The 72,089-nt window shown below is 35.9% G+C and overlaps 1 long non-coding RNA gene across 2 annotated transcripts; it reads left to right on the top strand.

Moving 5' to 3' along the window:
* The first annotated feature begins 6,009 nt into the window (after positions 1-6,009).
* On the top strand, positions 6,010-40,834 carry LOC141377562 (uncharacterized). Of its 2 annotated transcripts, XR_012389898.1 has the most exons (4): positions 6,010-6,101; positions 20,423-20,509; positions 35,827-35,892; positions 39,815-40,834. It is a non-coding gene; the product is annotated as an uncharacterized lncRNA (long non-coding RNA). The 2 variants fall into 2 exon arrangements; XR_012389899.1 differs by lacking the exon at positions 35,827-35,892.
* The last annotated feature ends 31,255 nt before the right edge of the window (positions 40,835-72,089 follow it).

Below are 72,089 nucleotides of genomic sequence, written 5' to 3' on the forward strand. Positions count from 1 at the left end.
GAGGGTGTAAAAGCACCGGAATTAATGGACAGCAAAGCATTAATGAATTTGTATTAAAATGTAAATAATATTAGAGAAACAACTGTATTCCTATAGCACTTGGACATTATATAATAGTACTAGATACCAAATCTGTGTATAAGTCCTCATATATTTATAGAAAAGGAGAACGTGACAGTCAGGCGGACATCAAGCATTTATTTTTAATTATTGTAATTTAATTGTTTTTTTTTTATATATATATTTATTCATTATTACTTAAAAAAGTAATATGTGTTTTTAATTTTACAGCTGAGCGACACAGAGGCTCTGTTGCCTCACAGCAAGAAGGTTGCTGGTTCAAGTCCTGGCTGGGTCGGATTCCCCTACAGTCCAAAGACATGCGCTATAGGTCCATTGAATAAACTAAATTGGCCGCAGTGTATATTTGTGACTGTGAGAGTGTGTGGGTGTTTACCGGTGCTGGGTTGCGGCTGAAAGGGCACCCATTGCGTAAAGGATATGATAAGAAAATACATAATGATAAATAAAAAAAAAACATAAGGATAAGAATAAGTTGACCGCTGTGGTAACCCCTGATAAATAAAGCGACTAAGCCAAAGGAAAATGAATGAATGAATTATACAGCAAATGTGTGTGTGTGTATGCATGAATATGCAAGCTTTATACAGATAGATAGAGAGATAGAGAGATAGATAGATAGATAGATAGATAGATAGATAGATAGACAGACAGACAGACAGACAGACAGACAGACAGACAGACAGACAGACAGACAGACAGACAGACAGACAGACAGACAGATAGATAGATAGATAGATAGATAGATAGATAGATAGATAGACAGATAGACAGATAGACAGACAGACAGACAGACAGACAGACAGACAGACAGACAGACAGACAGATAGATAGATAGACAGACAGACAGACAGACAGACAGACAGACAGATAGATAGATAGATAGATAGACAGACAGACAGACAGACAGACAGACAGACAGACAGACAGACAGACAGACAGATAGATAGATAGATAGATAGATAGATAGATAGATAGATAGATAGATAGATAGATAGATAGATAGATAGATAGATAGATAGATAGATAGATAGATAGATGATTAAATTACACAATATTGTACATGCCTAACTAAATAATACTAAAAAACCTAATAAATATTGTAAGCATGCCAGAGCCTGTCCCGATGTAATCCACACTGATGTGTTCCCATATATCAGTGATTTATTAGTCATGCAGGGGATGTTCTGCACTGCACAGACACCTGCTCAAAACTTCAAGATAAAGACCTAAAGATAAAAAAACTAATACATGCAAGCAGGCACTAGCCATGCAGCCGAAAAACCAAATAAATAAATTAATAAATAAAGCAGATCGTCTCCAGCTCATCCCACGAGCAGGCGAGCTGAAAGGCATCTTTGAGGGGGAAAACAGGGGTCCCACTGGGGAGCTTGGAGAGAACGGAGAAAAGGAGAAAACAAGGAATGAGCAAGACAAAGACGACGAGCTGAAAAGAGGAGAGGGAAAAAATGTGAATGAATAAAAAGCCACAAGAGAGACGGATAGGACACGATACAGAGGGAAGCAGAGAGCGAGCGGGTCCTTATAGTCCACAGAGAGACGACAGAGATACTGGAGATCAGAGAGACATGTTCCAACCTCCAAAAAAAAAAAGAGAGAGAGAAGGAAACGCTGCCTGGTACCTAAGGTGGGGGGTGGCCCTCCCGCGGGACGCAGGCCTGTCATCGCACTAACAAAAACACTGCAGGCCGAGCCATGGGGATACAGTGGGACGTGGGGGGATATGGAGGTAGAAGGGGGCTGGGACTGTGTTTCTGCCCAGGGGCCTCTTCAGGCACTGAGACACTTCACACGCAAACAGAGCCACAATAATGCAGCGAATGCAAACTCAAATGTCCTTTACATGACTCCACTCTTCTCCTCATCAGGTCTTCAACAGATCATAAAGGACATGTACTGTCAAAACATTTGGCCCCAAGTGATGAGTGACAATTCCCTTTCCGAGGCAGAGTCGAAGTGGATGCATTGGATTTATTGTGGTTGTAAAATAAAGGCAGCTGGAAATCTTTTTTAATGCAAAAGTTCAGTCTCAAGTGTGTAGAATACATAGCCTAAAAGTTGTGAGTACTGGTCTTTTTTTGTAAGGTATATCTATATATATATTATGTATTATAAAAGGTGCAAGTCTCTGATCACTGCTGTTGAACAAATGAATGGTACAGTGTCTCACAATTGTTACTCTTTTAATTTACATGTCAAAATGAAGATTTTGTAACTTACTGTAAAAACTGTAAAAACTGTAAACTGTAAAATACACAATCAGTATACACTCACTGGCCACTTTATAAAGTACACCTTACTAGTACTGGGTTGGACCCTATTTTGCCCTCAGAACTGCATTAATTCTTTGCGGCATAGATTCAACAAGGTACTGGAAATATTCCTCAGAGATTTTGGTCCATATTGACATGATAGCATCACACAGTTGATGCAAATTTGTCGGCTTGCACATCCATAATGCGAATCTCCCGTTCCACCAAATCCTAAAGTTGCTCTATTGTTTTAGGATTTGGTGTCTGTTGAGACCATTTGAGTTCAGTGAACTCATTGTCATGTTCAAGAAACCTGTCTGAGATGAGATCAGAACACTCAGGTCATAAAGAGATGGACACGTCAGCAACAATAATCTGGTGTGTGGCTGTGGCGTTGACACAATACTCAATAGGTACTAATGGGCCCAAAGTGTGCCATGAAAATATCCCCCACACCAATATACCACCACCACCATCCTTAACCTTTGATACAAGGCAGGATGGATCCATGCTGTCATGTTGTTGACACCACATTCTCACCCTACCATCTGAATATCGCTGCAGAAATCGAGACTCATCAGACCAGGCACGTTTATTTAATATTCTGTTGTCTAATTTTGATGAGCCTGTGCAGATTATAGCCTCAGTTTCCTGTTCTTAGCCAACAGGAGTGGCACCTAGCATGGTCTTCTGCTGCTGTAGCTCATCTGCCTCAAGGTTAGATGTGTTGCTCTTCTGAATACCCCGATTGTAACGAGTTACAATTTGAGTTACTGTTGCCATTCTATCAGCTCCAACCAGTCTGGCCATTTTACTCTGACCTCTGGCATCAACAAGGCAATTGCACTCACAGAACTGGATGTTTTCTCTTTTTCAGACCATTCTCTGTAAACCCTAGAGATGGTTGTGCGTGAAAATCCCAGTAGATCAGCAGTTTCTGAAATACTTAGACCAGCCCGTCTGGAACCAACAACCATGCCACGTTCAAAGTCACTCAAATCACCTTTGTTCCCCATTCTGATGCTCGGTTTGAACTGCAGCAGATTGTCTTGACCATGTCTACATGCCTAAATCAAGTGTGCCGCAAGCCTGCGTTTGAGTGAAGGTCTCGGCCGTTAGATCGCCCCCTGGGGGCTGGCTGCAGTACAAGTCATAAAGCCCGCCTCCTCCGTGTTAATGAAGGAGACTTGAGCCCAAATAAAAAAATTAATTACACTTGCAGTAAAATGTCCCGAAAGATGGTTCTGATCGATTAAGGCACTGATTATTGTGCTGAAATAGGTGCAGATCTTCATTTTTGTAAACAGTTTGTTTTTAGCAGTAATTTAATGCTGGGCGTGTCATCGTGATTGACAGCGGTGATTGACAGTTTCTCAAAGCGCGGCGTCTGAGCTTCGGCAGAAGACTGAAGTGTTATTACTCGATTTCTGTGATATTTTACTATGACAAAATGAGTTCAGCAGTAAACTACAGTTTCTGACATACATGATCTGGTGGAACACTGTTTATTCGCTAAGGTCAGAGCTTTTTTCTGGCTTTATTAGTTTGCTAATACACGCCTAGCCACCCAGATAGCAAAATACACTGGGGCCAGTTCTTGCCTGCCGGAGACTTACCCCTCAGACTGACTACCTCTGCTGGACCTACTCCGGATGCCTGGACTCACTGCCCGATTCCAGCCTGAGTCAATTGAGCCAAATGCGGCGGCCGAGCGAGCAGGCGCTGCCGCATGCGAGCCGGAATCAGCCCGCGACGCCGCGACTAGGTTATGCGCTGATGCCCGGAGCTGGCGCGATTGAATCTTCATTATATAAAACCCTCACATTTGTTAACGTTATTACAACCATTTTTGTTGATATAACAACAAACGCATGCTACTATGTGAACGCAAAGTGTATCACTGAGTTTAACCTTTGAATAAAGATGCAAACAGCATACATAGCAATTATTTAAATAAAGGACAAAATAAATAACAATAAACCTGTATCGATTGCACAAGTATTAAATAATAATAATAATAAATACGAAAATGACAATAAAACTGCACAATAAAATAAACCCATTTAAGTACGGGGTATACAGGAGATCGTTAGCAGTAATTCTCTTTGTGTTTAAATAATAATCTCCACGTTGATCTCCTGTAAGGTTATTTGAACTTGCTTTATAGGACGTCTCTGCATTTTAAGTTTTGGCATGTTATTAAGTGATCTACTGAATTTGCTGTTATAAATTATTATAAAGTTCTTGAAATCGAATCTTATATAACCTAATAGAGCTGTAAATGTTAGATATTATTTATTTACATCATTTACTGTTGGCGTTTTATTTGAACACTCCAGCTAACATTAAAAAGAATGTAAATTCCTCGTTGCCAGATATAATGAAGGCATCGAATAAACCAAATGAAACGGAGGCAAAAAAATTAAATAAATAAACAATTCAAGCGAAAATGAATAAACAATATACTATGTTACAGCAGATAGACGTTGTATTAATAGTGCAAAGTTTTTTTGCACAAATTGACAAATTGCAGGGTTGGGATGTGTAAATATCCTGTTGATATTTAGTAATCTTGCTGTATTTATCTTCTAAACGCACGATTGTTCCCGCATGGTAAATCGTTATGGTGTGTAGGCTATATTTTGGGTTCTGTTGATGGCTAATTAAAAATAAAAACCTTTCTAAAAATGTATGTGTTGTCTATATGTTATTGTTCATATTTTACAAGTGTTATTTCTACCCCTATGAAGATAACAAATACCAACAACAAATATAACAATAAGAGAATATATTATTTGTGCTCATATTCAGGCTAGAGTGTATAAAAGATCGTTTATTTCTGCAGTCCATCATGTATTGCTTTTATTAAAGTTTAACAGCTTACATCACACCGTTTTTAAACCGTATATTATTGTGTTTTTTTTATGTAAGTGCTTCTATTTACATCAGTGAGCGTTTGTTATAGTGCAGACACCGGCAGTCGAGTGAGAAGTTCGGGGGGCGTGGTTGATTTTACATAAAGCGTTTGGTTGGAAGCTCGACTCCGCTCATTATCGCGGCTCCTCCTCTGGCTCCATCAGACAGTCCGTCTGCGCATGTCTGGCTCCAATTTCAGCAGTCTTTTGCGACAGTTTGTGCCCGTCAAGCAGGCGTTTTGCCCTCAAGGCGTTCAATGGCAAAAGGGGCTGTCGCGTCGTCCATATTTTTTACAGTCATTGGCCTAAATGCATTGAGTTTCTGTGATGTGATTGGCTGATTTGAAATTTGCTTTAGCGTGCAGTTAGAAAGGTGTACCTAATAAAGTGGCCAGTGAATGAATTTCAGTCAACTGTAAAAATATAATAGTGAGATAAAAAGCTGATTTATTGAGTTAAATCTATTTTAAAAGCCATGATTATGAGATTAAATTTTTAGATAAATCAAAATTATAATATATTATTTAAAATTGACTTAAAAAATTATTTAGAAGACCTATGTTTATATAGCATAGGCCTAATTAAAGTTTATAGGATAAAGCTATAATTTCAGTTTTTTTTCAGCTTTCATAATTATTCAAAATTATTAGTCAAAAATTTCGACTTTTCATGTTATACTTGTTTACAAGTTTTACAGTGACCTTTCTTCCCTTTATGTCAGTCATGGGCTTCCATAGTTTGTTCGTGATTCAACTGACAGCGGGTTACTTGGGACTTGAAACTGAAAAGACGTGACACTAAAAGCATCAGACGACACACTTCACCTATCTCTGTAAGTTGCCACTTAATCACAGACCACATCAAATATGCAGCTCAAGAGAGTTCCACTGCGCTGTTTTTGTTTGTTTCTATGTAAGCATACAGTTTTGCTCGTGTATTTGGCAAAATCTTGTGCAGGTTCAGTAAATGAGGTGCTAAATTCCAACGGAAAACGCATGTAAGGCTCGTTTGACGTGCCTTACTAGAAATTACACTGTAGAGAGAGGAGTAAGAGACACTTGTGTAAATTAGCGGATTAGAAACATGCGAGATCAAAGGCAGATCTCGCGTTGTTTGCTGTATGCTTGTGCACTTTGGTTGTTTCATATTTAACGGCTGCGAATACCAACAAGCATTAAAGCTTTTTAAAGCCCACGAATCAGGTATTCTCGGTGTATGTAGAAAAAAACCTACATTAAACGTACCATATAACGAAAATCCTGACCTTGACCATGATTCATGCCTTAGCATTGGGAATTTCTTAGGTTGTCAGATGGAAGTCAGAATAACATTACAGAATCGCCGTAACACGCATAGCAGATATTCATCTCACCAAAGTGCATTTTTTTAGTCTTGTTACATTAATACAGGGTTCATACGGCCATGGAAAACTGGAAAAAATCATGGAATTTTGGCATGGCATTTTTCAGGTTTTGGAAAAGTTTTGGAAAGACAGAAAAACCCACAAAGTTTTGGAAAAGTCATGGAAATTAGTTAAACAAATATCTGCACGCTTGAATTAGGGCTTCGCGAAATTGGAAAAATCTGACATTTCGATATTTTGTATTTATGTTATATATATTGCGATATGAATACAATTTCAACGGATTATTTAACAGGTTTATTTAGATTGATTGGGGGTATTTTGTAGAGGAGTGGATCTCGAATAATATATAACAAATAAATTACAAGCATAGATAAATATAATATAGTAGAGATAAAAATGAATTATAGTTTTCAGGTATTCACTATTCAGGTGCAGATATTGAATAATCATCACTGCATAGTCTTCACTGTATATTATTTAATCATTATTAAAGTTACAAAAATGTCTTGTTGCCTGATGTTTTAAACTCTGAAATATTGAAATGTTCATACAGTCACAGACCTTAAAGGGACTGTTTATCCAAAGATGTATTCAATATTTACTCACATTTCACTTATTTCACTACTATAGGAGTTATTAAATTATATTCTTTTTCTGTTCATTTAAAAAAAAAAAGAAAACTCATAAATGCTTTAAACAAGTAAAGGGTGTAATGAAAAAGGTAAGTAATTTTTTGGTGAACTATCTCTTTAAAAATGCATGTAGATGATAAACTTTTACTCCATTATGAATAAACTCTATATTAAACAATAAGCTCAACATTGCATATCCTGCAATGTGACTATTGCGGATGCACATATTGTGATATCAATGCTGAAATGATATATTGTGCAGCCCTAACTTGAATATAGATTAGTTGTCTTTCCTTCTTTTCTATCCAGTCCAAAATGTTATCATTACTATCAAAATCAATGTAAAAACAAAATAGATTGTTGTGTGTTCTATGATAGGCTGTAATAAATTTGAACGTCATTGTTTTTCTTAATATTTACCATGTATATGTAGACATTACATGAAACATGACGCAATGAAAATGTACTTAAAAGTTCTGGAAAAATCTTGGAAAAGTCATGGTATTTTAGTAGTAAAAATGTGCATGAACCCTGTTAATAACTTGATATGTGTTGATTTTTTAAGCAAGTCAGATAGCATGCATCACAGTGATCACCAAAGATCAGTACTGCACACACAGTATTTTATATTGAGGTAAAGTTAGTTTTATATTCACACATTCAGACTTTCTTCTTAATATTAAGGGTGTCACGATCCTCCAAATCCTCGATTCGATTAGATTTTTGATTATGAATAATTAATTAATTAATGACCAATAAATTATTTGTAGCCTACCGTTTAAATTACCTGACCTGCATGGTCTTTGTTTTACCCATAAACAAATCATACAGTAAATGAATAAAGGCAAGATACACATTACCACCTGTCAATCACTTTTTCTGCGGGACTCGTGAATAGGCAGTGATCTGTGTCGTTATAATGGCGTCGGTAAAAAAGACGCACAACCAACAGGAACCAGCCAACAGTATCTGAGGTGTGCGCTAAAATGACTAAGTACAAGTGAGTGAAAGATTGATGCAGTCCTCTGACAGCCTGGACCTGCTGTCTCGAGCGCAAGGCTGTATGTGCGTCTGTGTATGTGTGGTCATGTGATGTGCATTTTCAGAAGCAGAGAGGAAGGAGGGCTGCTCAGAAATGCCACACGCCACTGTGGATGTCAAATCGTTGTCGTTCTAAAATGCCATTTAAAAACAAAGACAGTGTAAACAGGGCCTGAGTGTGTACTTTTCACGAGCCGATTTGCAACGGGGGCGGGCGGAGGATCGCGATGCTGGTGTTGTCTATCGGACGAACCGTACGTAATACGTACATAGCAGAGCTTGCAAAACTGTGTTTTTTTTTTGTCGACAACACGAACGTTGTCAACATAACTCACTGGAAATCCAAAATGCTTACACACCGGCGACTTCATTGAAAGAGGAGAGGGTTTAAGTTCTCTCGACGGGTCTCCTGCTTCTGCAGTTTAACAAGCACTTCAACAAGCCTGTTTTTTTCCCGCTTGGCAAGCCAAGCTGACATGAGGGCGTGGCAGCATCGACGATTCTATTTTTTGATTCGATAATCGAAATTGAGCATAAATTTCGATCGATTTCGATTAAAAATCGAAATCGTGACACCCCTACTTAATATATATTCAGAAAAGTATTCTTTGCTAATTCTTCAAAGAGAAATCATATTAGCAGCCAATCACTATCAAATAACAGCATTGTTCCAAATAAAAAGTGCTAATGTTGTTTTGAAGTCATACTTACATGTCATTTAAGGCCAGATATTCAAATTACCATAGTCTCCAACATCTTGGCATGAGTAAAATGATTTATACAAAGGCACACCAAGTTCAAACATGTTCAAAAGCATTGCAATATTTTACTTTTCATAATGTTTTAAATGCAAAATTATGTGTTCACAAAAGCTATTGCCTCAGAATCTACAAGTTAAGTTCAGTTGTTCTTTTGTGACTCTCATAAATAAATTAAATGTGCGAATAGCACCACATTAAACCAGTAAACTGGAATGTAAACATTATTCTGTTTCCTTGTGAACTTGGCATTAGACGATGAAAGTATGCAGTTTACATCATTTCATTCTCAATGTTTATTGTCATTCTCATTTATGGCTGTCTCACTAAGTCCTAATACAACAGTGATTAGTGAGAGGTCAATTCATGTTTTTCTCTAGGTTAATGGTCTAAACAGTCATATTTGTATTACAGTTGCATGTTTGTCTATGAAGCCCAGTTCTGATGCGGTCTCGATTTGCAAAAGCATCACAGATTTTTGCACTATAGACAGTTCCCTCTAGACGTGACTGGAGATTTACTGCAATTAATGTGCTCTGAGAGAAAAGGGCAAAAACATAAATCAGGATTTACTTCATATTCGGCACATCAGAGTCCATCTTCAGCTGTTTGAAGTCGGCATTATATCCGCCACTGCATCGCCTATACAGGACATTTGTTGCAATTGTGTAGTTTCTCACATTTAGGAATAATTCAGCCAGGAGTGAAAATGTATCTTTTTTTAATATTTAACTCATCGTGTTCTCTACAAGTTTGTTGAATACACTTGGTTATGCTCTTTGCATTTAATTATAATAAATGTAGACCATAGATTTCATGTTTTAAAAAGAGCATAAAAGAGTATGATTTGTGGCTTGAGTGCTACCTTCATTTTAAAGGCTTTAAAGGTGTCAGAATGAAAATCTGGATAAATCTAGGCATAACTGAATAATAAGAGTTCAGTAGATGGAAGCCTCAGACACCATTGTTTCCTTGTTTTCATGTAAAGTCCCGTGAGTGTAAAATTCTGGTGAAAAACAGGCAGATAGAATTAAAACACAGACTATAACGATCAACATGGGATTATTACTATAAACCATTAATATGCATGCCCAAGGCTGCTGTTTGATTGGCCACAGCTATTGCTTGTGAGATATACAACATTTCCCCCCTCGCTCATTCTTAAGTTTGTCTAACTTGTAGTATACTATTTGTGTGGAACTACGGGAGAAGCAGGGGGACTAAATAGGTGATAAAACAGGCAGCCATGCATTACCACACAGTGTTATGTAATGCAGCATATATGGATTATACATTTATTTTGCACCACTATGATATGGCATAAGCTCTGTTTAGATTAATCCTTCATTAGTTTAACGTGTATATTCATTGTGACTTTTGCTGTGTGTGTTTACAAAGAGGAACCAAACCGAGTATAATTATTTAATGCACATTTATGATTGTAACAAGGCCTCTACTTAATTTCCTATAATATATTTTTCCAAACGAAGAATAATTTTTTTGCCATGTGCGTATATCAGAGTAAATCCCTCTGTGTGTTTGTGTGTGTAACTGCGTAACTTGCCTGTCTATGATCTCATTCCCATCTGCCCATTGTTCTTTGACACCTCTGGCACAACTAAACATTTCTGTCGCTTAATAGATATTTGCACTTTTTCAGAAATTTCTCTGTAAACCCTGGAAATAGCTGAGCATAAAGGTCCCAGTGGCTCAGCAATTTCTAAAACATTAAAATCAGGCCCTCTGGTATTAACAATTCTCTAAATCAAATTTTTTTTCCCATTTTGATGCTGGCTTTGAACTTTAGCAGATCATCTTGACCACATCTACTCCCTAAATGCGCTGAGTTGCTGTAATTGGCTTATTATACACTCACTAGCTACTAAACCTTACTAATACTGGGTTGGACCCCCTTTTGCCTTCAGAACTGCCTTAATCCTTCATGGGATAAATTTAACAAGGTACTGGAAAATTCCTCAGAGTTTTTGGTCCATATTGACATGAAAGCATCACACAGTTGCTGCAGATTTGTTCAACCACATCCCAAAGGTGCTCAGTTGGATTGAGATCTGGTTACTGTGGAGGCCATTTAAGTACAGTGAGTGAACTCATTATCATGTTCAGGAAACCAGTCTGAGATGATTTGCGCTTTATGACATGGCGCTTTATCCTGCTGGAAGTAGCTATCAGAAAATGGGTACACTGTGGTCATAAAGGGCATAGACATGGTCAGCAACAAGCACAGGTAGGCTGTGGCATTGACATCTCGATACTACTGAGCCCGAAGTGTGCCAAAAAATATCCCCCACACCAATATACCATCACCACCACCAGCCTAAATCGTTTGTACAAGGCAGGATGGATCTATCGTTTCATGTTGTTGATGGACAATTCTGACCCTGCCATCTGAATGTTGCAGCAGAAATCGAAACTCATCAGACCAGGCAACATTATTTCAATGTTCTATTGTCCAATTTTGGTGAGTCTGTATAAACTGTAGCCTCAGTTTCCTGTTCTTGGCTGACAGGAGTGGCACACGGTTTGGTCTTCTGCTGCTGTAGCCCATCAGCTGTTGTGTTTTCAGAGATTCTCTTATGCATATCTCTGCTGTAACAAGTGGTTATTTGAGTTACTGTTGCCTTCCTAACAGCTCCAACCAGCCTGGCCATTTTCCTCTGACCTCTGGCATTAAAATGGCATTTGTGCCCACAGAACTGCCGCTCACTGGATCTTTTCTCTTTTTCCGACTCTTTTCTGTAAACCCTATAGATAGTTGTGTGTGAAAATCCCAGTAGATCAGCAGTTTCTGAAATACTCACACCAGCCCGTCTGTCACCAACAACCATGCCACGTTCAAAGTCACTTAAATCATCTTTCTTCCCCCTCCTGATGCTTGTTTAGAACTGCAGCAGATCGTCCTGACCATGTCTACATGCCTAAATGCATTAAGTTGCTGCCATGTGATTGGCTGATTATAAATTTGCATTAAAGAGCAGTTGGACAGGTGTACCTAATAAAGTGGCCGGTGAGTGTAAACTGGTTGAGGGTGATCTGTTGCAACTCCCTCACATGCTCTTGGTCTTAAATTAACAATGCAAAAGGGCATTCTCATCTGGACAGAAATACAAAGGTGACACTGTCCATTCAACACCATGTTGTGCCTCGGCCGCACTGCAGGGCTCTGATGTAAGCGTCACCTTAATCAGAACACCCACAGTAGGTGTTCCAGCATGAACCCGAATGTGCCGTGGCCGGGGCTTGTTGTGTTTGATATTTATTCTAATTGCTGCGGGTAATTTGCTGTGAGTAGGACTAATGAGAGGGTCGGAGGGACCTAATGGATGACGGAGGCTGCATTTAGCCGCTTAGATATCACAGGTGGCACCGCAGAGAACGAGGCAACATGAACTCTGTTAGACAAACCCGCATATATTACTGTTCGTTTGATTGCTCTGGCTATTCTCACCTCCTGCTGCGACTGCCAATTGGCTGTGATTCCGTAAATTGACTGCAGAGTGGCAGAGGAGTGAGATAGCTGAATTATGAATGTGAAGCCATTAGTGCAGGTATCGGTGTGTTTAGCTGTTTATTCCGCTGCAGTAATTATTTATCACAATGTGTGGTTATGATTACAACATCATAAAGGAGATAAATGGACAGGGACACCGCGATAAATCCACAAAGCTAATAGAGCATGTGCACGTCACTCAATTATGGCAGGTGCATTTGCCAGAGTGCATTACGCATCGCTGATCTTTGGCTTTTCTGATAACTGATCGATTCGAGTGACCTCTAACAGCCTTCATTAACTAAACATGTTCTATGGCAGGTTCATGTGAGTTTGTAACTCTTAAATGGGAATTTGTAATCCCTGAGCACATTTGTGTGCTCACAAATACACTGTTAACTCATAAAAATCAGCTTATTAAAATAATCTGTTGTCCTGGTTTACATGTACATCTCCCCCTCCTCTGATAAAGGACAATGGGTAAATATAGTTTCATGACTACGTACATTGCTGGTTTATTAAGCATTCCTGGGATAAAAAAGTGCATATTAATGCATTTTTTTAAAACATTTTTCTTGTCATTCTTTTATGGTTTGACTAGGGCTGGGTGATAAAAAATATACGATATCATGTTTCATATTATCTGCATCGATAATTATTAAATATTTTTTTACAATCCATTTAGGTATATTAGGATTTTTTAACCACTTTATTTTAATTTACCAACATTACTAAAGGCAAATAGTTTTAATAGTCAAAAACAAAATTATTAAAACAAAATGTCTTATCTCGATAATAAAATACACATAAGTGTTAAAGAGACTCTTAAACTTTATTAATAAACTGTTACAAAGTGTGTGCGATGTAAAGTGCAAACACTAAACAAAAAAAATTATACATGTGTTTGAATAATATTGATGGAGTAAACCTCAAACTCTATAAACAAAAGAAATTATGATAATCAAATCTGAGCTTTTAAGTACTGAAACCAGCCATCACTATTTAAATACATATTGCAACATTACAAATTGTGAAGTTGAATGACTGCATTACCACAATGCAAAAACGCTTTCATATGGGATGCTAGTGGCTGGGATGCACAAGAAAAGAAACTAAAAAGCAACTCTGGCGACATCCTTACGTCCTTTTTAATTTATGATCACTGCTGCTAGCCACCACACTCATTTTCATGTGTGTTGTTATTCTGACCTTAATAGAGGTGAATAGCGTGAGTGCATAGTTTCCTTTACCATTTTTAGTGCGCTTTTTCATTCACACTTCCCTGGCATAAATAAACTATAATGCTTCATACCGAAACTTGATACCGAACTTTTTTAATTGATAATTACTATGGTGTTCCGTCAATAAATACTGATTTTATCACCCCAGCCCTAGGTTTGACACAAAATTTGACATTTTGACCATGTTCAGCCATACACTGAAACACTGAGACAAGCATATTTCATGTCAAAAAAAATTGTTTCTTCCTTATGTTTATAAGTTGAATCAAATTAACTTTACAAGCCGTGCAATTGTCATTTAACAAGAAATCTACTCAAATATTTGATTAAATATTTGTGACAAATGAATAATTATTTTGAATATGTGTATTTTAGAGTACAGCACTATTACAGCTCATTAATACTCACATTTTTGGAAATATGTTAAAAAATAACCATATTATATTAAGGACAATAGAGTATAAGCAGAGCTAGTGTTTCTTCCCATACTGATAAAGTTCACACTTTACTATAAGGTTCATTAGCTAATGTTAATTAATGCATTTACTAACATGAACAAACATTGAACAATACATTTACTACTGTATTTGTTCATTTTAGTTAACGTTAGATATTGAAAATACTGTAGTTCATTGTTAGTTCGTTAACTCATGGTGCATTGCTGTACATGTGTTGTTCATGATTAGTTCATGTTAGTAAATGCATTAATTAATGAACCTTATTGTAAAGTGTTACCCTGATAAACTTTCGGTGAACGGTTAATGTGACTTTTTTTTCATATTATATGGTTTCTTTTACAACATTGATGTTGTAATGTAATAAAATATAATCAGTTAAATCGACTTTGGCTTTCATTTAGATGCTTAAGCGTAAAACAAGATAAAAAGCCGTTTACATGCACCCGCCCGTCAGGATTAGCAGGCTAGCGCAGAAGCACCATTGAATGTACTGGGGTAGAATAAATGCTCATATTTTAAATACATGGTGGCTAAAAATGTAATTCAATGCAGTGCTTCTTGTACAATCTGAGGCCCCACTTAGAATAATTTTAAAGAAAACAGACCTTAAATGTGCCGATTTTGTAAAGGCATACAATTCACCGGAAACGCTTGACCCTGGTTACTGACAAATTAAAAGTCCTGCGGCATACTTCCACATATACCCTATTACTAGGGTTGAAATGTTCACTTACTGTACCTAAGTAACATACTTTCTATGTAGATATCAGAGAACAGTACAATATATTGTACCATTACATACACAAAATATAGCTTAAAATGTGAACAATTTTTAACTAATTTTTGTAACTTTGAAAGTGAATATATATATATATATATATATATATATATATATATATATATATATATATATATATATATATATATATATATATATATATACATACAGTTGAAGTCAGAATTGAATTCAGCCCTCCCTGAATTCTTGAATTATTAGACCCCCTGTTTAACGGAGAGATTTTTTAAAACATTTCTAAACATAACTGTTTTAGTTACTCATTTCTAATAACTGATTTTTTTTTATCTTTGCCATAATGACAGTACATAATATTTTACTAGATATTTTCAAGACACATACAGCTTAAAGTGATATTTAAAGGCTTAACTAGGTTAATTAGGTTAACTAGGCAGGTTAAGATAATTAGGCAAGTTATTGTATAATAATGATTTGTTCTGAACACAGTCGAAAAAATAGCTTAAAGGGGCTTATAATTTAGACCTTAAAATGTTTTTTTTTTATTAAAAAACTGCTTTTATTCTAGCGGAAATAAAACAAATAAGACTTTCTCCAGAAGAAAAAAAAACATTATCAGACATACTGTGAAAATGTCCTTGCTATGTTAAACATAATTTGGAAAATATTTAAAAAAGACAAGAAAAAAAATCAAAGGGGGGCTAATAATTCTGACATCAACTGTATATTTGGATAAACTACACTTTCAAACTGGGTGTGCATAAAAAGTGTTTACTTCTGACTTGTCTGGTCCTTATGCTTTCATGTGAGCATCCCATCTGAGAACTACATTGGCAAAAGTAATTATCGCTGTCTTGTATAGCACTAATTCTGTGTGGCATTTGGACATGGAGCAAATCAGCTCTTGATTTGTTCTTAATGGGGTCAGAATAGAAGCTTGTTCGTTTGACGTGACTCTCCATTGACAGAGAGACTTTGATTGATGCTTTGTAGTGATTTCCCATGTTATATATTCTTTTCTTTTAATTACGTTTCCCAAGCATCATTAAGTGCCATTATAGTATAATGACAGAACTGCAGAGTCACAAGACAAGCTAATTGGTGATTAATGTAGTGTATCAGTGATGGAAGATTTGCAATTTAATGAAACAATTCTGTATTTAAATGCTGAATTCGTACAATGTTAGAATGCAGATATTCTGCCGATCTATCTGGAAACCGAAGACTCCAAGACAAAACATGCCCCAGCTGTGCTTGTAACAATATACAAAACCCTCCGAAAAGAATTATGGTTTATTAAAGCGAGTCGTTGTATAAATACAAGGGAGGAAAATAAATGTGCACGTTTGTTTTCTCTTCCTCGTTGCCTCTGTTTCTTTCTGTCTGTCTTTCTTACATCTTCATACATGCCTCATAGTTTACTTGTCTGTCCATCCATCTCCGGTTCATGCAAGCATGTGTATGTGTGTGAGTGCAATTGTGAAATATCTATCTTTCCATCCACACATCCATCCTCGCCACCACCCCCATGCTCCGTCTTGGCGCGTTCATACCCCGCTCCTGGCTCATCTCCTCTGGGCTGGAGGGCTTGTGAAAGCCTCCTGTTTACAGGCCCTGTTGCCCACTAAAATCAGCTACAGATTCCCATTAATTTCTGCTTGTTGCTGTTGTAGCCCAGCCAATGAAACAGTGTGTGACCACCGCACAGCCCTATCCACTTTGGAGCGGAGGCTGCCAAGGCGGCGTTTAACCCTGTGTGCTGGAGAGGGCAGGCACATATAACTCTTCCTAATGTATTGTCCCTCGTACAGGCTTCGACAGCCCCTTCTACTTGTGCGGCGCTATTCATTACCACTAATTTGACGTGTTTACGGCCTGCCTTCCTTATATTAGATACTTAAAGGAATCGATTGGGCTTAAATCGAAACACCTACAGCCGCACAAACATGTCAATACGGAGATGAGTGCTTAATCTCAAGGACCAAGGAACTTCTGTCCGGGGGGAGGAAACTTTGCACGTCTAATTTATGTACGTATCCCAATTACGCTCGAGTGTGTTGAAGAAGCTCTCGCTCATGTCCTCGGGGGGATATACAGTCCTGTACTGTATCTGGATAATGCGTGTGATATGGACCTTTTTGTGAATGAGTTCATCTGCAGGGAGAGAGATAGGATAATGGGGATTCTCCATGACTTTGTAACTCTGGGAATCATTATGTGAGAGCATGAATTTGGCACTTCATAACCTCGATAAACAGCGAGGTGTGATGTTGGCACGGTATGAATAGCGGAGAAAAGGGGGGAATAATGCAACTATTATCTGTAGCAATAACCACAGCTATTATCTGTTAGGTCGTTGACAGATTTTAAGCTGACATGTAGGTAACCCCGACCACAAAGAAGGGCCTAAAATGTAATGAAAAAGGTGGGAAAATATGATATTGAACGCCTACGGCCATTATGGATGCAATCGCTGTCTGTGTGTGGTGTAGTGTTGCCTCAAACTTGCCTAATGGCTTCCAGACCTCCAGGTCAACTGCGTGTTTCTCCATCATTCTGACGTCTTGGCTGCACTATTGGACTCAATCTAATCACGTTGCCCAAATGCCCTGCGGGCTTTACAGTTTGCTGCTGCCCTTCACCTTTATTCTGAATTCCAGCGAGCAGGAAGCCAGGTTTGAATCTCACAGTATGGTTGTATAACTACACGCTTGTCGTCACGCTGCTGTTTGGCGCTTTTTGCATGCCCTTCATTGGCTTGAAGTGAACGGTGAGTGAAAAATCCTGCCAAAACGCGTCGATTTTACATCCTTTATGGATTTATTTTCATCGAAGTGACGGTAAACTTTAGGTTCTTTCCACCGCCGATTAACAGCATGAGGAAACCGCTCCGAAAGGCAAACACTCTGAGCTGATTTTTATAATGAACTGGAGGGCAGTAACTCTTCCACCTACCCCCATCCCCGAGGCCGAGCTCTCTGTAGCCCACTTCCATTCTGTGTTTTTCTTCTTCATTCTTTCTTTTTCGGCTGGGTGGGGGGCATCCAGAGGAAGCAAAAATAGAGAGCGCAGCACATATTTCAGATTTATGAAGTTTGGACACTCCTAGCGTTCCGACATGAGAACAAAAACGAGAGAGAGAAAAATCCTCATCTGGAAATAATTAGACCTTTTTTTGTCGTCCTCTCAGTATTAACGCAACATGACAGCCTGTAAGCATTTTTGTGCCATATTTCAAAGTTATGGTTTATAAACATCTGGTGAAGCTCTCTCGCGCACTCTTGGGAAAAGGGGATCTTTTTTCCACATTGCACTCTGTTTGTGTTGGGCTTGGGAAGGTGAGAAAGTCCAGCCATGTAAGAGGCCGTTGTTCTGCGCTGGATGGGGAGAGGGAGCAGAGGGCAACGGGTGGGAGGCAGGTATGAAACACTCTCTCTCAGACCTACATCTTTTTCAAAAGAGCCTGTAACCAGCTGCCACACGCACATTAACAGCCACGCTAAATGCCCCCAGCAGCATCCAGCAATTCTGGGCTTTGCCAGGTCAGTATGCCTGATGAAGCAGGTACAGTCATCTGTCATTCAGTCTCTCAATCCTTCCTCACTTTTCAAATCTGGTTGCTTTCATAAACATATTGTGTGGTTTGATTAAAGGTTCATTTATGCACATTATTGTGCCAATAAAAAGCAGTGTACAGTGTACGATATCTGAACAAATGACACTTAAGCCAATTGTTTTTATGTACATGAACCTACCATTTTTTTAGTATATATTATAGATGGCTCTCACGTGATTTGAATTGTTTGTGTACAAAGTAGTTTGTCCACATGGTGTCAACACTGAGCTGTGCCGCTCGCAACTCATTAAAAAAAAAAAAAGTACAATACATTTTATTGCTCATAACTATTGGGGAGAAAAAGTGTAGACACTGGACACAAATAAATCTTTATAGTCACCAATGTCAACAACCTGTATGTATGTGCACAATGTCCAGTTAAAGAAGTACTGTATAAGACTTTGTGATAAGCTAATGTCCATATATTAAATATACTTTTATATTTCAGAGCTGCATCTTCACAAAAACCTATTTAAGTCAGTGCAACAAAAAAACTTTGAAAAAATGTATTTTTGTTTTTTTTCTCCTGTACTCAACATTTTTTAACCTGTAATTGATAGGAGAGTATAGACAGGTAAGCGTGGGGAGAGGAGAGAGGGGAAGGATTGGCATAGGACCTCTAGGCAGGAATTGGGCCGTGAATACCAGGGTGCCATGTGTTGACACACAAATCACTACACCATTGGTGTACTCCACTTTGGAAAATATGCATTGCACTGACCTAAAATGTCTGAAGTTGAGTGAACAAAAATACTCTTGTGGAAATTGGTACAAAGAAATAATACATTATCAGAACAAACAAACAGGAAGGCATGCTTCCCATGTGAAGCATTACAAAGCATTTTTCCCTGTTTGTCCTGCCATGTTTTGATCCTTGTCTTGTTTACCGTTATTGCTGTTTTGCCTCTTTTCCTGCTTCTAATTCTGTGTCTAATAAATGTTTTGTTATCATTTATCTCTGTTTTATTATTTTTTTCAATTAAACTGTGTTTGTTTTGATAATGTATTATTTCGTAGTATCACTGATGTTTTCAAAAGGTAAGTACACGTCTGTGCCAAAGGTGTAGTGGTTAGTGTGTCGACACATGGCACTCTGGTGTCCATGGCGACTTGAGTTTGATTCCCACATTCCTTCCTCTCTCTCATCTCCCAACATTTTCCTGTCTATACTCTCTACTGTGCTATCAATTAAAGGTAAAAAAAATGTTGAGTACATGAGAAAAAGCAAAAGAAAATAAGAATTATTAGTTTTTTTTGTTCACTCAACTTCAGGCATTCCAGTTCAGCATATAAAACACAACTTAAAACATTTTGTTAAAGAGTAGTTTACCTCAAACTAATAATCTTATGTTAACCCAACTACATGTTTCTTGTATTACTGATGAATAATTTTGGTCAGTGCAGCAGATGTTTTCGAAAGCTGAGTAAACAAGAAAAAGTGAAAGGAAATTAGGATTATGTTTTGTGTTGTTGTTGTTGTACTGACTTTACAGTGTATGGTTATTTAAAAAGATGATAGTCTTAAACATTACTGAATGTTACAATATACAATGTATAAAATGTCAACAGTGTGTGTGTGTGTGTGTGTGTGTGTGTGTGCGTGTGTGTGTGTGTGTGTGTGTGTGTGTGTGCGTGTGTGCGTGTGTGCGTGTGTGCGTGTGTGCGTGCGTGCGTGTGTGTGTGTGTGTGTGTTTATTTACTTATTTTTTTACACATTACAACATATAAAAATGTATGTTTTTTTCATTTGTTCTCTTGTTGTGCTTGTTCATTCCTCAGCGTACAAAAGAAGATGTTTAAAAGAATGTTGAGAACCATATCATGTCTCATTCAAAGGAAGTTCTTCAGGTCTGAAAAGACATATGGGTGAGTAAATAGTTTTTTGTTTCACACTTAGCTATTACTTGATACTGATTGCAAGTTTGGCATGCTGTCCCGTGAGAGAACCCTGAACTCAGAGAAACTTGAGCCCAGAGCTCCCGCCTGGTCATATAGCATAAAGGGGGTCCAAAATCAGGAAGTTCTCAAGAGCTCCCCCTGTAGAAGGAGGAAAAAGGGGGAAAGATGTGGTGGATGTTGGGTTTTTTTAAGTCGAAGATGCTGGGAGTAAAATAAACTGGGTTATTTATTTAAGGCTAGGATTCACCTGATTGGTTTAATGTTGATATGTGATGCAGGACCAGCCGCGATCAATCATAGCCATACCTTTCAACATTGGGATGTGAAAGTAAGGTATAAGCCCACCATAATAAGGGAGACCCCCCTGTTATTATTATTAATTATTTGTGTATGTCTGTTCAAACACGCACCCAAAACCCAGACTTTCACTCAGAATCCGTTTGGGAAACAGCACCTATCTATCACTTTGGAGCGCATCAGCTGACAGTCACGCACCGCTATATAACTGTTTTGAGGATTGCATATGAGGGGCGACGACACCTGTATTGAAAAGGAAAGGGGATCCTGCTGTTTTGTTTTGTTTATTTCAAAGTGTTTTCACGCCTAAGCACAGAACAGACTCCCTTTAAAGGGCCATGAAACCCCCTCGTTTCAGCAGGGTGTTTTCACACCTCTGCTTTGGAAAAAGTCAGAAAAGTGGGCGTGTCCAGCTCTGTTTAGGGGGGAGTGTCGGAGGAACTAAAGTGGGATGGTGTGGGAGTGTCTATTTGTGCACGCGCGAGTTTCAGAGTCAAAATACACACCCACACAGACAGGAGAAAAATTGATGGTGTTTAACCTACATGGACATCTGTAGTCGAATTATTTGCCAAATTATTAAATGTTGGACTTTAACTACAGTTTGGCTCTTTCATTCAGGGAATTCATTCGTGCCTCTCGCGACAAACGAGATATTTGATTCGAGGAACTGCTGCAAGCATGTATTTTTCATGCAATGTTTGATACCGCACGGCGAATGAGAGAAAAAAAAACTCTGAATTTCCCGGAAACTTAGATGCACACGGCAGGTAGTGTCAGAAAGCCGCGTGTGTTATTCCGGTCACAAAATGCGGTGCTAACATTTCTGCACTCAGTGCAATAGTTAACTTAATTCGATACGAACAAACTGAATAAACAAAGAGCACTGGTCGCTCACTTACCAAATCTGTAGAGACAGAACAATCACCAGCAACTAGAGCCGCGTCTTTATGAAGAGAAGACTACAAGCAAATCCAGATTTCAGCGTTTGCAGATGAGAACAGCTCTCAGGTAAACAACAATCCTCCTTAGACACGTAAGTTATTGTTGTCGCGCGTCGCCTGTTAATCCACACGTGATCCAGATAAGCTCTCACAGAGAGAAAATGAAAACGAAACTTAACAGCAGCAAACTATAAAAGCAACACTTCACGCTTGTTTTGCTAACACAACGTGGCGTCTTTGTGGTGTAAACACGGTGACAATAATGAATATTAATGAAGTTGCACAATAGAGCGCGCTGATTGGTTTGACCTAAGCCGTACTCATGCATTAATGCATCACACTGTAAGACGTAATAAGACACACTCTGGCACAGACGCCCAGTCTGCACGCTGGAATACACGCTATTATGTCATGACCGTGACGCAGCTTCAAAAATTCGTTTCAAACAGGAAGTACAAATTTACTTGAAATAACGCAAAAACAACCAATTTACACTTTTTAGTGAAATATAGGTGTCCTAATAGTGTTTCTAGCAGTGTGGGACACATATACGACTGTCAACAGCTCAAAAAATGTGTTTTGGTGTTTCGTGACCCTTTAAGAGAAAGGGGCAGCCCTTGGTGGTTCGGTGGTATTGATTTTGTACAGGAAGGATCTGCTCTTTAATGTTTATTGAAACCTTTCAGACAAAGACTGAAAATACGGGAGAAATACGAGAAAATACCTTTATGGGATGATAGTGGGATGGAAGTGTAGGGGTGTAGGGTAGAGGGTTGTTTGTTTGTTTGTTTGTATGTTTGTTTGTTTTGTTGATTGGTTGGTTGGTTGTTTGATTAATTGGATGTTCAGGATATAATGAGTTTTAGCACTCATTTTTTTTCATATATATTTGACCAATTTTAAGACGGCAGTTACTATTAAGAAACTCATTTTTTGTAATATTTTATATTATTAACTAAATATTCAATGGAGTTATGAAGAAACTGGAACTGTAAACCAGAATTGGAAAATGCCTCACACTCATCTCTATTTCACACAGCATTCTGTTGCATTTCTCATGTATTTCATAGAGTATAATGTATCATTTTCTTGCTTCTCACATAAAAATTGTGACCCCTAGATTGACCACTTGAGTTTCACATATTCTTGTGCAATACGACGCTTTGTGTTTCATATGCATGATTTTGCCAGATGCTCCGGTGGTCCTTGCTTGTAGAGAGTAGCTCTCCGTCTATTTTTGAACCTCCATCTTGTAAAGTGCTCATGGGAACATTTTAAAAGTCATGCTTCTTGTAAAGAAATACCCTATATGTATTTGACAATGGCTCTCTTTCCTTTCACCAGCAACAAAGGATACATTGATTATGCCTCCAAAAGAAAGTCTGTCCCACCGCGGACCAGTGTCTGATGTGTTTTTCTTGGCCAGCTCAAGTTAAACTTTTGTCATTCACTCAGCATATTTTAACAAATTAGAAACATTAGAAACCCCAGCCCTAGTGATGTTTTGGTTTCGACATTTCGGTTCCACAATTACATTTTAAAACACAACCAAACTGTTTGACAGCCGAATTGAAAAACCTAAAACAACTATCTATATTTGAAACACATGCTTTTGGAATTAAAGCTCGCAGCACCATTAGGGTCATGTGAATAGTTTCTGCTTTGTCATATGACCGGTGCTAGACATATGGACTTTTTCCTCTATAATAAAGTTAACTGTTACAATGCATTCTAACAAAGGGGGATCTGGCTCCTATTTCAATGCACTTTTGCTGAACTAATGCTTATGCAGATATGTGCACAATTAGATTACTAGTACTTAGTTATTACTACATATTATACATTGCATACATTATACATTACTACATATTACACACATTACATATTAGAAATAAATAATTACTGCTAAGAAAGGTTTGTTTAATTAAAATAAAAGTAATTTGTAAATACAAAATTGTATAACAGATAAGGTAACTACTTAAAGAGGTGTTCAGAAGACTGTTAAGACACCTTTATAATAATGGCATGGCATATGTCATGAATATGAAGGTGATTTTATGCACACCTATGCAGCTGTCGTTAAGTGTCAGTAGCACTGTTATGTCAATTTAACTGCAAAGGCGACATTGCTGGAGATTTCTTTGTTATGACAACTTGACAAAACATTATACACCATAACTTGCGCTTTGTGGTGACAACTTGACATTACAAAAGCATCATAACTTGTCATAAATCTGTCATAAACATGATTTTATTAAAGCCATTGTAATTGTGTCATGGATATTTTTATCACTTTGATCACTTTTATTAATCAAACGGATTTGTTCATTAAATAATTCTATTAAAATTGTCAATACTCAGGAGTCAAATAGATTTATAACAGTGTCATTAATATTTAATGACATTTGTATGACAAATCCAATTAATTCAACTGTAGTTGAAAATATAACATAAGAAATATAATATTAGAAAAAATAATGACTACACAGTGGCTAAGTGGTAAGCACTGTCGCCTCACAGCTAGAGGGTCGCTGGTTCAGGCCTCAACTGGGTCAGTTGGCATTTCTGTGTGGAGTTTGCATGTTCTCCCTGTGTTAAGTGGGTTTCTTCGAGGTGCTTCAGTTTCCCCGACAGTCCAATGACATGCATTATAGGTGAATTGAATAAACGAAATTGATAAGATGTTTTTGGTTATGTCAAGTTGTTATAACAAATAAGTATTAAACAAAGTCACCTTTGGCTTTAAAATGACATAGCTGAGCTAATAGCACTCAATGACGTTTGTCATAAACATGAATAATTTTAAGTGCAAGAATAACAGTCCTGTTATCATGTACCCTGAACAGGAACAGCTGTTTTTTAGCAATTAATCAGAAAATTATTTTTTAATAATTAAACACACTTGCCTGTGTATATAACTGTGATCTGCCCATCAATAGACAACAAGTCAATTCTCAAGTTGTAATGATTTGTGATAATCTTTTTATAATGAAATTTAATAAAGAATGTATGATAGTATGTTTAACTAGATACTTTCTAGCACGAATAACTTTCTAGTTACCTTATAGCACGTTATAACAGTTTGACTAAGCTTTCTTGACTTGCTTCTTACATTGTGAGCTTTGTTAGTGAACACTGAACTGCATCCAACAGAATGTGTCACATGATTTGCTGCATTCAGATTAAAAAGTGCAATTTTTGTTGTTTTTCACCAGGTGATAAAAATTATTGCTATTATAAAATGGGTTTATATAGAAAGTATAAAATGACCTATTTCTTTTAAGTATTTAAAAGACTATAATTTGTATTCAAAATACTTATTCATATACAGTCAAGCCCGAAATTATTCATTTCTATAACTACTCCTGGAGTATGAATCATTTCTGGTATTTTTAATAAAAATTATAGTCTTTTAAAGACTTACAAGACTTACATCATTGTATAACAGCAATAACTTTTATCACCATGGTGTCTTTTAATTAATTTAAATACAAATTACATTTCATAGTTTTTTTTTTTTTTGTCTAGCAAAATGATATAATTAGTCATTAAATACTGACATGCCTATTGCAGACTTAAGTCAAAATCTGATAACATAGAAATGGTGTAAAACAAAACATTTGCAGTCTCCAATCCTAACAGCAAAGAAGGGCAGAGAGAAACTTTCTGACAGGGCTGTTTTCTCATTAGGAGTGACCTGTTTTTCCTGGCCCTTCTATCAGGTTTGTCTTGTATTTCAGCCAGCTGGACAAAGCTGCCTATGGTCAGCACACACTCAATGGCCAATAGGATCAATTTCATGTTTGAATTCATATTTAGCCTTTCATTAATCAATAACTCTCTCCACATCTTTAAACCTCATATAGAACCCATACATTACACATGCTTTTTATATAAATGTGGAAGTGTTTATTTTATTGGATTTTCTTTTTTTAATGATAAAGGAAAAAAAGTCTTTGTTTTAGACCATTGAGAAACAGCATTTGTATAAGCTACTAACAAAGTATCTGACGTAAAATGTTAAGGAATGAATTGAAGGTTAAATACAGCGATCCACAAAAATATTTAGGACACTTAAGGCCAGATTTAGCAATTTTGCCCTCTTTTGACATTAAAAATGCTGTCAAAAAGTTGTTGACGCTGATTTTTGTGGATGATCTTATTGTATATGCATTTGTAGGGTGCAAAATCTACTCTTTTAATGATTTTAATGAACTAATGAGGGAAGAGTATTTAAATCAACATTTATATTTACTAAAGTTTGTAGTCTGTTTTTTAAGCATTTGTATCACTATTTTTTGCCTGTGTTGTTAGCAGATAACAAACAGCTACACACGTGTATATTGTGGCCACAAATTAAACATTTGTTCCCTTGTTTTACTAAATTGCGGCCACATTGCAATAATTGGTTTCCTCGTTGTAGTTAAATCAAAATGAGCGAGCAAATTGGTTCAGCATGGCCACAATTTGCTAAAACAAGGGAATAAATTCTTAATTTGTGGTCATGCTTGAACTAAAATGGGTGAACAAATAAGTAAGTCCTGCACAATTTACTGAAGTGAGAGAATTAGCTATTTGTGTTTTTGTGCAAGGCTCTGTATCGAGTTCACTTAATGTTCATACTAGTGTTTTTAAGACCAGCCTAAAAATAAAAACACTTTTCCTAACTTTTTGTCTTGTTTCTAGTACTACTATCTAAACCAATTTAAAGCAATAAGCATTTTCTAGACAAGTCTTGTTTTCAGAAATAATATGTCAAAATTAAGTGAGTTTTTCATTAAAACAAAGAAAAAAAATAAGCAAAATACTCTGCCAATGGGTTAGGCAAAATATATTTTTTTCAATTTGAAGTAAGTTTTTTGTGCTCACCCCATTTGCAGATTATTTTGCTTGTTTTTAGGAAAATCTTACTTAATTTTGACATATTATTTCTTAAAATAAGACATTATTTTTTGCTCATTTAGAAAATCGTTCTTGATTTAGAATGTTTGGATGTTCAGACAACAAAAAAAAAAAGACAAAAACTCTTTAAGTACGATTATCATTTTTACAGTGGATATGGATAAACAATGCATGTCCTAAAAGATTCTAAAGGGATACAGCTCTGGTCTGATGTTTACGCGACCAGAGCCATATCACCCTGCCGCCCAAAACTGGTTACTCACTGAACTCAGCAAAGCTGAGCCTGGTCAGTACCTGGATGGAAGACTACATGAGAAAACTAGGTTCCTTTTGGAAGTGGTATTAGTGAGTCCAGCAGAGGGTGCTCAGCCTGTGGACTGTGTGAGTCCTAATGCCCCAGTATAGTGAAGGGGACACTATACTGTCAGTGAGCGACAATTTTCGGATAAGATGTTAAACCGAGGTCCTGACTCTCTGTGGTGATTAAAAAATCCCATGGAACTTCTGGTAAAGAGTAGGGGTGCAACCCGGGTGTCCTGGCCAAAGTCTCTTTATCAGCCCTTACCCATCATGGCCTCCCAATCATCCCCATCCACCGAAGTGGCTCTATCACTGTCTCTCACTCCATCAATATCTAGTGTTAGGTGAGTACACTAGCGTCGTTGTTCTGTGGCTGCCATCACATCATTCAAGTGGATTCTGCCCAACCTCCCCCTCCTCACCCCCCTTCTGATTGTGAAGCGCTTTGGGTGCATGTCCATTCACAATAAACTCATTATATAAATACAATTTACTTACTAAATCACCTGCTACATTGTTTTATTAATATCTACCCCTACCCAAATCGAAACCTACCCATCATAGTAACACAAAGAAAGTAATTTTTGTTGTTCACTGTCACAAAAAGTATGCTACTGTATATTGATGTGCGCATACCCAAGTGTCCGCGGCTGTATCCCTTATAGTCTTTGGGATGTTCTATCAGAAACAGACATTATCTGTCCTTGACAAAAACATAAATACAGTAAATAAAAAGTATTTCATCTCAGAAAAATTCTAAAATGGAGTGATGGTTGATTTCTGTGAGTTGTTCTGTAAAGAAATATGTCATTTTTTTGGTTCTCAGATTTTTTTTTTTTTCTTTATTAAAAACACTTTACAAATGTACAAACCCTGTCGTTGTCCTTGTCCTCAGCCCAATTGAATCTATAGCTTTAAGAGTTTTGTTATGATAAAAAACATTATTTATCAAACTATAATTATCTTATTTAGCAAAAATAAATTCAGAAATCTCAAGTTTAAGTTGTTATCATTCACATGATTAAAAAACATGAAATTATAAACAAACTCTACAAATAAATACTATTTCACAATTGGCGCCATGTCCAACGCAATCTCACGGCAATTTGTAACTTTTTGATCTAGTGGCTAATTCGTATGAATTCGTACGATCTAATTCGTACAATTTATTACAATTTGCTCATCACCCAATGACGGTTGGGGGTGGGGTTGGGTGCCATGCCTCCTTTTTAAAATCGTACATTTTCGTACGACTGAACTAGCTAAGAATTAGCCACTAAACTGACAAATACTTACGTTTCCTTGTGAGATCAGGCTGCCCTGTCACACTTGCATTAAATTTTAAATAAAATACATAAAATATACCTTTAAGGCTCTCTGACTCAGAGGAAGTGACATTATCTGATGAAGGAAAAGCTGACAATGATCAAGGATGCGCTCTATCAATGAATTGTATGATTTTTTTGAGGAGGACAAGATTAAAGGTCAGGCCCTGTTACAATTTATACAAGAGAAAAGGTACGTTTCTTGTAGGATGTCCTCTTACCTCAAAACAATGTAGAAAATTCTTTATATACACACACACAGTTAGATTTGCTATAAGAAGACACAGTTTTGATGCCTGTCATAAACTGTAAGACCAACTTTGTGACTGCGATGTGAAAAAACAAAGTATCTTTGAGAGTTCAGTCCCTTTATTGTCACTTCTTGTGACATCATGTTCAGTTTTTTGGTTCATTTTGAAGTCCTTGGTCTGTGTTGCATTTATATTTCAGTCGAACCACACCATAATCACATTATTTACAAGCAGACCGAGACCTATCTTCTCAGTGGTCTCAGTACACTTGTTTTGTGTGTACTTCAGACTGCAGCATTCAGGCTTATTTAGATGATCCACACGAACAGCGACATCGCACTGTGGGTTCATTTTAAGCAAATCACTCCTGCCAAGTGTGAACACGACCTTAGATCTGCACAATTTAATCATTTCACTTTAACCTTCATGCTTTTGAGTGAGATTCCCAGTGTGTAGTTTGTGTTAGAGCTGCACAATATATCGTTTCAGCATCGATATTACAATGTGATCATTCACAATAGTCGCATCGCAGGATATGCAATGTTGAGATGGTGTTATAATTCATCATTTGCATGCGCTTTTGATGCCTATGATTATATAATGACTTTAAAAGCATTCACGCCTAAGAAATAGTACCATTTGTGAATTTAACAGTGATTAATTTTATTAAATTATTACATTTTTTTATCATTAAGTTACTGAACTTGAACACTGTTAGACTCGGGAAGTGATAAAACACTTTATTTCAATTGTTATTTTTCTTGATTATATTTATAGATTGTTATGCATGAAAATGCTCACAACACATGCAAATACAAAAGTGCACTGCAAATAGCATAGACCACAATGAAAATGTGTGGGGGAACCCCAAAAAGCTTATACATTGTTTATTAGATTTTTTGAAGATGCACTCCCACGGCAGAATCAATCCAATCGATCTAACAGTATGAATTCTTTCTAAATATAGATATATATCACAAAATAAAAAAAATCGCAATGTGTGGTTTATTTAAAAACTAATTTCGAGAGGATCACGTGCTTATGATCAACGCAGCTGGCACCGTATTAGCTCCGTAATCTGCCCTATTAGATGATTATGGAAGCATTATAAATAACCAGAGTTTTTCACTCCAGTTATCTTCGTCTTGAAGTTTTTCCCTCCCTTCCTCCCCTACTTTCCACCCTTTTTTTTCCGATAGGGAAACACGGTAGCCCAGTGGCTGGCACTGTTGCCTCACTGAAAAAACACCACTAAGTCCAACCTCCTATCGGGCCGTTGGTGTTTCTGTGCGGAGTTTCCATGTTCTCCCCATGTACGCGTGGATTTCCTCCGAGTTCCCCGGTTTCCTCCAACCGTCCAAAAACATACACCATAGCCAATCGAGTAAACCAAATTATCACGACAACCTTAGTTTACACTTCTCACATGGTAACAAGCAGGGGTGTTCTCGAGACCTACCTGAGCTCGAACTTTCCTCTCGCCCTTCTAACAGGAGGGAGCCCCGGGCTTGAGGATATTACGAGCTCAGGGCTCTTCCCCGGGACAGCATGCCAATTACGCTTCATTGAGTTCAGCTAAGTGTGGAAACTTGAAGCTAGATTTTTCTAATATCGTGCTGCCCTAGTTTGTACAATCTGAAATATGTACACTCATGCTTAAAGACAGGAGACACTCAGCCAAATTCCCCTCTTAAACACAATTCATTGATATTTACAGATTGTTCCAACACTACATAAATCTGTGCGCTATAATTACGATAGTAACACACTATATTAGTCTGTCACTCAGTATGTTCTTCATACTCCCCACCCTCCATTTCCCTCTCACTCTCTCGCTCGTATGAATGCCAAACAAAAGCACCTTAATGTGCTGGGAGAGAGAGATTATGGCGCTTTTATTGAGAACATGTGGAAATAATTCTCCTGTAATCTCCAGTAATTGTAAGTCTGATATAAGGACAGCCTGGAGTTCATTTTCTGTAACATCTTGACTGATTGAGTTATTATATCACATTTGTGGTCCAAGCAAATGATGTGGTCATTTGTACGAAAGGGTCGTTAAAGTGTTTGTAGGATCTGGCGAAGATGTTCATGTCGAACAAGTTAACATGTATAGCAAACAATATTGTCCATGTACTTTCAGTCAACTCGCTGTGCTGATTTCTTTTTTCTACATGCCACTTCCTTTTTTTTCCCTCTCTTTCTTCCAGTGACAGAACGTTCTGTGAGCTCAAGGTGAAAGTGAAATGTCAACCAATCAGAGCTTCTGAAAGAAAGACCTCCTAGCCTGACAAACTATGTGACAAATGTTCATTAACCTGCACAAGTGGTTCACCTTTTAATGAAAATGATGATTTTCTGATCAGTATGAGCAATATCACACAAGTAGCTGTGATATATGGCACTATATAAACACAGCAGACCCGATTGACTTGGGTAATCACAATCGTGTTGAAATAGAGCCATTTTGCACAGATGCAAGTGTGTATTTATACAACAGTTTGACTGCAAGCAACACAGAATTTCTTAAAGGGGACCTATTATGCAAAAATTACTTTTATAAGGAGTTTAAATAAGTTGTGTGGCAATAACGTGTGAATATATCCAGCGTCTAATGCTTAAAAATGAATTCATTTTATTTTTTAATATCATACTTGATAAAAACAGTCTGCAGAAACACTTTGGTTGTCGTTCTCCCTTTGTACGTGTCATCAGAGGGGGAAAGTCCTGCCTATTAGTGACAATTAGCATAAACAGCCCTGAGTAAGAAGCAGCCATCTGCCATTAGTTTTCACTGTATTGTACCTTTTCACCAAAATTTCAGCGACTTATGCCGAGTTCAGACTGCATGATTTTAGCCCCGATTTTGACTCGCCGAAAGGTTTTGAGAAATTGCAGACAAATGCCTGAAATCACAGGCAAATCGGTGCTCGTTCACAACAGTATTATTGTTTTTCCATTGTTTTATCTGGAGTATTGTAATATATTTGTGAGGACAAAACAGGAAATAAGAAAATAGCACCTTTATTTGTGTAGGAAGGAGAATGGTAAAGCTAGTTAATGGTAATTGTGCTAGTTGTGCTTTGAGTATTCAGAAAAAAGTGCTATATAAATGTAAGGAATTATGTATAGAAAATTTTGTTTACAAGATTTTGAAGATTCTATAACATCAGTATCATGTACACCACTGAGAGCAGCTTCAACATGGACATTAAGTCTAAAAATCTACATTTTTGCCTTTAAAAACTCTCATAAATGCACTGTGACAAACAACAACTGTATTTACCACACTCCATTCCTCCATCATGAAACTCTTTGTGATGGTGTTATAATACAAACCTGAAGTGCTGGTGTCAACCAATCAGGTTCAAGAACAAGAGGAAACTGTAGTATAGTTGCTGTCACATCATTCTTACAGATTCAATGAACTGAACTAAATAATTCGCTAAAAAGAATAAAACAATTTATTCATAAAGTCCACCTCTTTTTAGCAGTGTTGAAAAGAGGACTGAAAAATCATACTTAAGTAAAAGTACCATTACTTGCCCAAAAACGTAGTGCAAGTAGAGTAAAAGTATCTTTTGTGAATATTACTTAAAGTCTGAGTAAAAAGCAGCCCTTTTAAAAGTACTCAAGAGTAGTGAGTAGTGAGGATTACACTGTAAAAAGCTGATGCATTTACATGCAGTTTGTGCATGTTTGTGGGTGTAAATGTAACATTCTGTAGTGCATTTAGTGATTATTTAAGGCCATTTGGTGATCTTAGTCTTCATACAGTAATGCCTAGTTCACAGTAAAGGATTTTAAGCCTGATTTGAGCCCGATTTGGAAGTTAACGAGCTCGCCGACAGATCGGGCTGTGATCGGGAAGAAATCTGCGGGTGCACGGCGCTCGCCGCTCTTTATGTGTGAACTACGGAACAACGCATCAACGAGGCTCGCTGACGCGTCGCCGACACCTCGCAGACGGAAATCCAACATTCAGCATGCTAAATATTCCAGAGCAGTCGGCCGACTCAACCCCACGTTTGGTCAGATGTAGTGACGAGCTGCAGCCAATGAGAGAGCATATCAGCATGAGCCGCGTGCCTGTGTGTTCAGGAGCTCAGCAGAAACATCTGTGATTGGTCAGAATGGGCATCGGTGCACTCGCTTCATTCTGCGTTAGCACAGACATGAGAGTAGGCTATATTAACAGTGGAACTACAATTCTGTAACTATTAGAATTACCATACTGCTCATTCTGACGGTTCTTATATAAAACGCCATATAGCACAACATATTTACATTCAAAGCTATTATTGAGATATTAAAATTAAGCTTTGAATGTCTCGCATCATATTTAATGACACCATTAACCTAAAATATCATCTTTTTTTTGGTAATGCAGCCTATAAATATGTAGTTAAGATACTAAAACACTTAAAGGTCTTGGCTTTCATTTCCACTTTCAAACAGGAGCTATTTCACAGCACAGAATATGCTGTTTTGAAAGATATCTAAAGTAAATTAATGTTTTTGCCATCAGAAAGTTTTGTTTATGTTAGCAGGAAGTTGCTAGGCAAGAAAATGCACACATATTTAAAGTCACAGTGAAAAGTGTCAGACATGCATGCAGTCATTTTGACCAATATGGTAATTTAAGGCAGAAATGCTCAGTTCTTTACTGTTTTGTAATAAAAAAATAACAATGTCAGAAAGAAATACACTAATAGTTAGAAAACGGCAGGGTGTTATAAATATGTTAGTTTTATTTCAAAGAGTTATAAAATTACAAAAATTAAAAACTCTCTGTGTATCTATCCACTGGTACCTGCAGATGAGTGATTAATCTGCTGATAAATCAGCTGATTTGACAATGTTTTTAAATGCTTTCTCCAAAGCTGGAAACGCTGTCAGTGATGTAATCTGCACACAAGCAGCCAATAGTGTTCAGCTTTTTCTGACGACTCCTCCCTCAAAATTTAATTGGCTGTGGTTTGGTAGCTTGAATGAGCTGATGGGGGATGAGTTGTTGTCAGATCATGTAGTGTGTGACCCCCCTCTTGTGGATCGTTCACGGAGTGTTGCGTAGTGTGAACACCACAGAGATTAAAAGACACAAAGTCAGGTCATGTAGTGTGAACGGCACAGCGATCTGCTGATGTTTAAAATCCGGTAGTGTGAACTAGGCTTAAGCATTCGCCATCTTCTCATCAGTGATAAGCAGTCTAAATAGTCTCTGAGTCATTGCGTGTAAAGATTTTAATAATCTTCTTGGACACTTTTAATGCTTCCAAATGGTTTGTTGCAAAGCACCCATGTCTTGAGGTTGTTCAGTATGATGCAATTTACTTTCTGTGTGTGATTTGATTGGACAGGAATCACAGGACTGATTTTTCTAATACCCATAGGCAGGAAAAAATAAAGTAGTGACTGCAGGTTGAAGGAAAGTAGTAGAGTAAAAGTATTGATACTGCACTAAAAACGTACTCAAGGGAAAGTAAAGGACAACATTATTAAAGCAACTTAGTAAATTACAAATTCTGAGAAAAACAGTAATTTGAGTATTTGTAATTAGTTACTTTACACCGCTGATATTTAGTATGCAGAAAAAAAAGTTAGGAATGTTGTGAAGATTTTTTAGGGAATAACTATTTTAGTCTGTACCTGAAGCATTGTTTTTATATATATATATATATATATATATATATATATATATATATATATATATATATATATATTTTTTTTTTTTTTTTTTTTTTTTTTTTTTTTTTTTTTACTTTTACTGATTTATCATGCCTTACAAATCAGGTAGTAATCAAAAGTAATTCAAAAACAAAATTTGGTGAATCTAATATTCATCTGACATGTACTGTTCAGATGACTTACTCTCATTGTTATTGTGTGATGTTAATGACGCGCGAAAATTGCCCTTAATTCGCCCCTCCTTATTATGGTCAATTTGCAACAAATGCTTTGGAACACTTTACTATGAGTATGATGTAGACAGATAATTACACAATATCAGCCCTTCATTACTCCACCTTAACCAGACTTAATGAGAAATTCATTACCCATTTCCACATTTCCCTGCTGCCCGTGTCTTCAAGGCATACACCCAGCATACATTATCTCTTCTTCTGCTATCAACAGCAAAATCCTTCACCTCTCTTTTTCTTCCTCTTCGACTGCCTTCAATAGAGATCAGAGGATTATTTGCCAGCGTGAATGCTAAACAAGGGAACAGAGAGTTTAGCTTTATCCAATGTGAAGTTATTATCACATTAATTCTGATGAGCAGCTAATGAGCATCGGGGATTGAAAGCTACAATCCATACAGAACTGTTTTGTAGATGCTCGGATTTTTTACTCTTATTTCTTAAAGGGGTAGTTCCCCAAACATGAACACTGTCATATCATTTACTCACACTTAATTGGTTCTAAAGTTTCTTCTGTTGAACACCAAACAAGATATTCTGAATAGCGTTGGGTAAAAAACAGAATACAAAAAAATAAGATGGAAGTCAGTGGCTGCTTTTTTTTCAGAATTTTTGGGTATATATTGTTTTGTGTTCAGCAAAAGAAAGAAACCAGTTTGGAACTAGTGGAGAATGTTTGGGAGAATGTTGGGGTAATCCCTTTGATATTCAAAGCCTTGGGGTTAAGAATTGAATACTTTTATTCAAGTATTTTTGTTGATCAAAAGTGAAATATACAAAAATAAAACATGTTTGTTTAGCATCACTGAAAGCATTTTTTGATACTAAAAACTGGAATAATTATATTGAATATTTAGGTTGGAGCGGCACGGTGGCTCAGTGGTTAGCACTGTTGCCTCCAACCCAAGCTCATTCTGATTATGTACCCCTATATACATTTCTGGAGAGTGCAAAATACGTCCCAGGAGCTACTTTTTATTGTATTCATGCCTGCTTGTCTCGCGTAAATCCAACAGAGGCGGCTGTTGACTGACTGACCAACAGACTGATTCCCCCCACCCTCCCCCTTCCCTAAACTCAACCAATAGGATTTTAAAAAAGACCTGTTGATCTGCCCACCCCCTTTCCTAAACCCAACCAAAGTGCTTTGAAAAGCAATCCAGAAAAAGAAAAGCTACCCTATTTTTACCATGTTTTCAGATTTTAAGCACATTCTCACCCTGTTATTTACTTGTTTATTTTATTTTTTGGCTTCTGTTTTTGTCTTACCTGTTTTTGTCTTGGAACTGTTCTACACCGCACTCGAATCCCCTTGTTGTGGTCAACTCCGCTCTGCATCTTAAGTCCGCCAACGTATGTGTCGAGCTAATTAGACAAACTGGTAACTGCGGGAAAGCCATCCACATGCAGGTAAGTGGTCAGCTGTTTGCCCCACAATCCAAATACATGAGGTATACTGTAGGTGGATTGATTAAACTAAGTTGTCCGTAGTGTATGTGTGTGTGTGTGTGTGAATGATTTTGTATGGGTGTTTCCTAATGCTGAGTTGTGGCTAGAAAAAACATATGCTGGAATAGTTGGTGGTTCCACTGTAGTGATTTTTGAAATAGAGGGTCTACTAAATACGAAGTCGAAGGAAAATGAATGAATGAAAATTCTGGTTTGTCTTCACAATGATTACATTTTAAGAAATTGGAAGGTATTCATTCGTTCATTTTCTTTTCGGCTTAGTCCCTTCATTAATCTAGTGTTGCCATAGTGGAATGAACCGCCAACTTATCCAGCATTGAAAATACTGGGGTAAATATTATTTTAAATATTATATACTGGGGTTATTTTATAAAGACATGGCAAGGGAAAATGGACTTGAATAAAGTGCTACTTGTCTGGTCTGAGACCAACTTTATGTCATATATCCACCGGGCTGTTAAGATCACTGATTTTTAAAGAAATCAGACCTTAAACATGGCAATTTTTTAAATGGAAAGACAGTTCACTGGAAGCGCTGAGGCTGGCTGGCTGAAATGAAAAGTCTGTGTGCATATAGCCCATTAAATGCAGTTAAATGCAGTTCTAGATGTTTGCCTAAATTGTTCATACATTTAAACCAAACAACAGACTGAGCACAGTCTGCTTAACATTAGAAAATGTTGGCTTGCATAAATAAAAAAAAGTTATTAAAAATGTGTTAAGGCCTTGATGTCTACGGTTAGACAAACTGTACACAAATGGAGAAAGTTGAGCTTGGTTGCTGTTCTCCATAGGAGAGGGCGCCCTGCAAAGATGACTGCAGGATCACAGCATAAAATACTTAAAGTGTAAAGGATCTTATTATATTTTTGATATTGCAAATATTCTGTGGACAGCAGATCCAACCAGAGTCAAGATGTTTGAAAAATAAAAGGCAGAGCACACCAACATCTCACCCTGACTGTAATGCATTGCATGATGGTTTGTGGCTGCTCTGCTGCCTCGGGGCCTGGACAGCTTGCTGTCATTGACAGAACAATGAATTCCCATGTTTATCACGACATTTGCAGGAGAATGTAAGGCCATCTGTCCGCCAATTGACACTCAACAGAAGTTAAAACAGTTACTCAAGGCAAAGGAATATACCAATAGAATAATGTCTTCAACAGGACTTTACTTAACCTGATTCAGATGTTTTGGCATTGATTCACACCTCACATGCCAAGGATATTGCTGAATTGAGTTTTGCAAAAAGAAATAGTGCAAAAAAGAATCCTCCTGAATGCTGCATAGGTTCGAGAGTTTAGTACTGCCAAAAGAGCGCTAACTAGTTACAAAATCAACATACTTTCACTGTGATTGTTTACAAGGTGCATTCATGATGTATTCAATACAATTCAATAGCTGGTTTATTATAGTTTTAGTACACAGTCTTTGTTTGCCTTTAAATAAAAAAAAATTGTTTTAATTATGAATTAAATAGTATCATAAAAAAAATTGGTTGCATGCTTGCCAAATAATCATTTCTCATATTTATTTACTGTACAATATAACACTAAAATACATTATTATATGAGTAATATCACACGAGTAGCAGTGCAATGTTGCTGTATATCAGCACTGGTGGGAGGCGTGCATTGGCACAAGGCTGCAGGTCGAGTGCCTTAGTGTGCCACCAGTGATGATATACAGCCATAGAGCACTGCTACGAGTCAAACACTGAGAGCCTCAAAAATCATTTTGTAAGAGAAACTACTTTCTTCCGACATTCCTTCACATCTGCAGCTGACATCAGATCAGCAAAAGCCATTACTAATTCACCAACGTCATTTTAGAGCTAGTATTTGAATGATTCTCTAACGTAATGTCTAAAGTGATGACAAAACAGGTGATTTTGCTCACATTTTAAGATTATAAAGCTAAACAGCATGAAATGCCATCACTCTACAAACATTTCCTAGTATTTTTCAGTTGCAATCGGGAGATCACAATAATTAACCTTGAAAAAGCCAGATCAGTGCCAACACTACCAGATTACTGTTGTACGCTAATCACATGCGGGCATTTCTTCTTTCTTTCTTTTTACTGAACTAGTCTGCAGTAACTAAAACAGGAGACTCATTAGAAATAAACAGATGTTTAACCAAAAAGTTACTCAGGGTTAAACAAAGAGTGGCCAACTCAAAATACATACAGTTTAAGTCAGAATTATTAAACCCCCTTTGATTTGTTTTTCTTTTTTCAATATTTCCCAAATGATGTTTAACAGAGCAAGGAAATTTTCACAGCATGTCTGATAGTATTTTTTTATTCTGGAGAAAGTCTTACTTTCTTTTCTTACGTTTTATTTCGGCTAGAATAAAAGCTGTTTTAATTTTTTTAAACACCATTCTAAGGTCAAAATTATTAGCCCCTTAAAGCTATATTTTTTTCGATTGTCGACAGAACAAACCGTCGTTATAAAATAACTTACCTAATTACCCTAACCTGCCTAGTTACCCTAAATAATCTAGTTAAGTCTTCAAATGTTAATTCAAGCTGTATAAAAGTGTCTTGAAAAATATCTAGTCAAATATTTATTCACTATCATCATGGCAAAGATAAAATAAATCAGTTATTAGAAATAAGTTATTAAAACATTTATATTTAAAAATGTGTTGAAAAAAAATCTTTTCTTCGTTTAACAGAAATTGGGAAAAAATAAACAAGAGGGCTGATAATTCAGGGGGATTAATAATTCTGAATTCAACTGTACATTGCTAAAATGTAAGTCTCATCTCACACTCAACACACAACAACTGATATGGTATAAATACAGCACTGCAACATACAAAAAGAGAGAGATCGACTTAGAAAATCACTTACCAGATTTGTAAGGATTTGATCAACTGTAATTTAAATTAATTACGCTGTATTTTTCATCCTCTAAGAGATTATTAAGCAGTCTCTGTTGCCGTCTTGTGGATCTCCAAAATTATAAATATTTAAAATAGCACTATCCTTATAAATAAACTTCATAGTTGCAATCTAAACAGCTACATTCTCGCCAAAAAACCTCAAAAGTACATTATGTTGTCCAACAGCTGCAATATTGGTCTAACTATAGTGAGTTTATTGATCTGCTGTTACTCCATGTGGCGTAAAACAGAAGCGTGAGGAGACTGTAGGATTGCTGATATTGCAGAATATATATATATATATATATATATATATATATATATATATATATATATATATATATATATATAAATATATATATATATATATATATATATAATATATTTATATATAATTTCAACGAGAGAAATTCATAGTTAATCATTTATACTAAAATATTAAACAGATTTTTATTAAGTTTAACTCAAATTCATCAATGAATCAGCCATGCAAACAAAATAATTTAATTAATTGATAACATTTGATTCAACCAAAAACAGTCTATAATGCATCAGGCTCAGCTACTTCTCTTGTGAATGTTTAATGTAAATACCTTTGAATATGAATGTGGTGTTTTTTTTTTCAGTATAGACACGCTCACACCAATCTGTATATAGAAACGAAGGTATGTCCAACGGTTCACATACTTTTTTCTTGCAACTGTAGCAGGAAAAGCAGCCAAACCATACGCAGTCAATCCTCAACCTCGGCCAGAACTTCTGCTCATTACAGTACGACTCAGTTGTGCCAATGAACATGACATATATCATATTTTCATCCAGCTTTCTCTTAACCAATTTTCATCTGACTGATTGGATCAAAAGTAAAAGTAAAACCCTTCCCGCTCCCTGATCTTAGATTTTGATACATTAGCCTGTGAATGATAGGCCAAACACCTTCCTTAATTGCTTTTTTTTTCTTGTAGTGTCTCAATTTATTTCTGAAAAGCCAAAGCACATACTCTGCTTTTTTATGATGGATGGTGCCGCAGAAGAGGTTCAGCTCCAGGAAGGCACGAGGTGCTGTGATTAACGATGCTGCATGGAGTCCCACAGGAGCCCAGGAGGATGATACAGTTGTGTGAAAACAGCTGCTTCTGTGAGGAGATAGAGGGCTCCGGGCAGGAGGCATAACCCTCCGAGTCGCACCGCGGACCTGTCAAGATGGAAACACCAGAAACATGGGGTGGGCTGCTGTGCTGGAGAAAGGATGGAGAACATGTGGAGGCTGAAGGTCAGAGAGGCGAAATTTGATCCAATATTAGACTAAGAGCAATTATAGTGGAAAGAAGCTAAGGGAACACAAAAGTAAAAGTTTATGCAACAAAAACTCAGTAATGACTCTTCAACTGAGTCTGCAGTGCACTGGCCTGATATAACTACTATATCGTCAAGGTGTTTTTGTGCACCCTGTTATATTTTCCGATTATATCCAATCATCCGTCACACAGACAGGGCAGGTGTTATTTATGTCAGAACTGTACGTGCTGCAGAGTTGGGGTGACTTTGAGAAACTTTTTACAAGCTTCTTACTCTTAGAGTTCAAATGTAAAAGCCAAACATTTAATGTTTATTAAAAATTTACCTATTATTGCTATTTATATGCATTGTGCAAAAAAAAAAGAAGAAGGAAATCACAAAGTTTTGAAGATGAAGCTGCATGATAAGTAAATCTCCTTAAAAGTGAACCATCAAGAATTTCCACTGGATTTGCATATGGCCAGCCAATATGTTTCATTGAATGCACGCAAAAACATCTATGTTGACTTACCCTCAAACACTGGAGCATGTTTTTGTCAAAATCATGTCTAGAATGTTTATGAAATGATTACATGCATACAGACTCTTGTGTCTATGATATGATCATGCACCCTTTGCTTACATACAGGTAAAGCCAGAATTATTAGCCCCCATTTGATTTTTTTCTTTTTTAAATATTTCCCAAATGATATTTAACAGAGCAAGGAAATTTTCACAGTATGTCTGATAACATTTTTTCTTCGGGAGAAAGTCTTGTTTGTTTTATTTCGGCCAAAATAAAAGCAGTTTTAATTAAAAAAACTTTAAAGGTTAAAAGTTTTAAGGTCAATTATTAGCCTTTTTAAGCTATATATTTTTTCGGTAGTCTACAGAACAAACCATCATTATACAATAACTTGCCTAATTACCCTATCCTGCCTAGTTCACCTTATTAACCTATTTAAGCCTTAAAATGTCACTTTAAGCTGTATAGAAGTGTCTTGAAAAATGTCTAGTAAAAATTATTTACTTTCATCATGGCAACGATAAAATAATTCAGTTGTTAGAAATAAGTTATTAAAACTATTATGTTTATAAATGTGGGGAAAAATAAGGGGGGGGGGGGTCTAAAAATTAATAATCAGGGGGGCTAAAAATTATGACTTTACCTGTACATCTACAGCACTATTCTAGCTTTAATTGTTTCTCAATGGAAACAATGGAAAATGGAAATGGATTTTCATTATTTAAAGAAGGTATTTGGTGATTGTATAGCTGTCCAAATCCCAAATGTTTGTGTTTTTCTCTCATAACCCTTGTGAAAATCCCAGGCTCACTTAACTACTGTTTCTTTGACAAACACTGAGGTCCTGTGGTTATTTAATTACTGTCTAAATCCACATCTTAGTTTCTAACAAAGATCAATCTAAACACTCATCTTTTGAAATGCCGTATTGTGACACTTTGTGGTGTAAAAATGGACACTGTACTAGAGAGTTTGGGCCCTATCTACACCGGGCGCAATAAGGTGTAAGACGTGTTTGGCACAATTTGATGCTTATTTAGGCCAGCGTAACCCTAATTTTTACGTTTTTCGCAACATCGTTTAATTAGCAAATCCATTTGCGCCACTTTTTTAAACTCATGAGCTTGCTGGTCTAAAGTGTGTTAAGGTGTGTTAAGGCGTATTGTTGGCGCGCTGCTATTTAAAAAAAAACTGAAATAGACTGCGCCATTGACCAGCTGAAAGCAGGTCTAAAGCCCAGCGAAGAGCATGTTAGTTATGCACCTATGCGGGTCCAAATGCTTAGACATTGCTTAATACACAAAGGATGTAGAGCAGTACACGAATATCTTTACAGATGAAAAAGTAATAAACATTAAACCAATAAAATGTTACAAAAAATATTATTTTCAACATAAATATAAAAACCACTGCCTACATACTCCATACATCTTTTTTTCAGTTGATGACAATTTGCATTTGTATAATATATAATGCTATTATTATTATTAGTATTATTTATTATATGTATATTTATATTTGTTTTAATAAAAACTAGTTTATATTTTTCCACCTGTCAGGTTTTGGAGACACCATGCATCACCATGGGGCATAAGAATAAGATGTGTGTTTGGATACAAGAGTTTTTTGACCATACTTTATTATTATTGTTCATTTATTCATTTGCTGGAAATTAGAACTGAATTTAGAAATAGTTTTGAAACAAATATTATAAATATGTAGGCTAATGGATGTCTTCAGTGGAGTGCATACAACACCGTTTCCACATCCACAAAAGTAAAGGAGTAAAGTATAGAGTAAAAGTAAAGAGAAAGAGAAAGTAAAGAGGCCGAATGGAGGAAGCTCGTTCGTTATCCTCACGCTGCAGATGGTCTGTGTAACTGTTTTCTCTCTAGTAAAGCATTCAGTTTTTCCACTTATAAAGTCCGCCATGTAAATAGCGAATGTGCCTTGGCGCGACACAACTGAGTCTTAAAGGGAACAGGAGATGAGACTCTGATTGGTTTAATGCATGTTATGCTCAAAACGCACCCTCATTGACAACAACTCACAACTCATTAAAGGGTCACGAAACACCAAAACACATTTTTTGAGCTGTTGACAGTCGTATATGTGTCCCACACTGCTAAAAACACTATTAGGACACCTATATTTCACTAAAAAGTGTGAATTGGTTGTTTTTGCGTTATTTCAAGCAAATTCGTACTTCCTGTTTAAAACGAATTTTTGAAGCTGCGTCACGGTCATGACATAATAGCGTTGTATTCCAGCGTGCAGACTGGGTGTCTGTGCCAGAGTGAGTCTTATTACGTCTTACAGTGTGATGCATTAATGCATGAGTAAGGCTTGGTTCAAACCAATCAGCGCGCTCTACTGTGCAACTTCATTAATATTCATTTGTGTCACCGCGCTTACACCACAAAGACGCCACGTTGTGTTGGCAAAACAAGCGTGGAGTGTTGCTTTTATAGTCTGCTGCCGTTAAGTTTCGTTTTCATTTTCTCTCTGTGAGAGCTTATCTGGATCACGTGTGGATTAACAGTGTACGCGACGCTCGACAACAATAACTTACGTGTCTAAGGGGGATTATTGTTTACCTGAGAGCTGTTCTCATCTGCAAACGCTGAAATCTGGATTCGTTTGTAGTATTCTCTCCATATAGACGCGGCTCTAGTTGCTGGTGATTGTCCTGTCTCTACAGATTTGGTAAGTGAGCGACCAGTGCTCTTTGTTTATTCAGTTTGTTCGTATCGAATTAAGTTAACTATTGCACTGAGTGCAGAAATGTTAGCACCGCATTTTGTGACCGGAATAACACACGCGGCTTTCTGACACTACCTGCCGTATGCATCTAAGTTTCCGGGAAATGCTGAGGTTTTTTTTTCTCTCATTCGCCGTGCGGTATCAAACATTGCATGAAAAATACACGCTTAGAGCAGTTCCTCGAATCAAATATCTCGTTTGTCGCGAGAGGCATGAATGAATTCCCTGAATGAAAGAGCCAAACTGCAGTTAAAGTCCAACATTTAATAATTTGGCAAATAATTCGACTACAGATGTCCATGTAGGTTAAACACCATCACTTACTCCTGTCTGTGTGGGTGTGTATTTTGACTCTGAAACTCGCGCGTGCACAAATAGACACTCCCACACCATCCCACTTTAGATCCTCCGACACTCCCCCCTAAACAGAGCTGGACACGCCCACTTTTCTGACTTTTTCCAAAGTAGAGGTGTGAAAACACCCTGCTGAAACGAGGGGGTTTCATGGCCCTTTAAGAGAATAAACACAACTCTATTAGACCATGTGCCGCAGTGCAAAGCATATTTTTCAATCTTTAAAATAGCCCAAGTGGATTCGGATATGCCTTTAATGCTTTCGGGTCATGCATTTGACTTTGCGCCTAGATCGTTAAAATAAAGCACACTATTTCTATGTACTTTTTTTTTTCAATGACTAGCTGTAAACCCACCGTTTTGTATTGTTTTGTCAACTATTGGCTTTTGTCATGATGATAACACTGACAATTGTGATCTAAATCTTGTGAACTAAATTCTGCCGAAAAGTGGATCTTGTGAACCAGATTGTGGATCCCACATCTAAATATTAATATCTGATTGAGCTTATTGAATGATCATGCAAGATATGTTGTTCCAGGTTGATAAGATTACAAACCCAGATGTTCACCACTAATTTATAGACATCCGAAAGCATAATCACTGAAGAGCTATGGAGATTTTTCTTTTACAGACGTCCCTATCAGAAACGATTGCAGTCTCTTATGAATCATTCATGCATACGAATAAACTCTTTGCTTATACAACTGTAAAACACTTGTGCATAAAACATATAAAAGATATATATATAAGATCTCATATTGAACCACAAATTACGCAAAGTTGACTAGTAGAAATGGCCTGCTCATGTAGTGCTTGTGATAAATCAACCCGATCAACTAGTTCTTCCAACGTTTCATCTTAATTCAGAATGATATAGTGAAATCACTGCAATCTTTACTCTGTAAAGTGTGTATAATTGCTGAAGGAAGGAAGACTCCTGTCAGATAATAGCCTTTTTTGACATTCTGATTGGATGTCAGGGTTTTATTCCCGCGATATTGTTTCTCACTTGATGTTGTGTGAATCTTCCTATTTGTAGCTTTAGATTCTCCTTGGTGTGAAAAGGCCTATACTCCATTTTGATGCCCTAAAACATAGACGAAAAAATTTGTGTCAATGCATGATGCATATTGATGTTTGACTCATTAGACACTGCTGTGAGATTACTAGAGAGCAGTGAATATTTGATCAAAGGGAGCAGTCAATATTATTGTAGAACACAGTCTTGGACTTGGAAAAAAGATTGAAGATCACATCAAATATTTTTTTTTTTCTCTCCAACTCTTTTGCTCACACTCAGTACCTAATGAGAACAAGGGAAAGGCCAAAATTATATGTTGTATTTATTTATTCAGCAGACACTTTCATCATATTCATCATAAAGAAGCCAAAAAGCACAAGGAGTGTTGGTAATACAAAGTTTCAGATATCATTTAGCGGAGTACAAGTGAGAACGGAGAGTAATTGAGGAACACAGGGGATTTTTTTTTTCCATTAGGATAGTTAAATAGATAGATCACCTAAAAATTAAAATGGTGTCAATAATTACTCGCCCTTGTGTTGTTCCAAACTCCAGAGACCTTCCTTTTTCTACTGAACTCAAATTAAGATATTCTAGAGGAAATCCAAGAGCTCCCAGGTCCTTTTTAGACAGAAATAGTCTAGACTTTACAAAGGTACAATAAAACACTGTCAGAACAGTCCAATTGTCTTTAGTGGCTCAACTGAAATGTTATCAAGCTACGAGAATACTTTTTTTTTGCACATAAAACAAAAATAATGGCTTTATTTTATTATCGTTTTTTTTCTCCTGAGTGTCAGTATATTGTGCGCATTTACTGTATGAGCAATATGCACTGATGTCTTGCTCCTGAAAATCTGCACGCAACTTCCTTTGTTTGAAACAAAGCGCAGGAGTATCCAATACGTCAGCAGACAGCACTCTCATTAATGTTTTCCTATTACTATAAGGGGAAGAATATGTAAAATAAAGTCATTATTTTTGTTTTATGTGTACACAAAAGAATTATCATAGCTTGAAAATATTGATTGAACCACTGAAGGAAGGTGGACACAAGAAGCACCAAAGGTACCACCCAAGTTGTACGAATATTTCTGTCTGTATACTACTGATTTGGTATATTAAGTTATTTTTATATTCTTATATTGTGTAATAAATCCCAAATTTTAGTATGTGGCTGAATTTAAAAATGTAGAATACAGCATTGACGGTCCATTAGAATCTAAATTGAAAATGTCAACCCAGCCTCATTATGAAAACGTACCCCTATATACATTTCTGGAGAGCACTAAATATGTCCCAGGAGCTACATTTTGATTTTTGCTGTTTTTGTTTTGTAAATCTCACAGTGTACGCTTTTTGAGATCTCTAATTTCTTCTGCAAGCGCCATTTGTTCTTGCAAAAATCCATCAGAGGCCGCCCTCCTCCTTCTGTAAACTCAACAAATATATTTTTTATAACACCGATTGACTCACCTGCCCCCTTTCGTAAACCCAAAAAACTGTTTCAAAGCAATCCAGAAAAAGAAAAGCCCTCACCTGCTTTTTACCACGTTTTCAGATTTTACCACATTCTCACCCTGTTATTTACTTGTTTATTTTATTTTATGGCTTTTGCTTTTGTTTTACCTGCTTTTCTTTTAACCGTTTTTCGCCAGACTCGTCATCATGGTCAACTCCTCTATGCATCTCAAGTCCACCGACATACATGGCAAGCTAACTGGAAAAACTGGTAACATCAGGAAAGCCATCCATAAAAAGTTAAGCAGCTGATAAGCGTAAAAAATGGCATCATGCCTCTTCGTAGTATTCATTTTAAAGATGAAATGCAGCCATACGTAGCTTTGGCTACATAATTCAAGACCTCCAGAAATGTATATAGGGCTAAGTTTTCAGAAAGAGCCTATTTTGGGAAATGTTGACGTAAATGCAGGTTGCCAGATTAAGGACACCAAAAGGAGCAAACATGCCTGACAATCAAACTTTAAAATGTGCTGCTTAGCTAATGTTTATGATTATAATATTTAAATTATTTGCTAATTAAAATCCACCTTTGGATTTTCTATAACTCATTATATGTGTGTCATTTTCGGAGGCTGTTACTGTCCTCAGGAGACCGCATTTTTAGCCATGCCAACATACATTGAGTCAGCCTTCATTCATTAATGTTCCTTCAGCTTAGTCCCTTAATTGTCAGGGGTCACCACAGCAGAATGAACCTGCTGCAACCCAGTACTGGAAAACACTCATACACTCACATTCTCACACACACTCATGTACTATGGGCAACTTTGTTTATCCAGTTCACCTGTACCGCATGTCTTTGGACTGTGGGGGAAACCAGAGCACCTGGAGGAAACCCACGCCAACATGGGGAGAACATGCAAACTCCACACAGAAATGCCAACTGGCCCAGTCCGGACTAGAACCAGCGACCTTTTTGCTGTGAGGTGACAGTGCTAACCACTGAGCCACCATTCCACCCTGAGCCTTGAAGTCTGAAATAAAATCTGCTGTTTTCCACCAAGGGAACCCTGGGTGCCGATATATAATTGGGTAAACTAGCAGTGGGCTGGTTATAGAGGCCAAAACAAGACAGACATTCTTACACACAACGCACATTTTTAGGAGAATAACTGATTTTAGCATTGTTTTTCATATAAATCAGCACATTCACTCATGTTTCTTAAATATATGCAAACATATTATGGTCTTTTTATGCTTTAGAGAAGTCAAAAACGTGCATACAGCATCTTCAGGATGCGTACCAAAGAAAGTGTGTGCTACAGGCTCACTATAGCCCAGTCATTCTGCTGAGTTCTGAATCATTGGGGGTTGATTGCACATTAAGGATGTTTAGCCAGAAGTGCATTGCAATAGGGGCATCTGTTGTGAAACTTGTGTTAAATGGCAGAATTCAACTTGAAATCAGCAAATTTGCTTCTGTTCATTCATGTTCAGCATCCTGTTAGGTGTGGCGTATGCAATCCAGATTAAAGTAAAAGTGCCAGCCTTTCAGTTCATAAATTCAGTATTTTGCTCATCCCTCACAAACATGATCCCCTGTTACCAAGCACTGAGATAGCAGCAAGTAAGGGGAGGGAGAGGGAAAGGTGTAGTTCATTAAACCTTGAACTCCAGTTGGTGCTTCGGAGTTGTGAGTCTTCCTGACGGAGCATGCTAAGAAACATGTAAATGAGAGGGTAATGGTTGTCAGGTCCTGACAGCTTAAACAGCCTTTTAGTTCGCTGCGCTTATCTGTCATAAGAGGAAAAAAAACATTTAGAGAGCTCGCACAGACAGCCGAGGAAGCGCGGCACATCATTATCAGAAAATGGTGGGATTCTCTCTCCGCATTTGCAGGCTTGTCTGAGTCGGGCCGCGCATCTGAGACTCACCCCCGGCCGTGCAAACAGTGCTCTGCCTGTCAGGAGAACAAGACATGCACTGACACAACCACGTTTTTTTATTGCCAATCACATACTCGCTACATCACCTCCACCCAGGGAGCATGTGTTAAGACTGAGGATGATTTGTACTTATGCAACACACAATCATACAGCCGCGTTATGAGAATGTGATGTGTGTCAGCGCTGTTTTATCTCCTCCTTTATGTGATTAACATCTTCATTCTGTTTTATTTTTCTCGCTCTCACACACATCTGTTTTCCCTTTTCCTCCCTACGACTTGTAGCTTTATTGGAAATGTGCTGTTTGCGAGGGGAGGGTTGGTAAATTAAATGAAAATTTAAGAAAGCTGTAATCTGTTACGTTCTGTACGCTGTCAGATTTGTTTGTCATTATTTTCGGGTTTCTTTGATTTTTATTAGCTGTTAGGAGATAATACAGTTGTAGGTTAGGGAATTAAAATAAACATAATTCAGACCAAGTTTATAATAGAAAAACAAATGTTGATGATTTTTCTGTACTTAGGGTGTGTGGAATAATGCACTGTACAGAAAATAACTCTTCCTCTAAACATTTAATTGTCATAAATTAAACAAATAGCCAATCTTCTGCTGCTTTAATGATTCAGAATAATTTGTAGACAATAAAAAGGTCAAAATATGTTTGAAATAATGTTCAGTCATGCAGACAAATAAGTCAAATCCTTTGGTACAGTATCGAAAATGACATTTAGTTATTATTTTAACATTTAAACACTTTAACATGTAATCAGATGATTCTTGTTTGAAATTTGACAACATTTTGGCATAACCTATTGTTACACTGAATAACTTTTTTTAAGCACAGGAAAAAATGAAATAAATTATGTGTAGGATGTACACTATCTCACAAAAGTCTTGTCGTCTATCTTATTTTTTGAAAGAGCAACAAATAATGACTTCTAGCTGATCATTTGGATTCTGCCAAAAGTGGCAGAAATGAATCATCTGTTGGGCTGCATTCCAATCGTCACAGATACTGCAGAAGACCTATTGGAACCCACATGGACCCAAGATTCTCATAGAAATCAGTCAAGTTTGGTGAAGGAAAAATCATGGTTTGGGTTTTCCTTCAGCGTGTGAGAGATCTGCAGAGTGGATGGCAATATCAACAGCCTGAGGTATCAAGACATTTGTGCTGCCCATTACATTATAAACCACAGAAGAGGGCAAAATCTTCAGCAGAATAGCGTTCTTCTCATACTTCAGCCTCCACATCAAAGTTCCTGAAAGCAAAGGAGGTCAAGGATTAGCCAACCCAGTCACCAGACATGATTTTGCAAAAATAATATGGGGTAAGATGAAGGAGAAGGCGTTGAAGATAAATCTAAAGAATCTTGATGAGCTCTGGGAGTCCTGCAAGAACACTTTCTTTTCCATTCCAGAAAACTTTATTACAGTTTTTTACAGACGCTAGGATACATTTCTCAATACTTTGGTAACTTTTGCAAAACTCTTCACACAATTCAGTTCAACAGTTCATTTCACATTCAAAATGCACTACAACTACCAAAATACTTTATTCATGTCTCAAATAAAGTCATTCTTCCAGAACACTAGGCAAAGGTTGACAGCCGACAAACACTTTGGCCCAATCCCAATTCTATTTTTGTATCCCTACCCCTTCCCCTTCCCCCTTAAAAATGAGTGTGAAGGGGACGGGCTTCAAAATTTACCCCTAAGAAATGGGACAGCACTACAGCACCTGCACATGCCATCATATGGCATCGCGATTTCTTGCTTCATATGAGATCAGACGATGGAGGCTGCTGTAGTGATTCCAGGTGTGTTATTTTTTTGGTATTTATCTTGAGGAAATCACTGAAGGCATATATCATGTTATCATAACAATCAATTGTGGCAATAAGATGGTAACTGTACTGTGCATTTATACAGTGGCCAAATTCATTTACGTAAACACACCAAAATCAACATTAACATTATAGCAGACACTGTAAAAAGCTCATTTCCAACCACTAGACTATTCTGACAGGGTATTCGAGTGTCAGAATGGTGTGGGACTACTATACAGGAGTTACTATTGGGGATTATATCACAAAATTGAGATTTTATTTTTGTGTTTTTTTATTTATATAAAAGCATGACGGTAAAACACAAACGCAGTTATAAATATATTAAAACGTGTTTGTTTTTTGTAAAAAGTCATAATAATGACAAAAAATACTAATTTGTGGTTCTCCTTACTTCCGGGTGTTGTAGCTTATGCCTTCTGGGAAATTTTCTTACCCCTTGGTTTTGAGTGTGGTCCTGAAAAATCTTTGTTCGAAGGGGTATTTACCCCTTTCGCCTTAGCCCTACACCTTCAAGCAAAAGAGAATTGGGACAAGGGGAAGGGCTAAGGTGTAGAATTGGGATTGGACATTTGTCACCCACAAAACAATGAACTAAAAACCCTAACAACATGTAGCATTACACAGTGTTTTCTTGTGTAAAACAATGACACATCTCTGTTTATAATTGCAATATATATTGCTTATAACTGCAATATATGTTACTGGAATGAATCAGACATTATGCAGAATTCATCAATATTTTATGTCATTTATTTAGTTTTATTTTTTTGCACTAAGTAATTCCAAAATACAATAATTTTTATACACACCATCCATTGATAGAGATACAATAGTAATGCTAATCTGGCTGGTTAAACTGCATTTTTAGATTTTAAATATGTTTCAATAAAATATCCATTGATAGAGATACAATAGTAATGCTAATCTGGCTGGTTAAACTGCATTTTTAGATTTTAAATATGTTTCAATAAAATATTGCTGTTGCATTTATCTGTCTTATTCAGTTAAACATAAGTTTAACAGTTTTGAAAACAGTATAAGCACGTGCAAAATTTTCTTTACGTACAAAGATCTTTTGTCTGTTGTTGTGTCTGAGTGAGAAAAGAATTCATAAAATTTGAGAGATGTAGTCATTGAATGCATTTTGTGCCAAAGCAACTATAATTGAGAAATGTGTCCTAGCGTCTGCAAAAAAAAAAAAACTGTAATAAGTTACTTGATTCATTGCAGAAATGTATGGATGCAATCGTCCAAGATCACGGGAGTCATACATAATATTAGTTCTTTTTCCACTGCACCATGACTTTATAATCTATACTGTACATTATTTCTATTAGGTGACAAGACTTGTCTAAACAAAGTCAGACCTTACTGTTCTAGTTAAATAATTAAAAATCAAGGCTTGATCATATTTATTTTAGTAAAAATAGTGTAATCTAGAGGCTTTTGCCTTTCATATAAGCCACTTCTGATACCAAATGATCAACTAGACGTCAAGTTATTATTTGTTCCCAAAACTTTGATAGAGGACAAGACTTTTGTCAGGTAGTGTAGATTAGGGTTAGACTTAATGAATTCTTTAGCATGTGCTCATTTAGATAAAAAAAATATGCAGATTTTAATACGTGTATGTTTTGTTTGTGTATACACAATCTCAAAGTCTGCTAATGATGCTCCAAAACAAGTAACAAACAAGTGCCGAGACATGACATTTTCTCATTTTCTTTTCCTGCCGGTGTCGAACTCTCACACACAAACTAGTTACTAACTGGCTGAAGTTCAAAATGAGTTTAATGTGTTTGCAATTGTGCCTTAAGCATAATGTGATCAGTACCATCTAATAGCCTGCATTGCTTCAGTTCCACGGGCCCGACAACTTCAATACCAGGCGCGCAGAAAACTCCCCCGGGTCCCCGAGGTCCAGCTCTGTAAGACGCAGGTTGTTGTGCTCTCTAAGGTCACTGCAGTTAACCTCTGTTCACTGTCTAGTCTGCAGAATCCAGCTGCCCTCCTGGGACAAAACAGGAAAGAGGCAGAAGAGACAGAAGTTGTTTGTGACACCTGTCCATAACTCCTCGGGCTCTGGCCAATGAAAACTCTGGGTGAACGTCACACATTAATGAGAAACTGGCTGATGGAATCGAAAGTGAGTGAATGACAAGGAGGCACCTGAATAAACTTTGTCAGGTCATTTTAACTGCTTTGTTTCTGTAACAAAAAAGTCCCAATTTACAGCAGTCACAGCTGTAGTTGCTGCAAATCAAACACTGGGAATGTAAGACTTGGGAACAAGGAGTTAGTGGAAACAAAGACTATTTGTTTTAGTTCATACGTGCACTGTGTTTTACAGAATACACTCAGAGTGTTTCATGAAAGACACTGTCTATTTTTTTGTCTGGCGTTTTTTACGCTTCTTTCAAATGCCGATTACAGTTTGATGTTTAAACCATATAAATGGTTATTGTTTTGACAGTCTATCTGTATCTATATACAGGTTATGTCTAGTAAAGAGGGTGAACTAATCAGAGGTTATTAATTATTCCAATTTCAGATTGTTTGTTTATTTGTTCTGAAATTACCAGGAAATTGATAATGACAGAGAAAGGAATTACTGATTAGCATTATATATACAATCGTGATAAAAGATTAATAGTTTTTATGTTATAGGACAAAACATAAGTAGTGGTCTTAAAATTTACAAGATGAAAATTCATATAAGCAACATCAGATGATGTTATTATGTATTATATTGATATCTTAGGAAACCCTTTGATTTTGATGCCTGAAGATCAACTTTTGGAGTTTTTTGCACAGCTCTCACCACAGCATGTTAGTCAGGATGTGGTCTGGGATCTGACTGGACTATTGCACACCTTATTGGATATTGGACACCTTGATTTTCTTTTTTTCTTTACTTTTTGGCTTCAGTTCAGTTGTGGATTTGCTGGTGTACTTGGGATCATTGTCTTGTTTAACCAAGGCTCATTTTGATTACATACTCCTATATACATTTCTGGAGAGTGCCAAATACGTCCCAGAAGCCACGGCCGCTGTGTATGCTTTTTAAAATCTCAAACTTTTCTTGCAAGTGCTATTCGCGCCTGCTCTTCCCACGTAAATACAACTGACCAACTGACAGATCCACCACCCCCTCCTTTCTCTAAACCCTACTGATAGTGTTTTCAAAAGCAATCCAGAAAAAGAAAAGCCCTCGCTGTAGCCTGATTTTTACCACGTTTTCAGAATTTACCACATTCTTACCCTGTTAATTACTTGTTTGATTTATTTTTTGGCTTTTGTTTTCGTTTTACCTGCTTTCTGGAACCGTTCTACGCCGAACTTGAACACAGTTGTCATGGTCAACTCTGCTCTGCGTCTCAAATCCTCCGTCATATGCAACGAGCCACTAAACAAACTGGTAACAGCAGAAAAGCCGTCCATACAGAGGTAAGCGGTCAGCTGGTAAGCGCGAAAAACAATGCTGCTAGACCACCCGTATCATAATTCACGGGTTCCAGAAATGTATATAGATTTTCAAAATAAGCCTATTTTGGCTCCAGATTAACAAACTGCTACAACTTCTGATGATGATCAGTTTGATTAGCCAGCCTCATCTCATGAGGAAACGTAACTATTTTACATTTTGTCACTTTGGTAGTACAAAAATGTATGATTTTTAAAAGGAGACAAGGCACCAAACACCACCCCTAAACCCAACCATCAATGGGAGATGAGAAAATCATACCAAACTGTATGAATGAAAATATGAATTAGCCGCTAAATCAAAAAGTTACGAATTGCCGTCAGATAGTATTGGATTTGCAGTGCATAAATTATTTTTGTTACTATGTATTGTTGTTCATATGTTATGGGTATGGTGATGGTATGGTGGCTCAGTGGTTAGCATTTTTTACCTCACAGCAAGAAGGTCACTGGTTCGAGTCCCAGCTAGGTCAGTTGGCGTTTTTGTGTGGAGTTTGTATGTTCTCCCCGTGTTTGCGTGGGTTTCCTTCGGATACTCCGGTATTTCCCACAGTCCCCAGACATGCTGTATAAGTGAATTGGGTAAACTAAATTGTCTGTAGTGTTTTTTAGAGTTGCTGCTAGAAGGGCATATGCTGCATGAAACTTATGCTGGAATAGTTGTTAGTTCATTCCACTGTGGTGACCCCTAAAAAATAATGGACTCAGCTGAAGGAAAATAAATAAATCAATAAATGAATGATCAGATACCTTTTTTATGTGCTAATGAAAAAAAATGGAATTTAATAGGGTCTCCTAATTTTTTTCACATGACTATCTGTCTGATCTAACTTTGTCAGGTCATTTAAACTGCTTTGTTTCTTTACAAAAGTCCCAATTTACAGGAATCACAGCTGTAGTTTCTGCAAGTCAGCCATGCAGAATGAGAGACTTGGGAAAAAGAAGTCAGTGGAAACACAGACAGTGCAGAGGGGGGAGAGAGAAAATGGAGAAAAAGACAGATTTGACTTTAATGGAAAGAATTCAACCAGGCTATTTTCTCTCTTTGTATTAGTTTCAATTCATCATACGTGCACTTTGTTTTACAGAATACATCCAGGTTGTTTTAATGAAAGATGCTGTGTCTAATTTCATCTGTTGGTCTTCAGAATGCTGATTGCCGTTTGATGAATGTTTAAACTGTTTAAACCGTATTGAAGTACCCAGAGTTAAGGGCTTTAAAATAATAGAAGCACTCGGGTGCGTTTTGCGAGGCCCTCCATTAAATAAACATCTGGCTCCTCCGTTCGGCAGCATTATTCATGCCATCGGACAGAATTGAGATCTTCCTCTTGCTGTTCTGCCATGGGCTGCGTACTGTATCACCGCACAATGAAGTCATGTACGTTTCTACCATTCAAACACCACGCAGCGTGTGCCAGAGGCTCACTGCCACAGTAACAAGAGAAATAGGCATTACTCCAGTTTGCGAAGGGACCATAAATTGGCTGCTTAAGAGCTTTGTTTTTACAGGAAGCTCTTGCCCGAGATGTTGTAAAATCCACTACTGGCCCTGTCACCACATTATAGTGCAGACCTCACCTTAACAATACATCACTGTATCAGCACTGTCAGGCAGAGTTACATAAATGCCCACATGACCCCCAACTCTCTGCCAACAGAGACAGACATATATATCCAGAGATTCATACCACAAGCTTACAGTGTTATTCTCCAGCGGCTTCATCAAATGTGCATGCAAGAAGCAAACCTGGAGTGGAGAAGCGGAGCAGGTAAACTATAGCCAGAGTTGTGCCAAATTTAGACAAATGAGTGACATTTGCAATTGAATTTGCACAGAAAGTTGTATTTTAAAGACAGAAATAGAAAAGTACTGATAGTACTCTCTGACTGATTGTCTATCTATCTATCATGGTTGATCCTTGATTTGTTTGGATCACAATCCATGGTTCAGAACACACGTGATCTGAGAAATAATATGTTTTTTTGTACATTATTCCTAAATTTGTAAGAATCGCAGAGAGATTGCCAATCACATCATTCAAAGCACATGTATAAAAGCATTTAGGCTTTCCTGTAAAATGTAATGATGACAGAAGAAGTTGTGGTGGGTTATTCGAGATGTGCTGGGTTTCTTAGGTTATTAAAGGTGTTTTCTGTCACTACTTGTTTAGCCTGCATTAATGCATTCAGTGTAAACTGCATGATTATTCATTAAAAGATTGGGATCTCAACACCCACGCAACATAATTTACAAATAATGGTCAATTGCATATGTTTATTAATCCTTCGAATTGTTTGAAAAATGCAAAAATCAATAAAAAGTCTTTAGTCTTTTGAGTTACAGTCAAATGACACAGAAGTACAGTTTTAAAGTTTATATATAACTACTGATGTTTATGGTAAAGATTGAAATCGCCATTATCAAACATTAACTTGATGCTCAAAGTCAGAGTTGTAGGCAGCAATTACATTATTTAACCAATAGGTGGCTGTCAAAAATACGCCACTGAATAACTCTTCAAAAATGACACATCTAGCATTGAAACATGAAGTTTTATCAGTGAATAACTGAATCATTTATTAAAAATGAGTCTAAAAATAAATATGAATTATAATGTTAGATTTCTACATTTAGTGTATCAGCAGAAGTAGTAGTAACTAGTAGTAGTAATTTTAGTAGTTGTAGTAATTTTTCACAGTACTGAATTTTTTACTATTTATTTTCATTTAGCTGATTATTTCTTCATTTTATTAGTAATAAATTTACAGGTTCTAAGTTATGCTTGTTAAAACCAAAAGTTTCTTGGAGTACAGAGTTTTTGTAATAATTAGAAAGCAAATTCCATTTGTCTCCTCCACTTTTTGGTCGATCCGAATAACTTATTCATGTCTAAAAACACTATAATGAGACTGCTTCAATGTCACCTTTAAAAAGAGTTTTCCTCTATATGTGTGGTTCATGTAATTTTAATTTAAACATAAAAAAGGGTGGGACATCATGTGTCTCCTGTCCATTAAAAAAATTAATTTTGAAAATGCTTTTAAAATATTGCTTTTAAACCAATTAGTTTACTTTACTCTCTAAAAAGTGAGTTAACCCTCTCTAACTCACTCTCTCGCTCACTCACCTTCCTTCGGCTTATTCCCTGCTTTATCAAGGGTCACCGCAGTGAGTGAACCCATTGTCTTAAGTCAATTGTCAAGTAAATTGTGTAGTAAATAAACTGTTCATTTTTACAAAAAAAAAATATATATATATATATAAATATTTAGGTCAGCTGAACACTTCCAAGTAACAAGTGATTTACTCCATTTGATTAAAGTAAAGTCAGCTTGCTGTTAAGGCCATGGGTTTACTTTTTTAAGTGATTAATTGCTTGTTACAGTGCAATAGCTTTTGGTTTCAATTGCAAGTTTTTCTATCAGGGCCATTGCGATATTGTGCATCTGCCCCATGACAGTCACTGTCTATAATAGTAATGCTGGGGCTGCAATTACACTAGTGCATTTTTGTTGTAAACAACAGTTTAGAATGAAAACAAAAACAAGTTTGGTCCAAATATACAGCCTAAAATCTAGGATTTGTGACCTTTTATGCCCACTGGGCATGCGTGCATTTTACCAGCATCTGCACATGCAATCTACTGCATGCATAAGCTTGCATATTTGAGAAAAAAATACACAATAGTCCAGAAGACCAATCAGAGGGTGATTGTGGATAGACACATCTGTTTTCAAAAGTCTGTTTCAAAAGTCCATCCAGTGAAAAAGAAAACCCACATTTCCAAACTAAACTAAAACAGGGCCTTTATTAAAAAAAAAAAATGCTCCTGATTTGTTGGTTAAAGAAGCTGGGTGGAGACCACCAATAACCAAAACAAATATATATATATCATCAAAAACTTTGAAAAAGCTTTCAAACAAAAATGTTCTAGTGTAAATGACACCAGTGTCTGTCTAGCTGTTTCTCTGTATTAAAATGCAGCAATTAGTAAATAGTTAATTTGGGTCTGATTTGTTTTGTTGTATTCAGTAACTCGCGCATATAATCTGGTCACAGATTTTCGGGTTTTCTATTTGTTACAAGAAATAAATGTGGAGGAGTTCAAATCAACACTGTGTCACCTACTGTATATTATTTTCTTTTTTAGAAGTGTTTAGGAGAACATTCAGTGTATACACTCTTACTTGTGAATAAGTAAGTTATTTCAGCCTTGTCTTGTATTGTACGGGAAGCTTCAGATAATAGACAGAATTTGAATTAGAAGAATGGATAAAAAGCTGAAATGCACAGAGATGTCATAAAAATGTTGATTCTTATTGATGAAGTTAAGACACTGTAGGTTTTCAAAGCATACATCTTCTAAATCCATATTTTGGTACTTTTATTTTCTTGAAGAAAACTAGCTTGACAATGTCTTTAAGAATAGCACATTGATACTAACGCTTTCATTTAGATTTCAGAGGAATAATTGTTGGTTTGAAGAAAACTAACAATCTACAGTATAGAGCTGGATGGATATGGAGGATGGATGCTAATGTTTTTCACTAATCCATTGATTTCAGACTAACAACTTTTATTTTGAAGATAGCAGTAGTAAACAATTTGATGAAGTTTTATTTAGTACAAATACACTGTAAAAAATGTGACCTTAAATTCACAGTAAATTACTGGCTAATAATTGCATTACTTTCACAGTAAATTACTGTATGTAAATTCACAGTAAATTATTGTGAGGTAGTTCACAGTAATTTACTGTGGTTTTGTCACATTAAATTATTGTGAAATTACAACCATATATTGTAACTTTACAGTAGATAATAAAGTCCATTACTGTGATTTCACAGTATTATATTGTAGAATTAACTATATTTTACTGTGAATTTGCAAAATGATTACTGTGATTTAGCAGTAGGTTGCAGTTTAAATACCTGATTTAACTGTAAAGTTACAATTATATCCCGGATTACTGTAATGTAACCGTTTGGTGCTGTAAAATTTCAAAGCAATTTTAGGTCACACAAAAATGAAAATTCTATCTTGATATACTCACCCTCAGGTTGTTCCAGCTCTGTTAAAAATGTTTTTTTGTTAAACACAGGAATAAAAATATCAAATAATCCTCTTTGTGTCCAAACAACCTGAGGATGCGTAAATGAAGACCGAATCTTCATTTTTGGGTGATCTGAGAAGACTCTAAAATCAAAATAAAAACAAACACACATACATTTTACAGATTTATTTAACAGCTTAATGACATCTGTGTAAACATTTCAGAAAACTTTCAAAAGGTGAAGGTGAAGCCTCAAAAAATACTATAAGAACATATTCATAAAAAAATCTGACATCATATGTAGCATACATATAAAAAGCAGTGCTTCAGATTGCGCTCTCTCTGTCTCTCATTATATATATATGTGTATATATATATACACATATATACATATACATATATATATATATATATATATATATATATATATATATATATATATATATATATACATATATATATATATATATATATATATACACATACATATATATATATATATATATATATACACATGAGAGAGAGAGACAAAACTTCTTGCTAAATTAGGCAGTCGTCTATTCAAGGTCAATCATTTTCCTGATAATTTTACACACTTGCTGGTTGATGTGTCTTCTCTGCTTCTTTGACTTCGTCTGTCTCCCATCTCCAAACTGGTGCCCAAAAAGCACCTATAAGCAAAAGGGCAGACAAACAGTTAGCTTCATACAACACTACTGGGACACTACTGCTGCACTACAGAGCAAAATTACTGTTAGCTCAGTTTGAACATGCTGACAATACTGTAGCTCAGTCAAACTGCACTCATTTAAACAAAAACATCTGAAAAACATTTCCATCACAAACACACAATCAAGAACAGACAAATAGTGGTTTTAATGACCTAGGCAGAGCATTTTAAAACAGTTGATTTGATTTACATCTTCTGTTTACAGACTATAATCTAATGCTGGGTTCACACTTATTGCAAAGTTAACACATGCATCACAGCACTTGCTCTTGAATACTAGCAGGATGTTTCTTGCATCAAGCTAATTTTTTATTATTTAAATATTAGGAAAATTTTGCAAAAAAAAACTTGATTGAAGTGATACAGCACTTGTGTTGTATTCATTTCAATCAAGTTTTTTTGCAAATATTCCAAATATTTTTCAACGTTTTTTGAGTTTCACTTAATATGTGCTGCCCAGTAAAAATTTCCCACTATTTATGCATTTGCAATGACTTGTATGTAATCCACTCACCTGAATAGGTAACTTCACATATGGTTAAGAGCCCCATCCTTTTAAAGACAGCTTCCCCTCTGGTCTCCAGCACAGACAAACAATTTGTGTCTGCAACACGGCCCTTTATAACAAGGGGACAAGGGGAGTCATGACTTGTGCTCCTATACATTCCTTGTTTAACCCCCCCAAACAAGCCCTCAGTTACAATATTTATTGTAGACATTACCTTAAATTCCAGAGTGCAAAAGGCAACTTCAGCATACTTCAGTTTCAGACCAGATTCAAAGTCAGTTGTGAAATCCAGGTGAGGTCCCATGACCACTCGACCCTCCAAGGAATAAGACTAAAAAGGGGAAAGAAGGACTAAATTAGAGGTGTTTGTGAATAATTAAATTTGTTTGTAGAAACAAAGTTGACATTCCATGCTCTGCCTATTAAAAACCAAGCAAACAAACACACATGCCCAGTAAAATTGCTAATAAAAATAAAAACTATAGTTTAAAAAAATCTTTGTCTAATATTTACTACTACTGGAGGTACTGGTGGAACTTCTGGAAGAAGAAAAAGAGTTTGTACAAGAAACTGCTCACAACAAATCTGTGAAAAACCTGACATTTAAAAATCTAATAAAAATGAGGAAGGCATCAACATTACCTTTAATAATCAAGCAAGGGTTGATTGGTAGTATCAGTGTTTCAACATCAGTGGCTGTGGCTGCAAAAAAATTTGAACATAATAAGTATATATATATATATATATATATATATATATATATATATATATATATATATATATATATAGGTTTAGATTGTGATAATGAATTTAGGTTATATTTGTGTGCTCAGAATTTACACTCACCTCACACTTCAGCTATTATCAGGTACACCTGAACACCAAAAGATAAAATCTACAGTTAGTGACAATATACAATTAGTTCTCATTAGTAAATGTTAGCACTGCATTAACACCAGTGAGAAATATACAATATGTACTGTGTTAGTGTTAGTTTAAAAGAATACAACTGAATTGTATTATAAGCCTCATTTAATAAAACAGTTAAGACTTGTTTCATAATGAGTTTAGTTTATTTAACTAACTTAACGTTAACGTTACAGTGAACAAAATTAACATACATGATGGTCACTAACCGTAACGTTAACTTAAGTGAAGGTCAGAGCTTACCTTAACGTTATAACAGTTAGTCATTTCACCTTTACTTCAGTCTTGTACTGAAACAGAAAATGCAGTTAACAAGAAGTTAATTAAAGAAAATTCCCTTTCTTTTTTCAGGAACTAACGTTAACGTTATGCTAATACCTCAGAAAACACTACAAGCACCATCTGGCGTCGTTAATTTCTTGCTTTAAAAAAAGGCGCGCTTAAACCCTGTACGTGCGAGTACAACTAAAGTACTCGGTAAATTCCTGTTAAATGACAGGCACAATACAGAAATACACATACAACAATCATTTAACGGATAAAAGTCATATTTTAACACTTACCGAGGATGAATCCGTTGGGTGAAGAGACGACGGCGTTGTCTGTGGTGATGGCGCTTGTTTGCGCTCGAGTCGAGTCAGTTCTGTTCAATGAATCGGCTCCTTTAAGTGAACAGTAAAGAGTCGAATTCGGCTCCTTTAAGTGAACAGTAAAGAGTCGAATTCGCCTGAAAACGATTCCGTTTTGTATAATATTGTGAGACGCAAACATATAATTCATTAATATTTCATCATATTGCTTGGTTCGTGTACTGCTTGTACACGAATTGCTTGTTGATCACTTCGAGCTCATGAACACGTCTGATAAAATATCTGAATCTGATTCAATGTCAAACGAGTCCTAAACCGAAGCAGTGCAAGAGTAATATATTGATTGAAATATAAAGTTACTTATTTTCTTCGCCATTCAAAATATTACATATCTCTGACTTTAACAATAAGAATAAAGTTCGTTTGGAGTGTATTGAGAATTATTATTTTTTCCTCCCAGGATTCATTTCGCACCAAGCTGCATCAAGCTGTAATGGTGGATGAGAAGGCACATAATATTATAAATATTGCTTGTAATATGTAATGAAATAAAGTTTTAACACTTTTTCATGCGAGAATGTAGTTCTTCAAAACTCAAATCTGTGGACTGTTAGTAAAGATTGTGTGTAATTTTAAGTGTGTTTTGCCGGTAGCGGAGATCTATGACCTCCAGGCGGTAACGGCGCTCTTTACTCATGTATCCGCCGAGAGGCGCCTGTCTTCAGGCTAGACATTGGGACAATTGCCCCGTCTTCGATGGCTCTATATGCGTCCGAAAATGAAGTTTTAACTGTTTTTCATGCTAGAATGTAGTTGTTTAAAACTCTAATCTGTGGTTTATTTATATAGATAAAAAAATAATATATATATATATATATATATATATATATATATATATATATATATATATATATATATATATATATATATTTAATTCTGAGATTAGTGACCTCCAGGCGATGACAGGTGCCCAATACTCATGAAACCGTCTAAAGCAGACATTTACCCTGACATTGAAATAATTGTTGGCTGTTTAACAGTCTTTGGTTTCATTAATTAATTACTTTTTATTCCAGTTTATTATGTTTTGGCTAAGCACACAGTTATGTTCATTAAATATTATTTCCTATTCTATGTTAACTGTATAAAATTAAATAAAGGTGCAGTACAATCAAAAAGATGTTGGTAACCAAATCGTTTTGGGGGCTATAACTTTCTGTTATTATCTGTTAAAAGTTCATTTGTATTAATTTCTACGTTGAGTTTAAAAAAGGTTTGAATTTCTATAACTAACGTGCAAAAGATATAGCCCTTTTCACAGTAATTTGCTGTAATCATGCTACCTGCCGTAATTTCACAATAAAATTATGAATACAACATATTACTGTGAATTTTTCAGTTAAATACTGTGAAGGGATACTAATGTAATTTACTGTGAAAAATTACAGTAACTTGTTGTGAAAACCTGGAAATTTTTTACAGTGTATTTTTGGGTAAATGTAATTCTAATGGGTTTAACCCCATCCCATGGTGCCAGGCCTCAGCTTGGCGTGTTTTTTTTTTCCTTGCGGTGGCATTAGAGACAGCTGCTTTGAAGCACGTCATGATGACATTGGCTGTCAGACCTGAACTATGGAGGCTTTTGGGTAATGTCTTTGTCATGATGGCTCAGTCACCACTTGCACATAGTTTGTCAGTGGCGCGGAGACACATGTGGCCCGACTACTCCAAACAAAGTTTTAAAAAGAGCGCTTCTTGATGGCCGGCTCACCGTGAGGGCACAAATGAAGGGGGAGCTCAGCTAAATTCTTCTCTGACTGACAGGTGAATAGCCGGCCTGTCAAATACTGCGAAACCCTGTACCAAGGGACATCTGCTGGCAGCAGGAGAACAAACAACTGTTGAGCAAATATGTCTCAATTAGCCTGATAGGTGCATTAGGACTGGCCTCATTTTGGCCTGCTTAGACACTGTACAGTCACATCAGCTCACAAATGTTATGAGTAGACTGAAGGGGGTTGAGATGATTAGAAAATGTGCACATTGCAATCATTTGTTAATGAAAATAAGCTTAATAATATTAATATGTTATATTTAAAAATATAATAATAATATTTAGAATTGTATAAAGATATTTTATTTATGTTTAGGAGTTGTTAATCCATCAAAATATACATTTTTGCATAAAAATATGCAATCAGATTATTTTCTAAATTATTTTATGAATAAACTGGGTTTGGCTTACATATTATAGACTAAATAAAATAAAATAAATGTATATTCTATATAAATTCATTGTTCATTCATTAATTTTCCTTCAGCTTAGTCTCATCATTTATCAGGGCTCACCAAAGCGGAATGAACCGCCAACTTATCCAGCATATGTTTTACAAACCGGATGCTCTTCCAGCTGCGATCCAGTACTGGGAAACACCATAAACACTCACATTCACCACAACCATTTAGTTTATTCAGTTCACCGATACCGATCTTTGGACTGTGGGGGAAACTAGAGCACCTGAAGGAAACCCACACACATTGACCGTATGAGTCCTTTGAACTTATATAATGTTAAACTGACTTAAAACAGCTTGTGTAACTTATACAATTAAGTCAAAGCATGATTAACTTAGTTTAATAAATTACAATGAACTAAAACATGTGCTGTCATGACTAATTGATCATATCATTTTTTACAGTGCATGCGAACACGGGGAGAACATGCAAACTCCACACAGTGCTAACCACTGAGCCACTGTGTCATCCTTAATATGCAAATATTTGCATAAAAAATACATAATCTGCTTTTTTTCTAAATTATTTTATTATGAAACATACTGTGGCTTACATATTATAGACTAAAATAAAATAATAAATATACATTTTATTTAAGTTCAGTATAAACATCTAATTAAATTATTATAAAATATGAACTTACTTTTTTTGAATCTTAAAACATTTTTAATTGTATATTTCAGGCCTAAAGTAATGCAAATTTATATTTTACAAACATTTATCATAATTTAAAATTTTTGTAAATTATATCCAATTTGATTAGTTTTACTAGTAATTGCTTTAATTTTACAAATGACTATTTGCACTTCAAAACTACTTTAGTAAGGATTTTTGTCTTTTTCATTCATTCATCTCGGAGCGTATTCTCTGATATCAGAGGACACCTCAGCGGAATGAACCGTCAATTATTCCAGCATTTGTTTTATGCAGTGGACTTTCCAACTGCAAGCCAGTACTCAGAAACACCCATACACCTTCACATGGCCAAATTAATTAATCCAATTCACCTATAGTGCATGTCTTTGGATTGTGGGAAACCCACGTGAACACAAGGAGAACATGCAAACTCCACACAGAAATGCCAACTGACCCAGCCAGGACTTAAACTAATGACCTTCTTGCTGTGAGGCGACAGTGCTAATCACTGAGCCACTGTGTCACCTGTGAGGCAAGTTCTTCTCTTAAGGTTCATACTTAGAGAGGAAAAGGTGCTTAAAACAACATAGAGCTCGAAGGATCAAAATTGGCACTCAGATTTAACTGATGACCATGACAAGGAATAAGTACTCTGTATCGGCTGCAAAAATCCTGATTGGAACATCTCTACTATTTTCTCTTTAAAACCACTTTAGTAAGAGTGTTTGTCATTTTATTTTAAATAATGACTATTTAATTGTGCATATTTAATGTGCATAATCCTCTTCTGCTGTTCTGGGTGACATACAGTGCTTAGCATATATTAGTACACCCCTCACAAATCTCTCATTTAAATTGATATTTTCTATAAGATGCTTCCAGAATGAGCCTGGGTTGGATGCTTTAGAATATTATATTTGTGCATATACATTAAATTAGTCAGTACTAAAGCCAAATCTGAAAAACAAAATAACTTACAATAACGGTCCAAAATTTTGTAGCCCAAATTTATGTTAGGAAAAAAATATTAAATACAATTTTCAAAAATCAAAAGAAACAAAAAATATATTCAATTTTGTGAAAATTTTGTAGTTTTATCACTTTTCGCAATATTTTGCATGAATTTAATAGTATTATCTTTCCATTTCCAAAGATGTTCTGTGACTAAAACATTTTAATAAATATATCTGTTTAATAAATCTGTTTTGTTTAAATTCCTTAAAACACATTGCCTATATTAACTTTCAAAATGGGGTGTACTCATACTTCAAATCAAAGTTTATTTCTAGAGCACGCGTAATTACAACCTTTGGTCGGCCAAGGTGCTGCACAATAGCAGTAGCAGGTAAAAAAACAGCAACACACGACAATAAAAACAACAATATAAAACAATAGTAACAACAGTAAAAGTTTCCAAGAAAGAAGCAATTTAGTATAGCCTGGAACTGCCATTAGGGAATATTAAACACATTTTAAAAAGATGAGTCTCTAACATTGATTTAAAAATAGAAAGAGTGGGTGCTACTCTGACTTTTAATAGTAACTTATTCCATAGTTTCTAACCCACAACTGCAAAGGCTCTATCACCCCTGCATTTGAGACGAGATCGAGGTATTGATCTAAGCGATTAGGTTTGGGCCTTTGTAGTGATCAGATCAGAAAGATATGATGGCACTAGGTTATGAAAGGTTTTCTAAACAAAGAGTAAAATTTTATAGTCTATTCAGAAATGAACCGGCAACCAATGTTGTGACTGCAATATTGTGATATGGTCATTCTTGTGGCTTCTCGTGAGCAAATGGGCTGCCACATTTTGGACCATTTGAAGTCTAGAAATAGAAGATGAAGGTAGACTAATATATAAAGAATTACAATAGTCTAATCGCTTGGGGGGAAAAAAGCATGAATAGTCCTTTGCTTAGGAAGAGTTTCACTTTGGCTAGTCGTCGTAGATGATAAAAACTTGAACTTACTATTTTACTTATTACTTATATTTGCTGAGCACTGTATAATATTCCAAAATAAACATCTATAAAAACATTGTTTACTTAAAAACAGCCCTATTTTAATATAAATAACACACTTGTACAATATACATATTGCCTTTTCATTTATATATTCAGTTTAATATGCATATTTAATTTCCCTCTTTCTGTGCATCGATAACACGCATAATATAGACTCTTTAAAAGCCATTTTAATTCTTCCAACCACACAGCATGCTCATATATGCATTGTTACCACACAAGTAAATGCAGGTGGGCTTCAGGGACACACTAGTAAGGGCATATCAAATGAATTAGTAAGCATTAATACATTATGAGCGCTGTTCTGGCTCGCTACAGCATGTCGGGGCAGGGAGCTAATGGGCGTAAATGATTTCCATGTCTCAGCGAGGGTACACAAGCTCTCCTCCTTGTCAACTGGGAGCGATTTTGTAACCCATACTGTTGCAGAGCCGTAATGGAAGATGGCTGGGTGAAACCTTGGGGTCCGCATTAACCTTTAAAGTGTTGGCCCAAAGCTGAAGAGAGGCCGTACAGGACCAGAGTTTAATGTCCAGGCCCGGGGAGGGGGTGCTGCTGAAAGACCGTACACACCAGCTGCCCCCTGCTATTTTTGAAGGAGCATTTGTCCCATCCTTATCCCTTGCTGGCTGAGTCAACTGAAAAACACGAGTTCATAACTGAGCCGAGTTCAGCCCGTATATACCTGTGCCTCTCACACGCCACCTGAACCGGTTAACCCTGTTAGCCTTCGCTCTGAGCAGAGAAATACTCACTTCTGGACACTCTTTTCACTGGAGTTTGTGTTACAGATGACAAAAGCTGTCAGCGAACATCTGTATTTCACATTATTACTTTTGCAAAGGTGGAGTCTGTTACTGTTGATATTGTTTTCAGGCCTGCTTAATGGAAATATGCTTGTGTTTTATGTAGATTATCTTGTTTGTTTGTTTGCTTTATTAATATTTTTGGTCACACTATATTTTAATGGACAACTTACACTATTAACAAAACCTTAACTAAGACTTATAGCATAATAAACTAGTAATTAGATGCTTATTAATAGTTGGTTATTGTGTTTAGGTCTTCTAAATGGAAATATGCTTGTCTTTTATGTAGATTATCTTTGTTTGTTTGTTTTATTAGTATTTTTGACCACACTTTTTAATTTATATTTTGCACCATTAACAAATCCTTAACTATAGCTTAATAAACTAATTAGCTACTTATTAATAGTAAGTTGTTGGGTTTAGGTGTTGGTAGGTTTAGGGATGTAAAATAAGAGCATACTTAATAAGTGCTAATAAACAGTTAATATCTTAATAATAGGCAGGTAATAAGCCAGTAGAAAATGGTGTGAATTGCTTCTTAAACCAAAATGTTATCATATATATATATATATATATATATATATATATATATATATATATATATATATATATATATATATATATATATATATATATATACTATTAATAAGAAGCTAATTACTAGTTTATTAAACTATAAGTCATAATTATATATATATTAGTGTAATATAATATAATATATAATAATTATAATAATAATAATAATAATAATATATGTTCAGTAATGTAATTTATTTTGTTGTAATAAAATGTTTTATTTATAAATAAATACTTTTCACACATTTAGAGTTTCTAAAAAAGATGTAATATATTTTTTTGAAAACATTATGTTAGTATTATTAAGTGAATACAGCTTTGCTTTGTATGACCATGTTTATTATAGATACTAGCATTATTCATCATAAATAAATACATAAATAATCTTCATCAAGTAATTAGTTTGTTTGTTATTGAGTTTATTGTTTATAATTTGTATAATAATGAAATTTATTAATAGCACAAATGTATAATATAATAAATAACAAATGACGAATTATATATAAAATTATAATTATAAACAAATAAAGCAAGCTTATTGTTATGAGATCCTTCTCTTTCATTATAATTTTTTATCTTTAAGTTTCACCTTAACAGTGAAAGAATACAAGTAGCACAATACTATTTGACAGAGTAAATAATTAACATGAATATAACTGCAAAGTAGAATGATGCAAACTTATATTTAGCTGTTTTGTGATTAACTATTTAAACCAAGTGAACCATTTAAATTCATGTGAGAAGAATTGTTGCAATAAATGCAAGGCCTTGTCTTTCAGATGTGAATATAAAACATAAGTGAAGTATATGTTTTAAAAGTGCATTGTTTTAAATACAAGAACCTATTTAATGTTTAAATGCTTGATGTGAGACCAGATGAGAATAGACATATGGCACAATATGAAGAAAGTGTTAACAATTTCAACTCTGACTCTGCACCATTCTCGCATCTTCCCCAATTTTAGGCATGTACAAACAACAAACAAACCACAATTTGCACTACAGCACATCAGATCTGTCAGCGTTTTGAAATGCCAGCGATTATGCCATGGCATGATTGCGCCATTTTTCAACTTAAAAACGGGGTCCGTCGCGCGTAAATAAATAGCAGAGCCCTGGCTGGAATTGTAAAAATGTCACCACAAACCAACAAGTGCCGCTGATGCATATAAAGCCGCTTAGTTTGGAGAAGAATGGGGAGGAAAATGCGATACTTAAGGGTCATTAAAGTTGTATGATGTTGTGCTGCACGCAAGTCAAATATGACTTCTCCGTTCGCTGCAGAGCGGGAACATAAACAATGCCGAGCGTCCATAAATGTCTGCAGAATAATGTTTACATCTCCAGTGATCTGTCATCTGCAGGAGCCCCCCTGAACCATCATCTGCCCCACATGCCCTCATAACTAAAGATGCTGACAGAGGAGACTTTGTCAACCAAATATTCTCTTGCTTTTATTAAAAGTGCTGATCAAAACATGAGGAGAATTTGTGTCTCTATTTGAATGACTGCATATTTCAGACTAGCAGGTCACATTATTGCTCTAACAAACAAACATTTTATGTATTTTTTTCTCATATATTGCATAAACGATCGTTTATTTTGGTTTATTTCAGTGCTTGTTTGTAATAAACTCTCGACTCCAGTTAGTTTAGTGGAAAAGAATGGAAATGCAGTGCTGGGGATATTGTTTATCGCCAATACACTTGTAAACTGCTTTTATTGGCTGTTATGGGACGATAATATTAAACACAAAAATGTGCATAATGGGATATTAAATGTGGCTAAACTGTAGATCAAAAACATTGCAAATGTTAATCTGGAATTATTTTGTTTATTTGAATAAAACGTGTTTGTTAGTTAAAGGTGATCATTAGGCAGAGTGTGTTCTGGTAGTCTGTGTGTGTGTTAGTACGTTTTGTTAACATTGTTTATTTGGGCGATTCGTTTTATTTTGATTATTCGTTTTATTGATTATTAGCAATTCACTTGCACATTTTTGTGGCGGTAAGCTGTCAAGCGTCAGATACACTCACAATTCACTGTAGTGTGTGCAGTAAAATCCATTGATGAACTACCGCAATTTTACCCGAGCGCTCGATTGAAGGCGCACGGGCTGATCAAGGGATGACAGACGGAGTCAATACAGCACTGCCCGGAAAGCTCTATGCTGCCCTCTTTTGGCTTCATCTGGTCATGTCGTACCAATTTCACAGAAATAGTTTGGTCCACTGTAAATCCCAACAGTCAAATTTATCAAATGAAATGAGTGTAGTTAACTCAAAATTTACTGAAAGTTAATTCTACTCATTTGAAATTCTGCTTATTAATTAAATAGCTCATTACTTTAACTTAAATGTAGCCTAGTTAGTTCACAGTACTCATAGATTAGGGATTTTTTTTTAACTAACTTAGTATTAGTTTTTGAACTTAAAGGGTTTGTTGCAATCAGTTTGCTCAAATGGTTTGAGTTACCCTAACCTTTTGGTTTTTACAGTGTATTATTAATAATATAATAATGGCATATTTATTATTTATTAAAATGACTTATTCAACGAATAAAACAGCAGCTCACATCTTTTTGTATGACCTCATTTTATTTGTTCTAAATTATTTCTAAACAAAACAAACAAATAAGTAATGCTCAGTGTTTATTGCTGACTCTTGGCTGATTATTCATTTATTTGTTTGTATGTTGATTAGTTGAATTTATTATAAAGAAGTAAATAAAGCAAGTTATTTTATTATAGATTAATTACATCATTTATTTTAATATGATTGTGTGATAGAAATTTCCTAGTACTGAGTTTCAGGCAGGCATCTGCTGTGTAAAACATGCTTGATAAGTTGCCTGTTCATTCCGCTGTGGTGACCCCTGATTAATAAAGGGAGTAAGCCGGAAAGAAAATGAATGAATGTTTGATATAAAATTATATTTATTTATTTGTTTGTTTAAACACTTTTTAAATAAAACAAAATATACAAAATATAAAACCCATTATAACTAATATAAATATTAATGTTATAAATCAATGCAATCCTCAAACAATGCAAGAGTCTTCAATTTAATGAGTCTTTTAAATAGACTAGTGCTTAACAATTGGAAATCACCTTTACCCTCCTCATTCCAGAACTTAATTTCTGACATGATATTTGTTATTCAGATAGAGAGACAACATAAGAACATTTTTGGCTTCCTGGAGTCAATTTCTTGATTCATTTGTCAAATCTATATCTCAAGAGCAATTCCAGTGACCCCTCTGAGGTTTTTGTTATATGCCCTTTTTAGTTTTGATTGTATGTTTTGTGACAGATTTTTTGTCTCTTTTCTTTTTTGTTTTCTAGTTGCTATGTCTACAGTACGAGCCAATGTTTGTTCTTGTTCTGTGTGTATATACAGTGCTCAGCATAATTGAGTCCACCACATTTTGAAAATGAATATTTGTATCCATTTCTCAGTGAATATAGGCAATGTATTTTGGTGCATTTAAACTAAACAGATTTACTAAACAGATATATTTTATTAAAATTGTATTTTAGCCACCAAACATATTTAGAAATGGGGGGGTGGGGGGTGGGGGGGTTGATTACAACCTTCTAAATTACAACAATTTTTTTTTATTATTATTATTATTATTTTTTTGCTTCTCTTAAGTTTTCACGTTTTGTAAATTTGTATTATTGTATTGTTAATATTTTTCTATGACATATAAATTTGGTTGTACTAGTTTTTGGACCATTATCGTAAGTTTTAGTAGTAAATAAAAGTAATAAAAAAGGAAGTAATTATGTTCAAGTTTTTATATTTTGTGTGATCTAATACGTTTATAATATATTTTAATATGTTTATAAAATAGATACATACATTTTTAAAAACATGTCCACCGTTCATCAACATATAAGGCGCTTTTTATTTGTTTATTAATGAGTTTCTTAATAAAAATAGATTTTGTGTAATAATATAATATACAGTGCTCAGTATATTTAGGTACACCCCTTACAAATCTATCTTTTAAATTCATATTTTTAATAGGAAGCTATACACTATTATATTTGTCCATATACATTAGAATAATCAGTACTGAAGACAAAACTGGAGCTTATCTAACAAAATAACTTACAATAACTAGTCTAAAAACTAGTTAACCCAAATTTACAGTTATAGAAAAATATTAAATACAAATTTAGAATAGAGGAAAAATCTTTTGAAATTTTGGAGGTTGTAATTTTGTAATTTTGTAAAAAAAAAAAAACTTTTTGTAATTTTTTTTTGCAATAATTTGCTTACATTTAAATTCTATTATCCTTAAATGTATAAATATTTTTGGTGACTAAAATATTATTTTAATAAATATATCTGTTTAATAAATCAGTTTAGTTTAATGCACCAAAATACA

The sequence above is a fragment of the Danio rerio genome, chromosome 14, assembly GCF_049306965.1.
Source record: "Danio rerio strain Tuebingen ecotype United States chromosome 14, GRCz12tu, whole genome shotgun sequence".
In the NCBI taxonomy this organism is placed as follows: Eukaryota; Metazoa; Chordata; class Actinopteri; order Cypriniformes; family Danionidae; genus Danio; species Danio rerio.